General features: G+C 38.8%; 2 protein-coding genes across 3 annotated transcripts in view; both read left to right on the forward strand.

The window, feature by feature from the left end:
* Positions 1 to 6,008: 6,008 nt before the first annotated feature.
* Positions 6,009 to 32,655, forward strand: LOC127656082 (POU domain, class 2, transcription factor 2-like). Of its 2 annotated transcripts, XM_052144249.1 has the most exons (17): positions 6,009 to 6,139; positions 12,279 to 12,344; positions 12,474 to 12,508; positions 12,603 to 12,662; positions 13,575 to 13,685; positions 14,140 to 14,382; positions 18,794 to 18,899; positions 20,056 to 20,147; positions 20,252 to 20,389; positions 20,467 to 20,608; positions 20,912 to 21,060; positions 22,582 to 22,773; positions 23,393 to 23,441; positions 23,554 to 23,692; positions 23,846 to 23,908; positions 24,422 to 24,495; positions 27,386 to 32,655. In XM_052144249.1, exons 1-17 carry the CDS (start codon positions 6,085 to 6,087, stop codon positions 27,679 to 27,681), a joined length of 2,010 nt encoding a protein of 669 aa, XP_052000209.1. In that variant the 5' UTR covers positions 6,009 to 6,084; the 3' UTR covers positions 27,682 to 32,655. The 2 variants fall into 2 exon arrangements, with proteins under 2 accessions (XP_052000209.1, XP_052000210.1); XM_052144250.1 differs by lacking the exons at positions 14,140 to 14,382; positions 24,422 to 24,495 and having other exon boundaries at positions 27,386 to 27,555.
* Positions 32,656 to 66,159: 33,504 nt separating this feature from the next.
* The window catches only part of LOC127655972 (ETS domain-containing transcription factor ERF-like), a 78,777-nt gene continuing 72,847 nt past the window's right edge, over positions 66,160 to 72,089 (forward strand). Inside the window, exon 1 of the mRNA XM_052144079.1 lies at positions 66,160 to 66,715. Within this exon, the coding sequence (XP_052000039.1) occupies positions 66,694 to 66,715 (22 nt within the window). The 5' untranslated portion in view covers positions 66,160 to 66,693. The remainder of the gene's footprint in view (positions 66,716 to 72,089) is intronic.

Here is a 72,089-nt window from a genome sequence, read left to right on the forward strand (position 1 = left end):
AAAGTTCACATTATTCCTGAAACTGTAAATCAAACCCTTTTAATCTAGAATGGACTTCTACTGATTGCCACAACACTGATACTAGCAGAAAAGATCGAAATGGATATCAATTCAATTTCCATTAAATTCAGAGAGCACTTGTAGAGTAACTATTTTACTTCTGTAATGCGACATATTTCCAAGTGAAACAGGATATTCAATAAGAGAAATGTAGGGCTGGACTTAATTGTATTCATTGGGAATTGATTGGATTGTGACAGGTGGCCGTTACAAATAAAAATGGAACCAAATCTGAATACGGGTTTGCGAAATCATTCTAAATCTGCCTGAATGTCTAAATACATATGAGGATTTGTTACAGTTATCCAATAGTCCCCAATTGACATAAAAAAAAAAAAAAAAAAAAAAACATCTTTTCAGAGGAACAAAAAGCTGTTCAATTTTGATTAAAGAATTTTTCTTTGGAATAACATTCCCAAATTAAATATTATAAGCTCAGCAACGTACCTTAAAGGAATATTCTGGGTTCAATACAAGTTAAGCTCAATCGACAGCATCTGTGGTATAATGTTGATTACTCAAAAAATTATTTAGACTCATACCTTGTTTATTTAAAAAAGCAAAAGCAAAAATTAAGGTTACAGGAACACACTTAAAATGGAAGTGAATGGAGCAAATTAATAAATATCAAAATGCACAGTTTCAAAAGTATTGCAACAAGACGTAAACATTATACACGTTAACATGATTTGAGTGTGATAAAATACCTTACTTAACCTCATCTGTGTAACGTTATAGCCAATATTACAACTTGGCGATGTAATGCTGGTAAACCCTTTAGTAAATGCCATAAAATCCCTGTTTGTGTTGCACTGTAATTATGTTAACACATACAGTATAATGTGTGTATTATATGGACTGAACCCATTCACTTTCAAGTCACTTCTTTTTTTTAATAAACGGGGGACGTCTAAATAGGTTTTTGCGAATTTTTGTGAATATTCCTTTAAGAAAGTAAAAAGGGTCCATTTGATTTCACACTGTAAGTGTGAATGTGTGTTTGTGTTTCTCCTCCATCAATGTGCACTTGTTCTTGTACATGTGACAGCTCTAGAGTCACTCTGTCATTATGCTGCTGTCAACCTAATAACATCTATTCCTCATCCTTCTAGAACAACACTTTCTGTGTGTTATCTCCTTTGTTGTACCCTCTTCCCCACATCATCCCCAATTCAACCCCTAATTTCTTCTTTTATTTGAAAAAGATGGGATGAATGCTTCATCTTCTGTCTTGTAATGCTCTTCTTTTATTATACTGCAGTGGCTTGTTCCTGATGACCCCCTCTCCTCCATAACATCTGAAGGTTGTCAGTTTTGTGCAATATTATATATATAAATGCTTCAGTTCAGTTTGGCCAGCCATTAGTAGTGACACAAAGTGCCGGCTTGGAAACACTCTTTAGCTTCCTTCTACTTTCTATTCTTATCTTCCAAATTTTTCATTTATTTCCCCATCTCTCTTCATCTCCTCCTGTCCTTTTCTTTCCTCCTGAGATTTTACTATCAATTCTCCCACTGTGCGCTTCTTTCTCAAGTAACTCTCTGCTGCTATCCGCATTCTCTTTCGTTTTGCCGTATGAATTTTTCTCAGTTCCCCTTATTTCCCTCTTTACCTCTCTGCACAGTAATAATGCTACTGATAGAAAGAGGCGCGAGTGTGTGCGATTATTGTTGTGTCAGGAGTCAGAGGAATCGATCGATGCAGAAATATGAGGGTCTGTGTCAAAAACAATAACCACCAATTCCCCAGACACACACACACACCTCTCTCTCTCTCTCTCTCTCTCTCTCTCTCTCTCTCTCTCTGTATTTCTTTCACACACATGCATTTAAACACACATATCTCTTCACACAATAATATTAGACTTAATATTAAATATGCACAAATTAATTTAAGTGTAAACGACACAAAAATACCAAACATTCTCACATTATGACGTAAAAAGGCACCACTTCAGATAGGAAAACTTATCAGCGGAATAGTATTTCTCTCCATTTAGCATTTAGTCTTTACCAGAGGTAAAACATACACATAAGCTAAGCACAGACAAACACATGCACACACACACACACACACACACACACACACACACACCAGAGACCTTTCACTGCTGTTGCCTGGCAACGTGGGCCAGTGACCAATCACAGTGCAGAACAGTGTCCAGTGATGTCACGGTGTCTGCTGACCAGCAGGGAGAAAAGAAAGAGCAAACAACTAACAACAGTTTAAAGACAGTATTTCAATGACTTTGTTAATGGAAGTGCTGATAGTTTAACAGCTGGCGGAGCAAATTGGAGGTGAAAAGAATGGACATTTGTGATTTGTTCATAGAGGAGTGGAGGTCAGCCGGAATAGTTGGAAGAAAGGAGAGCAAGAAAGTGTCCACAAACAAAACTTTATCAGTATGAAAGACTAAGAAGTAATTGTGTTCAAGTACACGTGATTGTGTCTGCGGGGCAAAGAGTGTTTGCTGTGTGAAATAGTTAGTATCCAATCACTCACATACACACAAACAAGCACATAAAGCTCTGAGCTGTGACAGCTATAAGATTGATGACTCTCTTGAGGCCTGTGGCTCACTCTCTTAAACAGACAGCTGATCAGATAAACATGGAGAGAGAGAGAGAGAGAGTAACATAGATGAAAACATACTAGATCATTCAGACTATGGAGGCATATTTGTAGGTGGATCATGAGATGTTCCTGTTCAATTCACTCATTAGTTGGGCACACACATACTAAAACTAATGTCATAAATGTAGTTAAAAGTATAGTGAAAACTGAAAAACATGAATATTCTGTCATCATTTACTCACCCTCATGTAGTTCCAAGCCTTTTCTTCTGTAGACGATATTAGGGAGAATGTTAGAATGTCACCATTCACTGTTATTGTATGTAAATAAGATGTGATGAACGCGAAATAATGGCAGTTTTTTTTTGGGTGGACAATCCCTTTATTACTCACCTCTCATTTACAGTTATTACAAGGATGCCCTTAGCAGTGCTGTTTCTATGGAAACCATGTTGCATGGTGATGGGGCAGCCAAATGGCCTGGGACCCCTGTGACATACTGTGTCTGTGCTGTCTGACCTGTGCTGTCTGACCTTTGAGGTCATAAACTGTCACCCTGTAAGATGCACAACACACACACACAGGCTGTCAATGACAGTGAACCTGACAAGTTGCCTTCTTTGTAAAATACTACAAGTCGTACTAGTGCTTCAAATCTGCAAAATATAACAACCATCAATATATATATATTGTTGAAGTGAAGATATTTTATAAGATATATAAATAAAATATAGATATAAATTGTAATTCATATTGCTTTATTGGCATGACATTCTTCAGTATATATTACCAAATCAAATAAAGAAAAAGCATATACAGGCTATAGAGAAAAAAGCAGAACTCTCACAGGGGCTTGGTAGTGTGTGCATCTGTCCTGTATATTACATATTACAATCTAAACATGACTTCCAACATGAAGATACATTTTTCACATTATTTTTTTCTGATAAATGACAGTCACTTTAAAATGGAGTGTTCGGAATCTGAATCACTTTTCAATAAGGAGATTAAGTTTTCACAGTGGTAAATGGGGCAATGCTGCCTCCTCGTGTTAGAAATGAAGTATTGCAAGATCTTACTTACAGGTATATTTCTTGGACTTTGACTGTAAACCATTTTAGCAAACTTTCTCTAAAATCCACAGAAGTAATTAGCAATTACATATTTTTCATGGTAATTTTTTTTATTATTATCATTTTTTATCTATTTTTTGTGAATCTTTCCTAAAAAATATGTTCTTCTCTACAATATGAAATACAATCTGTTGACTTTAAATTTTCTGACTTTAAAAACTTTGTCTTACAGTACTTTTAACCTTGATGATTCTTTCAGCATCTGAAAAAACGAATAACTGTTAATGTTCTAATTCAAAAGTATTGAAGAAGGATGCTGGGCATCTAACTGCTTTTATTTCACTATTCAGCCCAAATTATCCATTAACAATTTACAATAAGGTTCCATTATCTAACATTAATTAATGCATTAGGTATCATGAACTAACAATGAACAATATATGTTTTTTACTGTATTTATTAATCATTTAGAATGTATGTTTACAAAAATAAGTTTGTTGTTAGTTCATAGTGCATTAAATAATGGTAACATATACAACTTTGATTTAAACTATTAGTGTGTTTAAATTAATTAACGCTGTAAAACTATTCATTGTTAGTTCATGTTAACTAATGTAGCTAAATAATGCTATCAAATGGAACCTTATGGTAAAGTGTTACTATATATATACACACACACACACAAACACACACTGTATATCTGAAAAGTTTGCTTTTTGATAAAGACAATCATACAATGGCAATTTAGGAAACTAATTTTAAGCATTTAATTATGAGTCTTTAGAATAAAAGATCTTAAAGATCATGAGAAACATACATTCAGTCAAATGTGTCCACTCTTTTGACCATTACTTGTTCACTGTAATGTAGTTTTTGCCAGTATTAGTTCACTAGAAATTTAAATAAGAAAAAGTGGCTATAAACATACTTGCATTACATAAGATTTAGCTAAAAAATAGCTTTGTTTATTAATATGATATAGGCCCTTAAAAAAACCTTCTAATAATAAAATCGTAATATACATGCTCAGAACATGATTATCATGTATTTAGGCTCATAGTTTTAGGGTGATTGACCAAAAATAATGATGATGGACCGATGTAACAGCTAGAGAAAGGAAAAAGAGGCAAATAATCGGATGTAATGATGATTTAAAAAGCATCTCAGGTTCCTTATTCATGATGTTGGTTAAGAGAATACCAAGAGTGTACAAAGCCTTAATAGCTGCAGATGGCTAATTTGAAGAAGCTTATATATAATTTCAGATTTTTTAAACTAAATAATCCACATACATCCATTTGTGTTAAACCATAGTTTTGATGACTTAGTTCAACTTAATAATAAAGAAAGAGTAAGCATGTCAAAACTTTTGTCTGGTACTGTGCATTTAGTTTGGGCATTTCTATTTTCAGACAATGCAGAGTATGAAAAAGCTTTTAAAAAAGCCTCTAACCCATCCCTTCTTACTGTCACAGAGATATTACATTTTAAATCACAACATATATGCAGTCTTTGCAGGTTGTTTTGCTTTCTTGGCTTTGTTTTGGGTTCCTACAGGGTGATTCATGCCCCAGTGTGGACGTGTGAGGTTGGAAAAAAGCTATGTGAGCAAGTGTCCTCATTTTATATTTTCTGATGGAGGCTTGTGTTGTGACAGATGTGTCGATATACAGTAGAGATACGGAGTGAAAATGGTTGAGAGAGACAGCATGTCACCACAAGGGCTCGTGAGTGACTCTTTCCAGCAACCCCAGCACTTTCCAGCGGCACAACTCTACCCCCTCCTTTCACCTCTATCACTTGATCTGTTTATTCTTTCATCTCACACTCCTCATCGCTGTCTTCCCACTCCAAACCTCTCTCAACCTCTCTCTCTTCTTGTGACCCCACTCTTCAGCCCACCATTGTACAGTGCTTCACTTCCTCTTTTACTCGCTCACGGCCCGAACACTTTTCTTCCCTCTGTCTCTGTCTCTTTACCACTGTTTTCTCTTTTTCACAAACACACACATAACGTACCCTGTCTGATATGTGGCTGATGAAATTACCTGTAACACACTTGCAAGTCTAAAATGTTTTCAAAATCGCGTTCTTCTAAAAGTGCCGCGTTTACTCTGACCCACTCCTTGCTTGATCTCAAGGGTCAGGAAGTGGGCATGGAGGGGGTGGAAGTGTGGGTGGGTATAGCGTAGAGAGGAGGTAACGGAGGGAGGAGAGAAGGAGGAGTGGAGAGTCCCCCCCCACTTGTTATCAGTTTGTTCCTCCTCCTCAGCCACACACTGACAGAGTAAAAGAGAGAGAGAAAAAGCGTGTGCATGTATGAGAGGAAGACACGCAGAAAGGACCTCATTGAACAAGTGCACACATATTAATCAACATGACAAAGACCGGTCCTGTAGCATCTATGGACTATTCCCATTTGTGGTTGCCAGGTATGTGTTTAGAGCATGTATGCTGTTGTCAGGTTTGTCTTTTCTTAATTTAATAGATGGATTGATTAGAAATGCAGAGAATTGTTTAAGGTGCATTTTAAGGTCATCGAACCAAGAAGGTCAGCTGAGAGAATACGAAAGAAAGATCTGTGCAAAGTTTTGCTGGAATTTCAAAAAATTAAATAAAGGTAATATACACATTATATAATTAACTTCTAAGTGATTATTTCTCAGTTATCGCTAGAGAGAGAGGAGTTTATGATACAGTGCCAGCTGAAGTAATTGAGTCTTTAATCCTGTCAATTTACTGAATCAAACGTTATATTGAAATGTAGTTCTCTGTGATATTTTTATTTCAAAGCACTGAAATTACTGAAATGAAGTATTTTAATCTACTTCAATAATTTTATTAGTTTATTTTAATTGTTTAATTAAATTTGTTAAAAAATATGCTTTTTGGATAAGCGCTCAATCCACACATTTTGAAATATTCTTACACATTTATTAAGTGTGGCTTAACCCTTGTGTGTCAATTTAAAAAAGTTACCTAGAGGTCCTTAGAGGAAAAAATTACTTTTTAATTTATATATATATATATATATATATATATATATATATATATATAATTTTCAATTAGAATTTTAACCCTTTAAATGCCAGTTTGTTTATATTAATGTCACTGTTGTTTTTTATGGAGAAAAAACCCCACAAAAAATGAATTAATTTCCATATACTAAATGCTAAGGGAACATTTTTTTTTTTGATTATCACAGTCTAGGATATGTCAATGATTAGTAACAACATACTAATATATAATGCCACTGTTTGTTTTTACACACACACAAATTTCTCAATACACACATACAGAAAACACTTTGACATCCACACCCACACAATTTTAGCTGCATAATTTATTTAACTGGCCTGCAGTGCTCTATCATACAGATAACATATACAGAGTGGTGGAGGCGTAGTAGGTTAAAGCACATAACTGGTAATCAGAAGGTTGCTGGTTCAATCCCCTCAGCCACTACCATTGTGTCCTTGAGCCTGGTTACTCAAGGGGGATTGTTCCTGTAATAAGTGCACTGTAAGTCGCTTTGGATAAAAGCGTCTGCAAAATGCATAAATGTAAATGTAGGAAAAAAGCATGTATTTGCGCCATAGGGTAAACATGAGAACAATGGTGCCATCTAGTTGAAAAAATAAAAAGTTACAATTTTGAAGCCAGGGATCCGGAATAAATTTATTATATCATAGAATTCATGATTTTAAACTTTGATGGCACTGGGATCGAATACTGCCATTTTAATGGGTTTCAATGGGACATTTTTGTCCTTAAGGTGCTGAGTGTACTATTTTGTGTACACCGTGTATTATAGAGGTATTACAGGAACTGAGATTGAAATATCAATGTTCACTAAAATATACACTCCTTTGGCAAAATTTATGCCGTTGCCATTAACAGCCAAAATGATCAAAAGAAGCAAAAATGAAAAAAATACAAAAATGTCCCAAAGGTTGCACAAGCGTCCAAAAGTGTGTGCTAACTTGTGATTTTGCTTGTGGCTTTTTAGATTAATGAGCTTAAAATGCAATTTTCAAATAGTGCCACAGATTTGAATTTGCCTTGAAATCTTGGCTTTAACTAGGTCATAATAGGACATTATTTGAGATCATTGTCTATTAAAAGACAAACTTCCTCCCAAGCTGCAATTATTTACGAGGCTGTAACCGATTCTCTTTCAGTGTTTCTCTGCATTTTAAACATTCCCTGCATTTCTTCTTCTAAAATCCAGATTTCCAAATTTCCAAAACAGAGATTTGAGTTTGAGAACTGAATTTAATGCAGGTTTTGTAATTCATAAAATTAGAGAATTAATAATAAAAGTTAATAATATGACTTTTGCAAAGCATTTTATATTATTACTGGTCTTCTAATTTATGATATAAAGTGCTCAAAATGACATTCAATTAATACTGCGTTCAGGTCAATACTACAGTCATCAATGACAACATTTTAATATCAGGAAACAAACACAAAACGTAAATAGTATCTTCCTAAACATAGAGAGCTCAGCTTCTTTGGCTTTTAAGTGCGTTACAACAACTTAAATATGTGGTATTCCATGCATAAAAGCTTCAGGTTATGACACTGTCCTTCTGGTTGTACCATTATGTATATTTAGTTATGAGCTGGTCGCTCGAGCCTAAGGAATTATTATAGATTTGGAAGTGTGAGGGACCCTCTGGGAAACCTGATGTTAAGTACTTCATGGGTTTGCCCCCTTCCCCCTTCCCCCAGCTCCAAACTGTCTGCATTTGCACACTCAAAAGACAGTTCTTAGGACAACTACTCTTTGCTTTGCTTGAGTGATGAACTGTGCTATAATAGTGGGTGCCAATTTACTCTGAGAGTAAAATGGATGTGCTTGCTAAAATTAGTTTGATAAAAAAGGGTTATGGGTATATATTGAGTAAAAAATGAATTATGCCGATTCTTCAACTTGAGCAGCCACAACATTAAAACTACCTGCCTAATATTGTGTAGGTCCCTGTCATGCTGCCAAAACAGCACCAACCCGCATCTCAGAAAAGCATTCTGAGATTATATTCTTCTTACCACAATACTCAGAATGGAGCCAAACACAAAAAACATCCAGTGATTTGTGGATAGAAAGGCCTTGTTGATGAGAGGTCAACAGAGTAGACTGGTTTGAACTGACAAACCCTGTCTCTCAATCAGCTCCCTAGCTCCCTATGTTGTGAATCAGTATCGTGAACACGAATTCGGCCACTGGCAAGGGTGTTCATCCACTGAACATTGGGGCAATTATGACTCAGTCACCTGTGAAACATTGACAAGCTCGCGCATTCAAGTGCAGCTGTTATTAATCAGCACCACTGCTGTATAAATGACACTATCATTAATCTTCATTGAAGATATTCAAACATTCTGTTTTTATAACAGACTAATGGCATAAATACAGAAATAAAAATATATATGAGTGCATTTTAAACCTTCTTTTAACAACTGAAATACTTAAAAGATTGTTTCACTTAGTAATTATGAATTACAGTCCCTGTAATAAGTGCACTGTAAGTCGCTTTGGATAAAAGCGTCTGCCAAATGCATAAATGTAAATGTAAATGTAAACAATATCTCTTTTAAAGAGAAAACAAAGTCTTGGACTTCATAACTTATTTTCAAGCTCATTATCTAATGACTTTAAGGACTTCAGAAGACACGATATTGTTTCCGGTAAGGGAACATAGTGAGCAATGATGCTTCCTGGAATTTACAGTGCATTGTCTGTCTTTATAGGGAGCGAACGTTTTAGTGCGAATGGGACAGCCCTAGAAATGGCTGACTCCCTGATCAGTGCCCTGACTACTGAACTAGAAAGCTGAATGAGACACACCCAAAGTCTACGGTAACTCAGTTAACCGCTCTGTACAATTGTGGTGAGAAGAATATCATCTCAGAATGCTACTCTGAGATGCGGGTTGGCGCTGTTTTGGTGGCACGAGGAGGACCTACACAAAATTTGGCAGGTGGTTTTAATATTGTCACTGATCGGTGTATATACAGTATATTTGTGTGTGTGTGTGTGTCTATTCTGAGATGCAGGTTGGCTCTGTATTGGCAGCACAAGGGGGACCTACACAATATTACGCAGGTGGTTTTATTGTGGCTGATCTGTGTATAAGTGATTATCTGGCCTTTCAAACTTTAAATTGTGAGAGAGATCAGCGGTCAGAACACTGACTAGTCAGGCATCAGAAGACTTAGACACATTTATATAATTAATATGAATCTAAATGAGAACAAGTTTTGCTGAGCCAAATTATGAAAGAATGGAGAGGCCGAGAGGTTCATTCATTCTGTGATTTTTTTTAGATTATTTTGAGGAAATTGGAGATTGCCCTGGTTCTTGTAATAGGAACATGTTAATGTGGCAATCTTATTTTAGCTTTAAGCTCTGAAGAAACAGGTAAAGTGGCTGTAACAATAAGCAATTGACAACTGGCAATGAGCATTTAATGTCCCTCCTCGGGGTAACAGACACAAGGCAAAAGTTTGAGAAAACGTACTTGTGTCTCTGTCCTAACTCAGAATTGAGATATTATCCCCAATTTGCAGTGCATGACAGTAATTTCACTTGGAAATAATTTCCCGTATTTGGAGGCAGTGTGTAAGCATAATTATTTTAAATTTATAATAAGAATAGATGTCTGAGTTTACTGTAATCTTTTAATACAGAAGTTATAAAATGGAGAAGTTAAAAGTATTGTTAAATTTGAGTAAGAAATAGAACTGTGTGTCAGCTACTGTATAAGCATTTTCAACATTCAATCATGTGTGTCTGTTTGTGTGAATATTAATAGCCAGCCCAACAGTAAAGGTTTGGTTTAACACATTGTGTTTGCCCCAGCCTTAGGGGAAACAGAGAGGGAAGTGAGACATTCACACCAAACCATCAGACATCTTTTCATATTAACTTCATATGAATTATGAACTGCAAATTTACTTTAAAATTATGCTCATGCCTTTTTGAAGACCACTGCCCTAATATGTTTTAATGGACACAAATTCACTCACAAAACAGTCAGAACTTGAGTATGACAAAATCTTAAAATTTTTGGGCACCATATTCCCAGCAGACAGTTCTGTGGAAACCCAGAACTCATTATTCAATCTGCAGATATGGCCAGCTCCCTGACGGGACTCAAGAGGGGCTTTCCTGTCCTTTTACTTCCTTCATCAGCCACTGTGGTTGGACCCTGGATTTAATTGTCAGAGGAAGTGGGTAATTCTTCAGCTTTTTGGCGGTTTTTACATTCGTTACCCAATAGATATCTGGTAGAAATCTGGTTTCCTGTCTAACTTTCTGTGGGATTTTAATGATTATTGTGAAAACACATTGATTTTTACACATTGATAAGTCTGAGAACAAAAATGTTCTACTGCCCACTAGAGGAGTCTGAAAGTAATTATCAGTAACTTGTAAAGGCTTTGTTGTTTAATGTAATAGGCAGGAATGAAATATTGATGAAATGAATGGTGAAAGAGTGAGAAATGGATGAAGTGTGAATGTTGAGGGGGAGACAGATATAGATGAGCAGGAGAGATAGCGGCATATGCAGGTGGGTGATATTATTAGTCAGTCGTTGGCCTTGTTTGCATTTTTGCACAAAAGGGAAGTGAGTGTGTTTCTGTGTGTGTGTGTGTGTGTGTGTGTGTGTGTGTGTGTGTGTGTGTTATGCATGTCTATTTGAGTTTCTTTTTGATACAGAGTTTATATCCCTTATATCCTTATCAGAAACATACACATGTGTGTGTACAGATGTGTTTCTGACTTAGTATAGAATTACTATTATTATATTACACTATATTATATTATATTATACTATATTATATTTAAAACACGTTGTGATAATATTATTTGGTTGTAGTTTAATGTAGGCCAGAACACTGCAAAAACACTCATTCTTAATAATTTGATATGGGTTCCTATAATATATAAAATTATCATATTAATTTACGCTCTGTCTCTCTCTCTCTTGGCTGAGCGACCCTACTGGGACAGTCCCATGGGCCCGTTTACAGTTAAACATGAAGTGACACATCTATAATCGCATAGTAACTATTAGCTGTTTGTTTAATCATGCCAGACTCCACTTGTTTGAGAATTAAATCTAGAACCAAAGCTACTCTACACTTTTATCATCTAAAAATCTGTGTATGTGTGCATCATTTTGATTCCAAACATAACATATTTGTTCTGCCTACTTACGGTATCAAAACTAACATTAAAAACTATCTTGCTCTTTAAATTTGAAATAGGGTTAGGTGTTCAAATAGGGGTGCAGGGGATATAGAATCAGATGTGGAAAAAAGAAGACAAATGCTAAAGTGTGATGATTGTAATTTATTTTAACATTCCTGCAGTTTGTGATCAATGTCAGAGACTCTTTCCTCACTAAAATTTCTCCCTGGTTATCATCTTATCTAATCATCTATGCGGTGCTTTATAAAGTGTGTCAAAAGAAATGCATTGGCCTATAGGAATGACTCAATGTCTCTCACACTCTCTCTCTTGCTTTTATTTTGTTTATTTATTTATATATTTTACAGATATCAGAATGTCAAAACCAATAGAGGTTGACAATCCAGCAGCAGACTCTCCGATGGAGAGTAGAGGTAAAGCGTTTTTATAGTTTTGAGTCTGTAATTAAGAGTTTTCTCACATACAGTATGTCTCAATGTGTGTTAAGCAATACTTGTCTTCACATTAACCTCTATCTCTTTGTTTATCTATCTGTCTCTCAGACTCCGAGAGAAATGGCTCAGATTCTAATAACCAGGTAAGTGATATTAGGTGACAGGAAACATTGCCTTTAATCTGGACACAGGATGATTAAAAATAAGTCATTTGGTCAATGTGCCTTTGTTCTACAGTTTCAGCCAATGAAAATCAACCCTTTCTCCCATTCTCCCACACTGAGCAGTAGCACCAAGGTGAGTGAATGTGTGTAAATGGAAGTACATGCAAGTGCATGCATGCATCAGCTTCTATTATGTGCTACTTATTCAGTGTGATTTACATACAGATCTGCAAATTCCACATTTTGTGAGTGATGACCATTAAAATCCCTGGGTTTTGTAAACAATTGGGTCAAGTGAATCTTGAAATTATCTCAGATTGGTGCCAAAAAGACTGATATCCTTTCAAACGGAGTTGAATAGTTTTTACCTTTTTCATAACAAGGCTTGTTAGAAAGTTTGACAAGCTAAATATCAACATCCACTAGCATTTTACTCGCTTTAACATACCCTGCAGAAAAAATAACTTAGACCAGCATAAATTCCAGGCTGGTTTATGATGGTTTGGTGGTCTAGCTGGTGGAACCGCATCATTTAAAAAATGAACCAGCGTTTTTCTTTTGAAACATATGTTAGGAATTCTTGCTGGTTATGCTAGTTAAGAAGCCTGATGGAGATACTAGCACACCAACATCTCATACAGGGAACCAGCATCTAAAGATTAACATACACGCTGGTGACCAGTGATGTTAGTCTTTTCAAAACGGTCACTTTATGACTCTGAATTATTAAAGCTGAAGTTTGTAGTTTCTGCGGCACTAGTGTTACCAAATGGAATTGCAAAAATAATCAGATTCCCGGTAACTCCCACCATCTTCCCTTGTATGTACAAACATATAGTCCCTCCAAACAAACAGAGCAATGTGTATCAATCTAAATATGGCTTACTTTCAGATGGCTCTGCATATTAAGCTGGGATACAAAAAAGAATTTTAGAATAATTACAGACATTTGATACATTTTTAATACCCTCAATCAACATTCCTTGTCCTCCCTTTCTATAGCCCATTAATTCATTATTAACCTGTCTTTGTGTCTGTGTTTCAGATGAAGGTAGAGGATTGTTGTGAAATGTCTCGTGCTCCTTTACAAACTACACATGCTCAGACGCCCCTTTCCCACACACAGCTAATGCTAACGGGTGGCCAGCTGGCAGGGGTGAGACTACCGTGCTAATAAAGATATATTAATTTGCTATACTCTCAGTTACTCTTTAGTGCTTATGTGTGTATACTACAGTCCCAACATGATTGCTTGCTTGCTTTCAATGTGCTTCCTTTCAACTCCTTTGTTTTTAAAGGGATAGTACCCAAAAATGAAAATTCTGTCATCATTTACTCACCCTCATGTTGTTCTTATTACTTTCTTTCTTCCATGGAACACAAAAGGAGATGTTAGGCATAATGATAGCCTCAGTCACCATTTGCTTTTATTGTATAGGAAAAAAAAGTTTAAATGAAAGTGAAAGATAACTGAAGCAGACAACATGAGGCTGTGTAAATGATGACATACTTTTCATTTTTCAGAGAACTAACCCTCTAACTTTTATTTTTATTACATTATTCTCTATCTCTATTGCTCCCTCTCTCTCTCTCTCTCTCTCTCTCTCTAGTTGACTGCACTCTTACCTGCACAGCAACAGCTGCTCTTACAGCAGGCGCAGCTCCTTGCAGCAGCTGTGCAGCAGTCGCATGTGGCTCATGCAGCCAATCAGCAGCAAGCACAGCAGCATGCCAATCAGCAGGCAGCTCAGTCACAGAGCCAATCCCAGAACATACAAGAACAAACTGCCACCCCTGTCCCGCCTCCTCATCACCAGCTCCCTCTTTCTCAGCCAATCCAGCTCACTGCCCAGGTAGAGCCAATCATATCACTAAGCAGCACACCTGTGTAAGGTAGTCATAGGAAGGCTTCATGCAGTTTTGCGCAGACCGATCAAGAAGTGCATGTCGTTTAGAAATTTTGTCTGAGTTTAGACACCGCCGTGCTACCGTGACATCTGCCATCAAAGTACCATGAGAACGATTCGAAACCAGCCGTCTGGCTCAGCCGGTGCAGTTTCTCCAGAGCGGATGCATTAGCACTGATTACGACACAGATTATACATGATTGGCCAAACTCACTTATGACAATGGTGACATGTGTTTCATGGGCTGAGTTTGCAATGGCATACTACTGTACACATACTACTCGTTCTACTTCTGCTATGTCAATCTATAGCAGGAATAGTACCAAGGTGTTTATTCTGACACCATCTGTTCCACAAAACTCTCATAAATCTGTGTTCTTAAAACAGAACATCAAGTTTATATAATGTTATATTATGTTTATCATAGTAATATCATGTTTATTCATAAAAACAATTCAAAATGAATAAAAATAGGCAAGGCAAGGCAAGTTTATTTATATAGCACATTTCATACACAATAGTAATTCAAAGTGCTTTACATAGAAGAGATTAAAATAAGAATGAAAAAAAAATAAGAATAATTGAAACAGCTTAGAATATAAAATAAAATACAGTACAAACTGTCGGACACACAGTGGCACAGTGCTCATTCAGTAAATGCACAGCTAAACAGATGTGTTTTGAGTCTGGATTTGAATGTGACTACTGTAGGAGCACATCTGATCTCTTCTGGAAGCTGGTTCCAGCTGCAGATGGCATAATAGCTAAAAGCAGACTCTCCTTGCTTAGAGTGAACCCTTGGTATTTCTAGCTGATGTGATCCTAATGATCTGAGAGATCTGTTGCGTTTATATTCAGTGAGCATATCTGCAATATATTGAGGTCCTAGCCCATTGAGTGATTTATATACCAGTAATAATACTTTCAAATCAATCCTAAATGTAACTGGGAGCCAGTGTAAAGACCTGAGGACTGGTGTGATATGTTCATATTTTCTGGTTCTGCTCAGAACCCTGGCAGCAGTTTTCTGTATTAGCTGCAACTGTCTTATGGTCTTTTTGGGAAGGCCAGTGAGGTGTCCATTACAATAATCCACCCTGCTGGTGATGAAAGCATGCACAAGTTTCTCTAGGTCTTGACTGGAAACAAAGCATCTAATTCTTGCAATATTTTTCAGATGATAGTATGCTGATTTAGTTATTGCTTTGACATGACTACTGAAACTAAGGTCTGACTCTAGAGACACACCAAGATTCCTGACTTGGTTTTTAGTTTCTTGACCCCTAGCGTCAAGGTATGCATTCACCTTGAGAACTTCATCTTTGTTTCCAAAGACAATGACTTCAGTTTTGTCTTTGTTTAACTGAAGAAAGTTTTGGCACATCCAACTGTTTACTTCATCAATGCATTGGCACAGGGAGTCAATGGGGCTGTAATCGTTAGGTGATAGGGCTAAGTAGAGCTGTGTGTCGTCTGCATAGCTGTGGTAAGCAATTTGGTTCTTTCTCATTATTTGGCTCATTGGAAGCATATACAGGTTGAACAGGAGTGGCACAAGAATTGAGCCTTGAGGGACTCTGCATGTCATGGACGTCCACTCAGACTTATGGTCTCCTATACTCACATAATAACCTCTCCCTTCTAAGTATGACCTGAACCATTTTAGGACCATCCCAGAAAGCCCCACCCAGTTTTCCAGCCTGTCAAGAAGTATGTTGTGATCGACAGTGTCAAATGCAGCACTGAGGTCGAGTAGTACCAGTACTGATAATTTGCCTGTATCAGTATTTAAGCTAATATCGTTTATTATCTATATGAGCGCTGTCTATGTGCTGTGATGCGATCGGAAACCAGATTGAAAATTGTCAAAGTATCCATTCGAGTTCAAGAATTTGTTCAGCTGATTGAAGACAACTTTTTCAATGATCTTGCCTATGAAAGGAAGATTTGAGATCGGTCTATAGTTGCTTAATATGGTCTTATCCAGATTGCTCTTTTTCAAGAGGGGCTTGACAACTGCAGTTTTCAGGGAGTTTGGAACACTCCCAGAGAGAAGTGAGGAGTTTATTACTTCTAGGAGATCTGCTTCTAAACAGTTGAACACACTTTTGAAAAAAGATGTGGGAAGTGCATCAAGGGCGCAGGTTGATGTTTTAAGGTGCTGTATGGTTTCTTCCAAAATTTTGCCATCAATTTCTTTGAAATCAGACATAGTAACTACTTTCTCAGGTTGTGGTTTGATTTGTCTGACCCCAGCACAACTCAAGGGTGTGCTGATCTCCTTTCTGATATTATTGATTTTTTCAGAGAAGAAAGAAGCAAACTCACTGCACTTGCTGTCTGAGAGCATTTCACTGGGAATCTGGCTTGGGGGGTTTGTCAGTCTCTCTACAGTCGCAAAAAGAGTGTGTGTGTTGTTTAAGTTGCTGTTTATAATATTCGAGAAGAAAGTCTGTCTAGCTTTGCCTAGTTCCATATTAAAAGCATGGACGCTGTCTTTGTAGATGTTATAATGGACTACAAGTTTTGTCTTCCGCCACATGCGCTCTGCTTTTCTGCATTGTCTTTTCATATCTTGCACTGCTGTTGAGTTTCTCCAAGGTGTTTTTTGTCTGCCATTCTTCTTCCTGACTTTCACAGGAGCAATATCATCAATTACACTTTTAACTTTTGAGTTAAAAGAATCAAGGAGAAAATCAACAGAGTCAGCAGATATACTTGGTGTTAAAGATATAGCCTTTAGTACATTAGTGTTCTCATTTAAGCATCTCTTCTTGACAGACACAGATCTAGCTTCAATGGCAGGAGAGATCAATATATCAAAGAAAATACAGAAATGATCAGACAGTGCTACATCCTTAATAACAATCGATGAAATGTTTAGACCCTTACTGATAAGTAAATCTAGAGTGTGTCCATGATTGTGTGTGGGTCCATGTACATGCTGAGTCAGAACAAAAGTTTTTAAAACAGTTTTGATTTCTTTTGCCATATTGGTTTCTGCATTATCTATGTGAATGTTAAAATCTCCAGCAATGGTAAAACAGTCAAACTCTGAGATAATTGTTGATAACAGTTCTGTAAAGTCCTCAGCAAAGGCTGGAGAGTATTTTGGAGGCCTGTAAACAATGATAAGTAAAATGCGTGGAGCACCTTTTAACACACTACCCAGATATTCGAAAGACGGGTAATTCCCAAATGATATTTGCTTACATTGATAGACATCTTTAAAGAGAGCAGCTAAACCCCCACCTCTCCTACCTTCTCTGCAGACACTCAAAAAAGTAAAGTTAGGAGGGGATGTTTCATTAAGGACTGTTGCACTACAACTGTCTTCTAGTCAAGTTTCATTTAGAAACATAAAATCCAGGTTGTATGTGCTTAACAGCAATCTTAGTTTGGCGTGTAATAGGCACCAGATTAGATGGGTTTGCTGTACGGCTTTTGAAGGCCTTAGACTTTCTATCATGTAATCAAACAGCAAAGGAGAAAGATACAGGCACACTGGGTGCTGAATTTTTGATTGGTATTAAAATTATAGGCTATTTTTTTTACTTTCTTCTTGAACACAGAGCAGGCAATGTATTAAGCTGCAAATAAATTGTGTTTCTGGTTATTATATGTAAAATTAAAACCTCTGTCTATCTGAATTCCACTTTATTTGCAATAAAGAAAGCGAACATCGCACAATCCAATGCAATTCCGTGACTGAAGTCTAAAGTGCTTGACGGCTCTCTTTGACTCCTCCCCTGACTACAACCAGCAAATCTCACCGATCGATAAAGCAAGATGCTGTTCAAGTCGAGCACGTAAAGGGACTCTTGTCACATTTCCGGGTTTGGAACACTGAAGTAAACTTTAGTGGGGTAAACCTCTATAGCATTGAATGGGAGACCACATCATTATTTTATTTGCAAATATTATTTTTGCATTCCCATTTGCTCCACCAGCAAAAGAAACAATCCACTATTACCTGTCCACAACTTTACAAAAGAAAGATGCCACATTGACTGCCTCTGCAGCTATATTTAAAATCCCCCCCAAAAATGCTATAATAATATAATAATGCTAGGGTAATATAACACAAAAAGTAATGTTAAAAATGTAAACTAAATTACACTAAAATTAAAAAAATTAAAATATAAAAGTTTGATAGATCTACTGTAAATTAGGTAGAACATGTCTTAAGAGTCTGTGAAAAGAGTCCATGAAACTGATATGACACATCCACAAGTCACAGATTTCAATAAATATTGCTTTTACTTATAGTGAAACCATCATGTCCTTTAAGCCTCTCTCACTCTCTCTCTCTCTCTCTCTCTCTCTCTCTCTCTCTCTCTCTCTTTCTCTCTTTCAGGACATTCAGCAGTTGTTGCAGCTGCAGCAGTTAGTCCTTGTTCCAGGACACACTCTGCCTTCACCTGCACAGTTTCTTTTACCACAAACACAGCAAGGGCAGCAAGGTGACTTTCTATTGACACATGAAAAACTTTATGAATCTCTTTAGTATTTTTAGCATTTACTCTTCTTGTTCTTACATTAGCCACGTTTCCACTATCAGGCAAAATTACAGCGTGCTAGTGCATGCCAAGGGCAGTTGTCTTCCCACTTTCACTTCCGGGGCTTCATCTGCCCCCTCTGGGTTTCCTCAGGGCTAACGGCCAATAGCCTTTGGCCCGCCGATAACCCTTGGGCAAATAAGGGCAACTGGGATTGAGGCAGGGTCAATATCAAAGGCGGAGTTTCACTGAGTCAGGTCAGAGGTTTCAGTACCAGGATACAAATCTCCCAATCTTTCATATTTAACTACAAACTTACCTCAACAGATCAATGGAGAATCTTCAGTACTGGTCACTAGACGAAATCAGGGCTATTATGAATATTTGGGCTAATGAAAATGTGCAACATCAGATTGACGAGGTGTCTGCCGAACAAAAACGAGATTAATTATATTGTCGCCAATGTTGCCATGTTGTGTTTCCAGTGAACATCTGATTTTTTTATAGAAAATTGCGAGCACGGTACAAATCTGTGTATATTTCGATGGCTAGCTATTCTCCAGAGTCTGATATCACAGCTTGAGTTTCCCTCTTGCTTGTGAAATGGACAGGGTGTGTGATGTTGGCACCAGGGCGGTGTATAAAGGGTGGGTTTTAGGGGAATGCTTTGGCCGATGGTGGGTATGCAGATAGATTTTGGTCTCATGGCTTGATATTCAAGTCTATATTGGCCCTGGCGGAACAGTTGATAGCCCTGGCTCGCACTGGCCCGATAGTGGAAAAGCGGCAATTGTGTCCTAACTAGGTGTTTCCAAGTTTAATTCGTTTTATTTTGTCTCTTTGCACAGAAAGCAATAAAATCACAGCCAATCAGAACATACATATTGATGTTTATACAATAATTAGTTCCTGTTTTCTAATCTGACTGGCCAAGCTATGTACAGAGAGTGCTTATATTTATAACTGTTTGTGCACAGTTTGTATCACACCACTAGTTTGTGTTCATTTGTACCACAAACATACCACTTGTTGCTTTATCTTTCCAAGAAATTGTGATTAGATACAAATTGATTTAAAATCAGACTGATTTAAGTTGATTTTATGGTAATGTACGTTTCAGGGTTGCTATCAACGTCAAATTTAATTCCACTACCTCAGCAAAACCAAGGAAGCCTGCTGACCGCTCCACCCAGACTTGGTCTTCAAGCACAGGTAAAGTCAAAGATATTTGGGAGTCTGTCTTCTAGCACTCTCAAAACATGTTGTAAAGTGGGCACTTGTTTGAGTCTTGTATTTGTCTGTCTGATATTTGGCAGCGAGAGAAGGTTGCGGAAAACAGTTTGAACACAGTGACTCCGGTGGCCTCTCACCCAGAGGAGCCCAGTGACCTGGAGGAACTGGAGCAGTTTGCTCGCACATTCAAACAGAGAAGAATCAAGCTGGGCTTCACACAGGTACACAAACATACACACAAACACACTCAAAAGAGGTATATGTCCCTGTAAATTAATATGAATTACTTTCTGCACAGGGTGATGTGGGATTGGCCATGGGCAAGCTCTATGGGAATGACTTCAGTCAGACCACCATCTCTCGATTTGAGGCCCTCAATCTCAGCTTCAAAAACATGTGCAAACTCAAACCTTTGTTGGAGAAGTGGCTCAATGATGCAGGTAGAATAAGTTTTACAGCCTTCAATCATACATGTAGTTTTCCTCTCACATTCATGATTTGTGCATATGAATGTAATCATAAACAGGAATTGTGAACTTTATGATTAACATAGGTGAAATACCTTTACAATAAACAACTGTGAACATTATGAAACAGGGCGAAATGTAATTTAATTCAAGTAATTGGCTTTAGAATAAGTTTCAGTGCGCAGGAATTTCACTTTGTCAAAATGTCCTGAACTGGATAGAAACAGATGCTCATTTTAAGGTGGTAACTAAGGCTTTTGTTATTGGTTTGCACAGAGACAATGTCGATGGACAGCACATTGCCAAGTCCCAGTGCTCTCTCCTCTCCTTCAATGGGGTTTGATGGCTTGCCTGGTCGCCGCAGGAAGAAACGCACCAGCATCGAGACTAACGTCCGTGTTGCTCTGGAACGCAGCTTCATCACGGTCAGAAAGCATGACTAAATTTTTACATTTCCACTGCAAAACATATTTTCATATGTGCTTGCTTCTACCTCAAAGGGATAGTTCACCCATAAATGAAAATTCTCTCATTTACTTACCCTCATCCCATCACAGATGTGTATGACTTTCTTTCTTTTGTTGAACACAAACAAAGATTTCTGAAGAATATTTCAGGTCTGTAGGTCCATACAAGGCAAGTAAATGTGTAATACAATTTTGAAGCTACAAAAATCACATAAAGGTATTTTAAAATCCATAATCCATAAGACTCCAGTGATTAAATTTGTCTTCAGAAGCGATATGATAGGTGTCGGTGAGAAAATTAAAGCTTGAAATTAAAACCTTTTTTACTATCAATCTCCACTTTCAAATTCTTCTTATTTTGGTTTTGGCTATTCACATTATTTGTGCATATCGCCACATACAGGGCAGGTAGGAGAATAGTAAAAAAGGACTTAAATATTGATCTGTTTCTAACCCACACCTATTATATCACTTCTAAAGATATCGATTTAATCACTGGAATCTTATGGATTACTTTTATGCTGCTTGTATGTGATTTTTGGAGCTTAAAAAGTTTGGTACCCATTCCCTTGCATTGTAAGGCTACAGAGCTGAGATATTCTTCTAAAAATCTTTATTTGAGTTCATAAGAAGAAAGAAAGTAATAGACTTCTGGGATGACATGAGGGTGATTAAATTATAAGAGAATTAAAATGTTTGGGTGATTTATCCCTTGATGCTGAAGTTTAATTTTTTATGTTAAAATTCTTTCTTGTTTCCCAACTTAAATTGCAGAGCCATCTATCTAGCACTAAAACATAGCTGTTTGTCTGAGCATTCCGACCAGCCTGTCATGCCATTTTGATGTGGGACTATCTGTTTGTCCTACCAATACCAGATTGTTCAGGAATTCTGTTTGAATACTATAATTTATTTTTCTTTTTGCAGTTTTGTTTGATGACGCTAGTGTCTTAGTTTATATAATAATAATAATTCCTTACATTTATATTGTGATTTTCTAGGCAATCAAAAGGCTTTACATAGTATAGAATCTCCTCAACCACCACCAGTGTGCAGTATCCACCTGGATGATGCAACGGCAGACAGAGTGCACCAGAACGCCCACCACACACTAGCTATTGGTGGAGAGGAGAGTAGAGTGATGTAGCTAATTCAGGGATGGAGATTATTAGGAGGCCATGATAGATAAGAGCCAATGGGAGGAATTTGGCTAGGACACCAGGGTTATACCCCTACTTTTTAAGAGATGTTCCCTGGGTTTTTTAATGACTACAGAGTCAGTGCCTCGATTTAACGTCTCATCCGAAAGACGGTGCTATTTTACAGTATAGTGTCCCTGTCACTATACTGGGGCATTAGTACCACAGGGTTAGCACCCCCTGCTGGCCTCCCTAATACCACTTCCACTTTTACACACTTCAGCTTTAAGCAATCCTATCCTAAACATGTGATGAAGTTTGTTGTGTTTTCTCCATTCAGAACCAGAAGCCTACCTCAGAGGAGATTCTGCTCATTGCCGAGAAGCTCAGCATGGAGAAGGAGGTGATCCGCGTCTGGTTCTGCAACCGCCGACAGAAAGAGAAACGTATTAACCCCTCCAGTGCCACCCCTCCTTTGCCAAGCCAACCCCAGCCCACCTCACACAAACCCCCCTGCTACAGCCCGCACATGGTATGACCCGGCTTGCTCCCTTGGCCCATATCCCCATCTCAAACAACCCTGTGCCATAACACTACTGGTTTACCCTGCATGAGCAGATGTTAATAGTCATTCCCATAATGATGCATTTCCCATACACTCCTAAATGTGGTTCCACCCATCTTGCATTGCTTTGCATATTATTGTGGAATATACTTAATGGGATAGTTTTCACATACATTTTAATTCTGTCATTGCTTACCCTCATGTTGTTTGGAACATCATGAAGATGATTAAATTATGTCAGAATTTTCATTTTTGGGGGAACTCACCCTTTTAATCTTAGCTATGAAGCCAATTCATAGAACTAGGTCATAATACTATTGGGGGGTTCAACCTCTGTTACTTGTTTCTTGGATGCATGTACTGTATTCACTAACTTGTGAGGTCAGTATTTTTCTCTGTAATCAAAGTTTTTCATAATTGAGCAACTTTGAATAGTTTGACATGGACAATAGAGCCTGTCCCTTGCAGTGTTTGACTCCTGCTTACTCCTTGTCCTCTTTTCCCCCTCACCCTCCATTATTCTCTATCCATCATTCTTCTACTTTGACCTGTCATATTCCTATCTTATCCTGCATCCTCCTTACAGATCCCCAGTCAAGGGCTGTCCCAGACAATGACGAGTCTCAGTACAGCAGGTAGAATGCACACATGGACACTTACTCATCACAGAAAGTATCATCACAGAGTTTGTAGAGAGTCGCACATTATGATTGATGAATGCTGTTCCTTCCTCCTTCTTTCTCTCAGTGACAACCATGTCATCAGTTGGCCCTTTGACCTCAAGTGGGCCCTCCTTAAGCTCCACCCCTTCTCCTGCGACCCCGCCTCCCCGTAATGATACCAGCCCTGCACCGCCGAGTCACAGTACACTAAGATTGAACACAGGGTGAGTTTTTCAACATTCACAAATACACTCAGTACTTAGTCAATACTGGAAAAACTCTCCTTTTACTCTTTCCGGCTCAGCAACAATTTCTAATTGCAGCGTATGTGTGTGTGTGCAAATGTATTTTTGTGTGTGTGGTTTTGTCATCTGCAGTTCATGGCATAAAAAGAATGGTGACGTTTCTAACTACATCACAGATTTTGCTGCAAGTTTGAGGTGAATTACAACTGGCGGAGTCTATGTGCTTACACACAAATATACACTTAAACACAAAGACAAAAATATCTGTCATTGTCTAGTTTTGAGAGTTGAATTCGGGTAAATCTGGTCACTTTTTTAGAGTACTGTCAAAAAGTGTCCAATTTAACCAAATTGACCCTGTAAGAAGATATGGATATTCCAATCCGACTCAAAATACACAAAGGTCACGTATTTATTCATATTAATGTCCAAGGTCCAAGTAGTTTTATAACATTGAGACAATAATAGAGAGACTGATGTGTTTATCTGCAGGTATGCAGACTTTATTGTTTTTAAAAGCAAATTCTAAAAGCTTTTTTGCTTATGTTTATTCTGAAAGAATTTATTCTTTTAGCACTGCTTATGTAGCCCTTAACTAAATCTAAATGCTAAACGCTTTTTCTTTTTCCCTTTCTATTCCCTATCTTCCTTTCTCCTTTCCCTTGATGTCTGTGTGTTTTGGGGGGTGGTTATTTGTTGGTGTCTCAGGAATACGATGAGGAGAGTTAACACAGGAATGAACCAAGCTCTTCTTGGCAACAACCCACTTGCTACTATCCAAGGTTTGTAAGAAAGGGAGGGAAGGAGAGATGGATAGTTTTAAAGATTAGCAAAGCCACTCCTTGCTGAAAAGACCAGCATTGCTGGTCATCAGCTTATGTTGTGTTTTAAGTGCTGGTCCCCCAGCATGGGATGCTGGTGTGCTGGTGTCTCCACCAGGCTTTTAAACTTGAATTGAATTGAATTAAACTTGAATTTGAATTGAACTTTATTGTCCATTTTCATGGAAATTTGTATTTGGCCCCAAACCGGCAAGAATAACATATAAAGACAAGTACACAAGAAAAGTTAAACATACAGACATACATACTATGTACCTTTCATGAACTATTACAATAAAATCAAATACATCAGTACTAATAAGTTGGTGACCATTGCTCATCATCAAAAAGGGAATAAGTATTACAATACCCAATTCATTTATTTAATAAAATAATTGATAATGGAATAAAAGATCTCTTAAAAATATTATTTGTTGTTCTTGGCACTTTATAATGTCTAGCTTAACCAGCTTCATCAGAAAGACAATGCTGGTCAACCAGCTTCACCAGCTAGGTTTTGCAGGTGAAAACCATGACTCTGTTGGTCCACCAGCAACAAACCAACACTAACCAGCATAACCAGGTTTTTAGCAGGGCTTCTCCTTAAAAAATATATATTTTCCACTTCACATCAGTCATGTGTTACTATGTGAGTTGTGCTGGAGTGCTTATTAATGTTGTCCTCTCTTTGGCTACCACACCTGTTCTCTTTTTTCTTGCATCTGTTCATTATTTCACACAATACTACTACATCCTTGTCAGGGGTGCATTAATGCACAGGCTTACATGGGCTGAAGCCCAGGGGCCGCCAAATCTCGGGGGGGGGGGGCATTTGCACCATCCGCCACCTCATTTGCCCCTGGCGACATCCGTGGGAGGAGCGCATCTAAACTCATTTGTGAAGACAGTGATATAAACACAGAGATGGTGAAAGCTGTCTGTGAAGCGCATGTTGGATGACCATCATGGGGGCTCTACAGAACAGTTGGCCCCTGGGTACCTTAATGCCCCGGGGCACCTTAACCCTATCATGATACATGTTAAGCCCAGTGCATACTGTACAATTGTGGCCACAATTTTGCTGTCTGAAACAAATTTCGTGAGTTACTGTGGCATGCTCAGTAACAGACAAATTATTTAATTTACTATGAATCATGAGGTGCATCCCAAATGACGCACTCTTCACTGACGAACATGTACTTACAATATACTACACAGAAGCATTCATCGTTAACATCTGAGGGAAGTGACATTTCAAACGCACAAAATGTGTTGCTGCTAGATTTAGTGCATTAGTCAACCTCAGTTCAACATTTGTATTTTAAACAGCGTAAATATTCATACAGCATGGGGTGATGATAAAACAGTCAACTTACATTTGTAAAGTGCTCTCCTTGCAGAAGTTTCAATAGTCCATTATTTAAAATTTTGTCAGACCAGCAACGTAGCCCAGTAACTCCTTCCCTTTAGCTACGTACGGCAAGCCGCAAGTGCTGAGTGCATGAAGTGTCCAACATTCCACACTCTGTTTTAACAGATAAAGAAGTGCATCATCTGGGTACTCATAGTATGCTAATTTATACTTACTGGGCAAACAGGCTTCATTTAGCTTGCTTAAAAATTATGACAAAATGCTATGATGTTGGTGTTCAATTGGTGATATTTCTCCTGTTCACGCACATCCCTGAAATTCTTAACCTAGCAGAACTTGGCTAGTTGGAGAGTATTGATGATTTTGGCTTCTTCCGTTGCATAAATTATGGTTTATGAAGATGTATTAAGAGCAAAGCAATGGATGACGTATATGATATGCAACATAAATATTCATACTATGAAAATAATTTGAGTTCGCTCCAAAGAATGAGCAATTCTCTTTTGCTCTCAGCTCCGGCGTCACTCTCCGTTTTAATTTTTATCTTTTCCAGGCAAAACATTGGCAACATTAGAGTAAAGACTCAAATAAGCTTCATACAAAATCGAAGAACTAATGGGTGTGACGTCATTTAGAACAAAATCTGGCCAACAAGACGGTGCTTTTGCATTCATTTCGGTGATTCGGAACAGCTCTCCTGGGAGAACTTTTAAGAAAACTTCTAACCGACTGCTAAACACCTTCTTACTTTCTATTTATGTTATTTAGTCAGTCAAAATCAGTCAACAAAATCACACTGGCATGTAGAATTGTTAGCAGGCTGATACAAATTTACCTACATCTGTATGATCGTTCATGTAGAGTAATTTTCCAAGACCACGTCATGCAATTTCTATTTTATTTATTTTTATTTGTCTACAAAAGGAATCAAATCTACAAAATTCTCCCAAGTACCCATTCCCTCATGTGCCATCTGCAGTGAAAGCCATTTACATATCTGCCCAAAGTAAGATATGCCTTATAAACACCTACCACAGCAGTGTGGCAGGTGTTTGAATGTTCGAAAACAGCATACCATTGCTCGGCTGTTTAGAACTTCTTTTTACCTCTGAACGAAGAACGAATAAGAACTTTTCCAGAAGTATATTGAGGCCTTAAGGGTTAGAGTGGATTTACGCAAAACCATTTAAATTTTGAATGTGAACGTGACATGATCGATGGCTCTGTCAACGAAAAGTACAGTCAGACATAAAAGACTGTTGATGTCCCACAGTCTGCCATGGCTTTCACGTATGATGTCACCAGGGTCATATCATGCAATCTAACAAACTACAATCATAAAGCCCTGTGAAAAATTGCAGTGTGCAACCGGCTTTAGTTTAATTGGTATCAATAATTTAATTCATTGATATCAATATTTGAGAATATTACTGTGAATGTTGTAATAGTATACTCTTTTTCCTTATCTGTCTTCCACAGCACTGGCAGCCAGTGGTGGCCAGCTGCCCAGTTCCAGTCTTGAGGGCAGAGGCAAGGTGTTAATCGGTGGTTCTGGGGGCCAAGGAGCAGGTCTCCCCACTTCCCTCTTCCTTAACCACTCCTCTTTGTTGACCAGCATGGGATTAGGCAGTTCGGCTGTTGCCCATTCTGCCAAAACATCATTTCCTGTCACAGGCGGCATGAGTCCCTCTCCTTGCTCAAGCCCTGCCTTGTCCTGCTCTTCCAGTGAATTGGTACACAGCCCCCACTCAATGGGAGGGGCTAAAATTGAGTGACATTGCCCATAGGCCAATCACAGAAATAGGAGGAGGAGAAGGAGGTGAAACCACACCTGTCAACCAAAGCATCCCTAGATCCCCTCCCTCCCTTTAATTTCCTCTCTTTCACACTCACTCTCTTCCTTTCTCTCGCTCACTGATGCCAAAAATATACAAAGTAGAAGAGGAGAGAGATGGAGAGACAGAGTTGGAGGAGGAAGGAAGAGGAGAGAAGGGAATGCAAAAAATAAAACACAAAAAAAAAAAAAACACCACGCATGCATTAGCAGGATGCAGCCAAATTCATTAATAAAAAGAAAACAAATAACGTTTTGAACAAAAAGTACATATGGACAAAAGGAGATTCTTAGATTCTGTGTGCACCAAAAACAACAGAAGAAAGAACTTTACTGTGTGTTGTTGAACAATAGCAACGGGTCTTAGATTTCAACTCTTTGATGCAAAGGTGAATTACTGAATACCAAAAAGTATAATGGAACTTTAAGAGACTCATTATGATAAAAGATACAAGCATACTGAAATCTCAAATACCAAAAACAAACACCAAAAATACGGATGGAAAAGCTTTATCCAAAGGACCTGTAAATAGCCGACCGTCTAGGACCAGATCCAGTGAAACAATCCAGCCATCATCACATCTGCCATGCAATCATACTGTTTATCCATCATTCCTGTTTTCCATTATGTTTTTATGATTGAATGATTTTTTTCATTGTAAATTGTGCATTAACGATTACATTTGAGTTAGCCAGGCTCAAATGCTCTAGTCTTAACTTTCTGTGGTTCTTCCTCGTTTTTACTTAATTGTTTTACAGAAAGTTGCAGGTTTTCCATCAACAATCATTCAAGTCTTTCTTGAATGTTTCAGTACATTTGGTCATCATCATCTTCATTTCATGCCTTATTGAGTATATAGAGAGTGTTGGATCTTTGTTGTTCATCATATTAGCACTGCAAGTGTTTGCATTGATTGATGCAGCATCTACTTGTATATCCCAAGACATGAACGTTGTATAGTGCTGCAAAAGTGAGACCAAACCCTCTAATCATGCCTCTAGTTTAAGTAAGAGTAAATATTCTAATTTCTATCCAATTAATATCATTTCCATTTCTTCATTCATTTATCATATGCCTCCCTCACTCCCTTTTGAAAACCAAAGCGATTAATTCATACACATTATCAGGTCATTAGTCATGTGATGCAGAAAGAGATCAGGGCCCCGAACCTTGACAACCCCACTCAAAAACACACATGGGAAATGTCTGGGATCTGTCATGTTGAAGGCGCTCCCATCCTCTTTGCTTTTTCTACAAGCCAAAATAATTAAACAAAACTTCACAGCCAGCCAAACTTCCACTAACTCTAAAAACAAAACCCAAAAACAAACCAAGCCAAATATGGACGGAGAGGGATAGAGGAGAAAACGAGTTGTTGTACAGACAAACATTATTTCCTTCAGGCATATCTGAATCAAGGTCCCACAACCTTGTAGCAAGGGATTGATAGATGGAATGATGATTCCACCTGCCTCTGCCTTTTGTCATTCAAACTCTTCCTGGTCCTGGGAGGTGGGATCTTTGATGACCTCACTAAACTCATCTGAAAAAGATGTTACGGGGTTGGGAGGGTTGTTATTTGAGTTTTTTATGTTCTGTCTGTCTGTTTTGTGGGGGTTTTCTCTGCTGTGTGTGTAGATACTGTACTTCTTCATTTGTGTACTATCATTTGGGAATAGAAATCTAATTTTGTAACCTTCCTTACTCGTTCCTATCTAGTTGTGTTAGAGACTCCTAATCAGGTGGTTGAAACAATACTGTGAAAATTCAGTACAACAGATGAAAAAGACCAGGACAAACACATACACACCACACACACTCACTCAAGTACATCCAAAGAACCAAAGTCAATACAAGCTTTAAAACTTTTAAAAGAACCAAATATCATATGATCTACTCTCATCCAACCAAAGGTCACCACTTTACAGTTGTATTTATAGCGTGCTGCAATCTGTAGTTGAGCACTGCAGGTTCAATTAAGGATGGAATACATGAACTCAAATCTCTATGTTACCGTATAGTCAGAATGGGTCAGTTAGTGCTTCTATAGATTTTGTAGTAAATGATCTATGTTATAATGCTTACTTATTGCTAATGTATGGAAGAAACCCGTTGTGAAAAGATTTTAAAAAATGTTGATATTTAGACCAAAAATTCACACCATCTCTCTTTTGGGTTTTTGTGTCTTCTTCCTCCCCCAACTGAAACAAATGTATTTCTTTATTTATTCTTCTCTTGCTTTTTTTGAGAATTTTCTTATTTTTTTTTTATTTATTGAATATATGCTGTTTTGTAGTGGGTGTGTTTGAGGCACCAGATTGTATTAAAATGTAAACTTCCTTTGCCAAAGCAACCTTTCAATCCAAATCCATCGACAAATGCAACCACTGGTCCTAATTGACCAAGCGTGACAGCGTAGAGGTGGACACTTGTCTTCTCAACCTCTGAGCTGTTTCTTACAAGACAAAGCCTGCGAAGGGGTAACCTATCAGGGGAAAAAGCAGCACTGTGTTTCATCTGCTAAAATGTTTTAGTAGCGTTAAATCACAACATTGAAGTAACCTTCCAGAGTAAAAGTATGCACTGCCATGTTTTGATAGAAAAGTGAGGAAGGGATGAGATTACAATCTTGACAAGATCAATTGTACATCCTGTACTGTCTTTTGACTGTTCACCTACATTGTATCTCTATGTACCTGTCTCACCACAGATGGTATTAGCGATTGTGTTGTTCTGGTTCCTGTTGTGATGGCTACCATACATGTGTGACAATGTTGAGCACAGTGCTGCCATTAGCCTTGAACTGAAAGCTTTAAACAGCTACAAAACCAAAAACTTTTGGAGAGGAAAGATGGAGGGATTTGGGTGGAAGATGCATATGGGGTTCCATAAGTGAGGGAGGAGAGGAGAAAACACAGCAAAATGGATGTAATTGTATGATAGTGGGAATGTATCAGTGCTATCTCCATCTTCCTCTCTGTTGCTCTGTGCCTCACTCCTCCTCTTTGTCCTATTTCTATTCCTGTTTTCTTTATTATTATGATTTTTTTTAGCTTGCTTGTTGTTTTGTCTCCTGGGTAGGGGTTGTAAAAGAGAGATAGTTTCTCAAATACCTCACTCTCTTTAACAACAAACCAAATAGATGAATGCTTTAAACAGAGAAGTGGGCTGCATCTGCCGGTAGGGGACAGAGAGAAGCATTCTGATTGGCCAGAGCTGAGTGATCATGAAGGTAAATGTTAAAACTGGAAGGTTTAGATGAAAGATCAAGGAAGATGACAGAACTCAAACTGTTTTGATGCCAATTTGATAAAGAAAAAAGAAACCTGTTTTGTGTTTAGCCTGTAAGAATCAGACTTATTTTATATAAGCTCTGGCCTGTTCACTTTCTCTGTCCTGCACCAGCTTTTCCAGTCACCAAACACACAGGGCAGGACATGACACGAGGGCCATTGCTAGTGGTGTGAAAAGTCCAGGGGGCCCCACAATAAATTCTAAACTGTATTTTTTAATAGGAAAGTGGCCCAGAGCAATGAAAAAGTCAGGGGGCCCAGATTACCTTGCTACGGGCCTGCATGACAGACACCTTTATATATATTTATATATATATAATGTGTGTGTGCATGTCAGAAAGGTGAGTGAGAGAGGGTGGTGACTGTTGTTGCTAGGTGACAAATTTTATGTAAAAAAATGAAGGGAGCAGAGGAATATAAGTGAATCCCTCTTAATCTTGCTTTATCTTTCCTCTTGACTAGTCAGGCACAGTATTGGGCATCTTTAAAACTTCTCTCCATTGATATGCAAGTAGTAAGCACAGTGTAAGGGACTGTGTTCACAGTGTAGGGTCTCTTTAGTGGTGTGAATCTCCAGAGCATGATACCAAAGCAACACACCACTGTGAGATCAAACACAACACACACTCCCTGAAAACCTGTTCAGATTTTCCTCTTTGATTTTGGTTTTGGGTAAAAGACTAAATGGATACCTTGTGTTTGCTTTGCTCAAACCTCACAAAATTTTCTAATTACATCTTCTTTTTTAGTTTAATGACAGTAATCAGATTTGAAGTAATATTAAAGTAAATAAACAATCTCAAAAAAGAAAAAAAAAAAGAAGAATCGGACACTGCCTGACCAAGAGAACTCTATACCTTTCTCGTTTCACTGTCTCTCTCTCTCTTTCTCTCACTGTGTGTGTGTGTGTTTGTGTGTGTGTGTGTTATAAATGTAAAAAAAAGACCAGCTTCAGTCCAAAGGTGTTTAAAATTATTAAAATAGCAAAGAATACAAACACTTCTAGTTAAACCAAAGAACTATACCAACATTTTTAACTGTTTTTTTTTTTTTTAATTTTATTTTTTTTTTTACTATTTTTCTGTCTCCTTCCCTGGTCACCTAGCAACCCAGTTTCTTACAGTATAACCTCAGCTATCCAAAGTGACATACAATGATAACATTTATATTTTTAATTATTTGGGGGTAAATCTTCATGATGATGATGATGATCTTAAAGACAAGACTTGGTATTTCTGTGATTATTTTTTGCCCCATGTTTATCTTTTTTCTGGTTTGTGATCTGTCCCCTAAATCTTTTCCCTGATTTCATGTTCACTGCTCACTCATAAGTGCGTAAATGAGTGTGTGTGGGTGCGTCGTTGTCTGTGCGTACATATGTTTATGTGCGCGTGAATGCATGTTGCACGCTCTAAAATTGGACTTGTATTTGACACATGCAGTTATTTTAGGAGTGTGGATAGGGGTGAATGTGTGTGTTCCTGTTGATGGTTGTTCTCATGTTTTAACCCTTTTCATTGTTTAACCTAACACTAACCGTAATCTGTTTTTTGTTCTCCCTGAGTTGAGCAGTCCTTTATTCCTTCTCTCTGTCCTCTGTGTCTTTTTTCCCCTCCCTATGATGACAGGTTAACCTTTTGGTGTAATTATCTCTGAAACCAAAAAATCGTTGACAAATAACTTGCTTGATCATTGTACAGTGTTGTTCATTTAAAGTCATTTTTGTAACTGAAAGTGTTTAACTCATCTGAATAAAAAGAGTAGAGAGAAAAAGCACAGTGCATTAAAATGTTGTCTTTTCAACGTTAGGTAATTGATTAAACATGTCTGAAAATGATTCAGAACTGCAGTGGTTTTCAACTGGTTTTGCATCAGAACCCAAACATTACATGGGTAAATTAAGTGGCACAAGAAGTAAAACAAAAATTACCTTAAAAGTTCATCATGAACAATTAACGTTACATTGGCTGAACAGGAATATTGATTCATCTCTTTCTTTTGTTCATGCTAAATAGCTAGTCTAGCTAATTCACTGCACAAAACCGTATAATGTAGACTGGTCGTGTATTTTTCTAACTTCCAATACATATTCATGGTATTCAAGAATGAGGGCAAGTGACCAAAACTGTCAATATTGGTATATACCTAATTTGACTAACTTCTATCAGGAGATAAATTCGCGCCAAAATATTGTAGCGATTGGATACTTGGCCTTTGAACCGACATCTGTTTAGTTTTAAAAGTTGATTAACTTCTCTGTTTCGCTGTCCTAACTATGCAAGACTGTATGTTTATTTATATTTTATTATTCGCATTTAGCATTGTTTTTTCCCCTTTCCGTGACTGTATCAGTACAGACCCATTTTGCAGTAATGTGTGATGGAGTTGTTTTCTCTTTTAACCACTGGGGGACAGCATCAGCTAAATTCTCATTCTCATTCACACAGATTCATTTTCCATAAATTCATAGGCGGGGCGTGTGGGCGAGGCCTTCCCCTGGCCAGTAAACTGTCTCAGTTTCCCCGCCTCAATTAGCCTACAAACTTGAATTACTATTTCAATTTAATGTACTTTATTGGCATGATTGTGTTTACATACAATATTGCCAAAGCATTATTACACAAAACAGATAATGACAAGACAAATAATAATAATAAAATAGTAACAAATAACTATAAAATATAATTAAAATAAGGTGCCAGGTAATGAATATAATAAAACAAAACTATAACAATATACACTACAATTTAAATTAAAATAAGCATTTAACAGGACATTATGAACATAAGAAAATAAAAGTACTGTGAATGAAGTACATTAAGGCAGTAATTGGTTTCTGAGGGTGTGCATCTCAAAAATGAATTTAGCTGCAACTGATGCATGATGGTCCTCCCCCAGTAACACCAGCATCTGATCTGTTTCTGCCAAACTGGAAAACTGTGGTATGAGGTTTGAGAGTTTGTGGAGGTATCTCTCTCTCACCTCTGTACTTTTCTCACAGTGAAGGAGAAAGTGTGTTTCTGTCTCGACCTCACCCATGTCACAGTGAGCACAGACTTGTTCTTCCTTTGGAAGCCATGTTTGTCTGTGTCGGCCTTTTTCTATGTTCAGTCTGTGATCACTGAGTCTGTATTTTGGGGGGGGGTCTCTGTTTTGGATCTCTTACAGTGTGCAGATATTCTGATAGATTATATGTTCTGTTTAGGGCCAGATAACATTCCAATTTGCTTTGGTTTTTACTTTCATTTCCCAAAAATATGAATTTTTGCTTTCTTTTATGATTTGGTTTATTCTGATCTGGTTTAGTTCAGCAGTGCTGGTCTGAAACTGGTGTTTGTTAGTTGTTAGAGGGTTTGTGAGTTTCAGAGACAGCTGACAAAGGGGACTGGTTTTAGGCTTCAGCTCTTGGGTTTTAAGGGCTTCATGTTGCAGTGTGTTAGGGGAACTTAAATTTAGGTGTGTCCAAAATTTGAGGGATCATTTTTCAATATGTATAATAAGGGGGTATCTGCCTAGTTCGGCCCGGCATGCATTAGTAGGTGATCTTCTCTGAACTCTTACAATGTTTCTACAGAATTCTGCATACAGGGATTCTATGGGGTGTTTGTCCCGTCTAGTGTAATCTGCCAGACAGTGTGGACCCCAAACCTCACATCCATACAGAGCAATAGGCATAATAATACTATCAAAGATTTTACACCAGATTGTTACAGGAATGTCAACTTGGGTAAATTTGCCCTTAATAGCATAGAATGCTCTTCTAGCTTTCTCTTTTAGTGCATTCACTGCCAAACCAAAACCCCCTGAAGCACAAATTTTTAGACCGAGGTAGTCGTAGTGTCGGGTGTGTTCTATTGCAGTGTTTCCCAGAGTGAATGTGTATCTGGTGTCCTGTAATCTGGCTCTTTTCTGGAAGGTCATCATTTTAGTTTTTTTTCTTCTTCAAATTGACTGTCAGGGCCCAGTTCTGACAGTAGTTCTCCACTAGCGAGAAGGGAAAGCTGACTCTAGATCAGTGGCAATGGCCAAATTAATCTTAAAACGTAAATCGCTTGAGTCACTGAGTGAGTTGTCTTTATTTCTGAAATAATTTAACATTTCAAAACAAATAATAAATAATGTAGTGCAATTCTTACATTAATACATATTTATCAGATTACGGAAAATTAATTAATCATCTTTCATTGAGTTTGTGAAGAAGACTCTCTCCACTAGATTTTATTTTAATTTCCAAAAATGTAATTCAACTGCATGATACATTTGTAACGTCATATGCAGGTCCAAATTGTTCCATTTTTATTTATTTTTTTGCTGTGTTGGCAAAGAGGGCTTACTACATAAAATTGTATTTGCTGTTATGCCGATAAAATAATTTGTTCATATTTGCTTGCTGTTACCAAATATTGAGTCCCTAAAATAATTATTATAATGAGTAGCCTACTGGCATCTGTGTTATCAAATGGATATAATATCCATTCAATTAAAAATATGGGTGTTTAAATAGCTATATATTCATAGGCCTGAATGGTATTTCATTTATCTCTCAGATTAATAATTTTGACTGGGATTCTGTTATATAATTTGTCTGTCATTATTTAACTTAATTGTGAAATAAAGTTAATTGATTTAGTATTTTACATTAAATTATATATATATATATATATATATATATATATATATATATATATATATATATATATATATATGATGTAAGCTGTATTTTAAGCATTTTATAAAGATCAGATGATAGCTGGGAAACATTTATTTTCTTGGCTGAGGTAATGCATCATTGTGGCAGGGCGGAGGGCGGGGCTGGGTTGTGATTATACACACCCGGTCCCTTATCAGGCTAATTAAGCCTCCAAGAGGGATAAAGGCCGATTGAGGACGGTGGTGCGACGAGAGAGATAGTTTACGCGTGTGTGTGTGTGTGTGTGTGTGTGTGTGTGTGTGTGTGTGTGTGTATGTGTGTGCGTGTATTTATCACTTCGTGGGGACCAAATGTCCCCATAAGGATAGTAAAACCCAAAATTTTTGACCTTGTGGGGACATTTTGTCGGTCCCCATGAGGAAAACAGCTTATAAATCATACTAAATTATGTTTTTTGAAAATGTAAAAATGCAGAAAGTTTTCTGTGAGGGTTAGGTTTAGGGGTAGGGTTAGGTTTAGGGGATAGAATATAAAGTTTGTACAGTATAAAAACCATTATGTCTATGGAAAGTCCCCATAAAACATGGAAACACAACATGTGTGTGTGTGTGTGTGTGTGTGTGTGTGTGTGTGTGTGTTGTTTAAGTTATACATTAAAATATTATTTATATTATCAAGCCGGTTCTCGCCTCCTCCTTTCCATTGAACTGATTACAATCATCTTGCCTTTGAACATGCGAAACTATCCACTTATTTTACAATTTAAAAGTAAATGCACATCCTTAAGGGTATACAACTTTGAAATAAACTGAAAAAAATTGCTACTGCCAATTGATCTCAGAAATGGGTGAGCAGGTGATTACATACAATAGGCTATTTTGCAATTTCAATGAATTAGAGATTGGACCACAGAACAATAGAGAATGGCTCCAGGTGGCAATAACTATTTAAATGTATTATTAATAATTATAATTTTAGATTTAATTTTGTTCAGCAGTTTGTTCACTCTCTGCCTATGCATAAGTTGTTCTGCCTCCACATGGTGCATCAGGTTAGTCACCTTCTCTCCCCTTCCTTCACTCTTTTACTCTTTCTATCTCTCTCTTTCTCTTTTTTCACCCTCTTTTCCACTTTTCACTGCTCTCATTTGCTTATCTGACTCATGGGACATCTGGTCTTTGCCAGACAGCATGTCCTTTACTCATATTCTACTCCTCTTCACTCTGGACTAATAATATTTAGATGTCTTCCTTTAGCTACTGATAAATTGTGTAGATCAGGGGTCTTCAACAGGGTTCTTTGAAAACACAACACAAAGTTATCTTCATCAGAAAAGATAACTTTTCTGATGAGCTAAAGTTCATACAAGTTCCGGGTTGTATGAAGCATTTGTTACATAACGTTGATTACCACATAAAATAATTTTGACTTGCCAATCCTTTTAAAAAAAATAAATAAATAAAAGCGGGGTCACAGTGAGGCGCTTACAGTGGAAGTGAATGGGACCAATTTTGGAGGGTTTAAATGGCAGAAATGTGAAGCTTATAATTTTATTAAAGCACTTACATTAATGATTATGATAAAACTTGTGTATTTTTAAAGCTGTAAAGTTGTTTATATTGTCATTTTTACAGTCATTTATGGCTTGTTTACATTACATCATCATGGCAATGAAGATGTAAAATTGGCAATAACTTTACACAGAAAAGGTTAGTAATGGATTATATCACACTAAAATCATGTTAATATGCATATATTTTATTTATTGTGGCAATACTTTTGAAATAGTGAGTATTTTAATGTGTACGGATTGGCCCCATTGACTTCCATTCTAAATGCCTCACTGTAACCTTGACTTTTGCTTTTTTTTAATATTATTATTAAAGGAGGGGTAAATTAAATCAATCACTGAGACAACAGTGCCACCTTCAAGAAATAACATATACTGTATAATGTGTGTGTACAGGCATGTGGGATACTGATTATTCACCATTGTTGATAGCTGATAGCATTGTACAGAAAATCAATGTGATATAGTATTTATTTGTATGAATATAGTACCAATGTATCATGTAATAAACAAAGAAATAGATATCCTGTGATAGTATATTTAAATAGATATGAAATAATCGTAAAAAATATAATTTATGGAAGTGCAAAAAAAAAAAAAACAAACAAAAAAACCCCTGACACTCTAACATACCTCAGGTCTCTAAAGACCCTATACACCTTTGGCACTTAAACTATTATACCAAAAAAAATTGCAATAGTGACTTTTTCATTTGTTTTTTGTTACACTATTTGAGAGAGAGATTGAGGAATACTAAAGAGGTTTGGGCACAACTCCAAAAAAATGGATGAGATACAGGGGCTGGTCCTGGGTCTCTAAAGTCCCGAGGTATGCATTTAAGGGTTAAAATGTATTTTATTTCTGTAAAATTAAAATACACATAACAACATATAAAATCCCTGCTCCATGTCTCTATCCACAAAGGGGTTATTGAAGACTTCTGGTATAGACTTTTACATCAACTGTTTTGACTTGCCTACTCTACTTTTGTCCACTATTGGCAGGAGCCAGGTTGGCAGAACCTGTGTATCACTGAATACTAGGTAGCATTGAACAAGTAAATGTCACAGAATCTTTTAAGTAACTTTGTTCTGAGCTGAATGGGTTGGATGCCATGCTGCTACAAAGTTGAGGGTAGACCATAAGTTAAACATGCAGGCACCATAGACACAGGAGCTGACAAAGATGTTTTCATTAGTTTAATTCAAAACACCACTCTTCCTGTACTGCTTATGTTCAGTTAGCAAATAAAATAGATGTGATCAATGATTTTAGTTCCACAAGTAGTTGGATGTTTACAGATTGGTCACAGGATGCATCAGTCATTTCTTCTCCCACTTACAATCTGTCTCAGACTTCACCCGCCCACTCGCAAAGACAGGTGGTCAATCTGTCAATTCAGTGGCACAGGTGTGTGTTTGTGTGACCAAGATGGAACAGATGATGATGGTATTTCAGATGTGTAACAGGAGCACAGTCAATTCAACAAACATGGAGCTAGAGCATATGATCTTTTGTTTATGTTAGATTATCAAACATGACGTTGTATCTTTGTCATGAAATTCTTCTAAAATTAATTGAATTAATTAATTGAAAAGAAATAAAGATGTCAGTGAAAACGTTTCCATTCCTTTTGACCAAATCATTTCCTTTACTTCTGCGATTACTAGAATTTTAAAAGATTGTTTAATGCAGATTGCACTCACAAATAGCAATTTCTAGATAACTCAATATTTTTGACCTGAGCATAACTAGTCAAATTTATATTCACTAGATAAATGTCCATGACTTTGTAAGATTTCAAAAACTTTTCCATGCCTGGAAATCACAATTTGAAAATGCCCTGACATTTCCAGGTTTTCCTGACTGTGGGAACCCTGTGCTAGTTTTGGTGGATATTCTCACACAAACAGTTAGATTCCCTTCTCTACCTGTCTGTTTTCACACCCTGCCCTGAGCTGCTGCATCTTCACTGAGAAAACATAGGCTAAAAAAGTATTCAACACATGACAAAACTCTTAAGCAGCTATTGTCATCCAGTCTAAACACAAATGACAGAGATCAACATAATTAATCATACCAGTGACCTGTGCATGGAATGTGTGCTCAATAATGATGTAGACATTTTGCATAGCAGAGCTTTCAACACTTCCCAAATTAATTGGATATTTTATTTAGCAGACACTTTGATCTATGTCCGAATCCTAAAGTAGTCAGTGTTTTCACAGGCAGCGTATTGTATTTGAAGATATCTCATAAGGAAACTACTTTCAGACCGGCATTCAAAAGGCAGCGTAATGCCATGTCTGATGATCTAGAACACATTAAAGTGAGCTTTAAAGATAACCAAGCAAATATATAGTGATTACAATGCATATTTCTCTGTAGAAAGCATAAAGAAAGAAAAAATATATACATACTTCTTTCGATTGCTCCATTAGACAGTATTTTATTCCTTCAACCAAACGTCAAAACACACACACAAAATTGTGGGTTACACAAACATTGAATTGAGACGTGCCTGTTACCTTTTTACCTCCACAAATTGCTTCTGAACCCAGCCATAAAATACAGTCACTAAGCACTTTATTAGAAACACTGTGATCCTAATAAAGTGCCCGACGTGGTCTTCTGCTGTTGTAGCCCATCCACCTCAAATTTCGACATGTCAAATCAAAATAAAATAAAATCACTTTATTGTCACACGACCATATGCACAAGTGCAACAGTGGATGAAAGACTTGTGTGCAGTTCCGAGCAACATAGCAGTCATGACAGTGACGAGACATATACCACTTTACAATAAACAACATATTTACACAACACAATTTACATATCAAATGTACACATAATTACACAACACAATAATAATAATATACAATGTACAGTAAACAATACACACAATGTAGAATACACATACAATAAAAAATAAAAAAATGTATATAAAGTGTATAAAAAATGTTTTTGTGTATTTTGAGATGCTACTCTGCTCACTACAATTGTGCAGAGCGGTTATCTGAGTTACCGTAGTCTTTCTGTCAGCTCAAACCAGTCTGGCAATTCTCTGTTGTCCTCTCTCATCAACAAGACATTTCCATCCACAGAACTGCTGCTCAGTGGATGTTTTTGGTTTTGGCACCATTCTGAGTAAACTCTAGAGACTGTTGTGTGTGAAAATCCCAGGAGCTCAATAGTTACAGAAACACTTAAACCAGCCCATCTGGCATCAACAATCATGCCACGGTCGAAATCACTGAGATCACGTTTTGTCCCCATTCTGATGGTTGATGTGAACATTAACAAGTAGGTGTACAGGAGTTCCTAATAAAGTGCTCAATGGGTGTACTTACTGCTTAAAACATTTCTTAGCATTTGAGACACTCCCCCTGTAGAGATCTAAGGATTAAGATGATAACCCTACAGTTATTGGACTATCCCTTCCATAGTTTGAACCCAGAATCTTTGGGTTACCAGCCTAGATCTTTATGCACCACAATGCTCAGTTAATGCTAATGCATATCCAAGCATGAAACACTCTTACTCGTACATTAAACTGAGAAAATATGGGGGTGTCCCACTTTACACGTGGACTTGGTGAGTCATTAGGAGCATCTAGTGCCCACAGTATGAATTTATTACCTACACAGATTTCCCATCTCTGCGATTAGCCCACACACTTACAATCACTTCTGTCATAGCATGTTACCGCAGAAATGTTTTAAGGTCTCTTTGGGCTACATCACTTAAGCTTTATAGACCATCAGTGGACTTTGCTTTGTTAAAAACAACCTGGAATCATGTTTAATAACAGTCAGGAAACCAAACACAGGAGTTTCGAGATTAAAGTTATTTTTAACTTTACTCGGTGATCCCACAATGGCGTTTTCATTGACACAAAAAAAGATTTCGATAATAAAGTTGGAATATTTTGCTAATAAATTAAAACTTATGAGAATAAAGTTAGCATTAAGAGATTAAAGTCATAATAGTTTGAGAATAAAGTTGTAGCACCGAACCTCACCGAAATTACTGGCCAGGTTGAACTGCGTTTCACATCCCTGATCTCTGTCTGCGTCACCTCGGTCTATTGATGGACTACGATCTTGAAATGTTATGCATAGACTAACAATTGCCAACAAAAGCCTTCATCAGCCAATTAACAAGGACAATTGCATCTATGTGAACATCTGCAGTTAATCCAGGATGGACTTCAAAGACATCGGTCATTAATCTTACAGGTAAAAATAAATCGATGTTTAAACACTGACCCTTAACACTTACTTAGTTTAATAACTTTAAACCATGACTTTAACTATACATAAGTAATATTTACATTATATTCATGATGTTAGCCAGAGGGGAACTGGCTCCCACAGTGAGTCTGGTTTCTCCCAAGGTTATTTTTCTCCATTAATCAACATCTTATGGAGTTTGTTGTTCCTTGCCACAGTCGCTTTCAGCTTGCTCACTGGGGTTATTAATACAATTATTATTAAATTCGCTATTGCTATCAGCTGGCTCCTGTTAAACGTCATGGTTACTGTTGTAACCTCCGTTCCCTGATGGAGGGAACGAGATATTGTGTCGAATGTAGTGACACAAGGGTCTTTCTTGAGAGCCTCACGTACCTCTGAACTTGAGAAAAGGCCAATGAGAAATTGGCAGACAGAATTTGCATGTCCCGCCCCCAAACATACGGGTATATAGGGAAGTGGGCATGTAACAACAGTAACCATGACGTTCCCCTTCTGTCACTCACTCGCCGTTGTGTCGAATGTAGTGACACAAAGGGTCCCATTTCAAAGCACCATGCACTAGACCGTGTTACGTGAACTGCTGACACAGGGGCAAGCAGGCTGCTGCATGCTAGAAGCAACGTTTCTCGCATAGAGCATAAAGTGGCTGGGGCTATCTTAACGCTATGAAATGCGTCGGGGAAGGCGATCTTTCCCGAACCTATTCTTTCAGGGGGAAAAGACCCTGCAGAGACCACATCCTGCCCAGACTACGGGAAGGTAGTAATGGGCGATATAAACGATATGCAATATAAACGATATAAAATTGGCCTACGATAGAGATTTTAATTCTATTGCACTATCGCGATAATGCGTGATGACGCAATCTACCCGCGAAATTTAGAGCCGCGAGCTGCAACCGGCTGGAACGCATCACTGTAACATTACTCGTCATCTTGAATAAACATGGCTGAAAGCGAAATGGAGGAGCTGGTGAAAAAGACCGGTGCAACATCAATTATTTGGAATTGGTTTGGATTTAAGCCGTCCGACGAAGCAGCAGCAAACTATACTATGTAGAGTGTGTGGGGCAACAGTTCCGCGAAGAGAGGTAACACGAGTAATCTGTTCTACCACCTCAAAACGAAACATGTCACTGAATACCAGCATTGCCAGGCATTGCAGCCAACCCCAAGATTCAGTCCGAAGAACGCAGGACAGAAAAAACAGGAACTGATTCAGACCTCCATCCAACAGTCATTTTCAAAAGGTACTCCTTACAGTAGGAAGAGCCCGCAATGGATTGAAATTACCAGGGCCATAATTGTTTACTTGTGTAAGGACATGGTCCCTTTTCAAACGGTAGAGAGACGTGGCTTTAAAGCCATGATCAGAGCTATTGATCCACGATACGAGGTGCCAAGCCGCAAATACTTTACAGAAACAGAGATGCCAACACTGTATGCCGAGCTCCGCGAAAAGGTTGAAAAAGAGCTGTTTGACTTGAAATACTTTGCCACTACAACGGACCTGTGGTTGAGTCGTACCATGGAGCCTTTCATCAGCCTTACCATTCACTATATAACGGACGATTGGAATCTTGGCAGCCGGTGTTTGCAGACGCCGTACTTCCCGCTGAACATACGGCCGAGGAGATAGCACAAGGACTCAAGGACGCGCTTGAGTCATGGAGTTTTAAAGAAGAACGGCAAGTGTGCATCACTACTGATAATGGAACGAACGTGGTCAAGGCAGCGTCTCTGAACGATTGGACCAGGCTGCAATGCTTCGGACACAGGCTGCACCTCGCCATCGGTAGGTTAAAACATTTTGTGCATAATATTAATATTTTAATAAATATGTTAATATATTAAACATCATATTAATATAATAGTGCATAATTATAATGATAATATTTTAACATTACACTAATATTTGCCTATATTACTGCATAGTAATTTTTCATTTGTGTTTAGAGATGTAGAATTTGCCTCTGTTTAGTTGCCAATGCTATTTTAATGTTGCATTTGGGTTAGGTGATGTTCATTCAATCCTAATCAAGCATTTCAGTGTGTGTGTGTGTGTGTGTGTGTGTGTGTATGTGTGCGTGCATGCGTTTGTGCTTGTAGTAGAGAGAGAGAGAGAGAGAGAGAGATGATGATGATTATAGATGAAATTAACTAATAATATCTTACAAATTCATCAACAGAAAAAAGTGTGAAAGACCCCCGAATTGACCGTGCTGTTGCCTTATGCAAGAAGATTGTGAGTGCCTTTTCACACTCTTGGAAAAGAAGAAAAGAGTTGAAGAAAGCCCAGGCAGAGCACCATCTTCCCTTTCATCGGCTCATCACAGAAACACCAACAAGGTGGGGGTCACGCCAGATGATGATCCAGCTGGTGCTTGAACAAGAGAAGGCCCTATCACAGGTACTGAAAGCAAACAGGAAAACCAGACACCTGGTACCCACTTGGCAAGATACAGATGTCTTGGAATCTATAAGCAAGACCCTCAGCCCACTGCTGGAATTCACAGACGCGCTGTCTGGAGAACAGTATGTCAGTGTGTCGTACATCAAACCTGTTCTCCATCTTTTTAACAACACTGTTCTTGCTGCAGCTGATGATGACACAGAGCTGACCAAGGACATGAAAAGAGTAATCCTAGAGTACTTAAACGAGAAGTACTCAGACCCAGGAACGGTCAACCTGCTGGATATGGCCTCCTTGGTCGACCCACGGTTTAAAGATACATATATACCTGATGACCACCAGGAGTTCATCAAGACCAGAGCGGTAGCAGAAATTCTGTCACTATTGGAGGTGCAAGCTGCAACGGTCTCAGAGCCACACACAAGCACAGAAGCAGCAGCTGATGGTGCTGAAGCTGCTGAAGTAGCTGTTGAGAGGCAATCCAAGAGGGTGAAACGGAGCCTGGGAAGCTTTTTCAAAAAGGCCTCCGATGGCACAGCCGCTCTCGCTGACAGAGAGGCCATCGAAGTGGAGCTAAAAAGTTACCTGCAGACAATGCAGGTTGATGGAGAGACTGACCCACTGGACTGGTGGCGGCTGTACCAAGCAAATTTTCCAAGGGTGGCAAGACTGGCCCAGAAATATCTCTGTATCCCGGCCACAAGTGCCCCTTCAGAAAGGGCATTTAGCATTGGTGGCAACATTGTTACATGCCACCGCTCTCTGTTGAAGCCAGAGACTGTGGACAAGCTTGTGTTCCTGGCGAATAATCTTTAGGGCCTGACAAATGGTGTAAACACAAAATCTCAGTGTGAGTGCCCGATTTTAAGGTTCGTTGTTGGGTTGCTTTTTTAACTGAGAAGACACCAGTTTTTCTGGTCTTTGCATCTTTTGCTTCCTTTAAGAAAATAACAAACTACATTTGGTGCCTTCTGTGCTGTTTAGCACTTTTTACTCTCTTTGGCATGGCACTACTTTAAAGGAAACTTTTGTACTTGAAACATTTTCTTTAGTTGACGTATATTTGCCTTATACTGGAAGTCTTTTTTTTTATTATTTAAAAAAAAAGATTGTGCTTTCATTTTGCACTTTATTATATTTTCTTTATTTATTAAGTATTTGTGCACTACACATGGAATAATTTTCTTTATTTAAAATAGCCATGCCAAATACTGGAAGTATTTCCCTAATTCACAGTATCCGTTCCTTTATTAACAAGACACCAGTTTTCATTTCATTAAGAGAACAAAATGTTTAAAACCAAATGCGTTACATTAGGCTGCAGGTAAGAAACTTTGTTTGAAATATGTTTTTATTTAAAGTATCTGTGCATTACATAAAATAATTTTCTTTGCCTAATACTGAAAGTATTTTCAGTACAGTGTCTGTTCCTTAACTAAAAAGACACCAGTTTGACACTTGTGTGGCATTTATAAGTGTAGTGCCTTTTAAGAAACCCAATACTTTAAGCTTTTTCTTTGTTAAAGTCTGCAGCTAGTGTCCTTGAATTGTATTTATCTGCAACATTGTTGTATGATTACAGTTTTGCACAATAAATATTCTCAAAACTACATACAATTCTTTCTTTCTTAAAAAAAAAGAAAAAAAGAGCAGTTTGGCTTTCCTTAGGGTCTATGTAACCTGTTCTGAAATGGTCCTATTATAATTTATATATCGCAATATATATCGTTATCGCAAGAGGCTGCAATGTATATCGCAATATGGATTTTAGGCCATATCGCCCATCCCTACGGGAAGGTGATATGTGGCCAATAAATCACATGGGTTGTCAAGACACATGTGGGAGTGGCGCGGTGGCAGGTCCTACCTGATGAGGGAGGAACCCTACAAACACAGCGACCGGGGGCAGAGAGACTGCCCAAGGAAGACGCAGGTCCACTGATCGTACTGCGGAAAATAGGGAGGAAGAGCATCCAGGAAGGAAGAGCTTAGTGGCTAACCTGGGAGAGAAAGCGCACTGGATCAACTTGATGAAGGGCGCTAGGTGCAAGCGGAACAGCCAGTCGGCTGTTCCGTATTACCGAGTTCTACTGGCTCAGACCTGACAAAACACGGGACGAGGCCGACTCAAGGTGTTGGGTGTTACCCAGCCCGCTGCTCTGCAGATGTCTACTAGGGAGGTGCCGTTGGCCAGTGCCCACGAGGATGCCACACTTCTCATAGAGTGTGCTCAAACCCGCAAGGGGGCGGGCACAGCCTGGGTCTGGTAGGCCAGAGAGATAGCTTTAACAACCCAGTGAGCTAACCTCTGTTTGGAGACAGCGTTACCTTTCCGCTGTCCGCCGAAGCAGACAAAGCGCTGCTGGTGGTAGGTAGAATCAGTGTCGAGGCAAGATGGAGACGTGGATGTACGCACCTTTCAGGTCTACTGCAGCGAACCAATATTGATGACAAACGCAGGTCAGAATCGGTTTCTGCATGAGCGTTTTGAACGGGAGTTTGTGTAAAGCTCAGTTGAGAAGTCGCAAGTCCAAGATTGGCCGTGGCTGGGAGCGGCACCCTGACACGAGGTACCAATCGTCAAGCCGTGAAGGCTGTGGGGAGGATGGAGAGTTCCAGTCCAAGCCCACACTCACGGCAGCCCGGGCAAGCATGTCGGCCATCTGCGCGTCGGCCTCAGACTGGACGGGTTGACCCGAAGTTGGCAGTCGAGTCCTCTGTGTCAGATGCCTGAACGCTCTCCGATACAGCTGCGACATCATCATCCAATAAAAGCCTGCTTATGTATTGCTCTTTGTGTAAACTCTTTTAGAGAAAACAAAACTCTTTTAGAGGAAAACTCTCTTTTAGAGGGAAGCGCTGTCGAAGCACCCAGGGGCGTGGACTGCACAGCGTGCAGAGAAGGAGAAAGTCGCTGGAGATGCGCCGTAGATCCAACAGCAGTGCTTTGCAAACAGAATTCAATGGAACAGTAGTGAGATTCAGCTTGCTACTGCACAACTGCTTGGCTCCAAAGAAAAAATCTGACTGACAGACGCATGCCCGCTTCCCTTTATACCAGTATGTCCAGGGGCGGGACATGCCAATTCTGTAAATTTCTCATTGGCCTTTTCGCAAGTTCAGACGTACGCGAGGCTCTCAAGAAAGACCCCTTGTGTCACTACATTCTACACAAAGTCGAGTGAGTGACAGAAGGGGAACCTATATCTCATGCCTCCCTTGACAGGCGCTCAAACACTGAATACTCCTGTACTAATGCACACCTCATTCATGAACCTAGATCTTGCAAAAACTTCCCACAAATCCAGCTTGGTTGCATAGCCAAGTTATCTCCCTGTTTAGTGAAGTTGTATGTAAAGACCCAGATGCTACACTTTGATGTTGTCCACTTTGATGTTACATTCCTTTTTGATTTAGTCTCAAATATAATAGCTTTAACTGCTAATTTAAATTGTTAAATTACTTAGATTTTGTTGTTTGTGTTAGTTTCTCCACAGTGAACCGACAAGTAGTAATTCTCACTTGATCCGCAATTTAAATAAAAATTAGTTTGATCCATTTATTGTGCGCCTGGCATTTGCTTATATAAAGTTCTAAACCAGTGTCTGTGTTGCGCTTAATATAATTATTATTTGTCAGGTAGGGTGGTAATTTTTTAGTCATGGAAGGAAGGATTCTTCTTATTTTTATATTATAATATGGCCTGTGGGCTAAGCCCCGGATGACACTGAAGTCTAGTGACGCCCCTAGAATCGGTTATTGGACCTCGAGCTTGATCCTTGTGTTGTGTTTGTTGGGGCTAACAACATTTGTGTTGTTGGTCAAAAATCTCTAGTATTGCATATATCGTTTTGTCAACTTATTTTTTAGTAATTTTGAGAGTAATTGGAATTATTTTTTGAAAATACTGTATTTAAAAATTATATCGTTTTTATTGATATAAAGATTCATTGGATGGAGATTATACCGGGCTAGTGGGGGAAATCCCACAAAATTATTTAAAATAATAATAATGTTAGGAATGCAGACGAGGGTAGACGAGGAGTGAGGATCTAGAAGCGGGTTCTTTATTTAACCAAAGTGAACACAAAACAAACAGGAACAAATGAAACATCCACAGGGGTAAAAAGTGAAACGCGAAAACATCGGATGTACACGGAACTGGATGAACTCGACAGGATAACAACGGCAAGACAGGCAACAGCGCAAACACCAGAACATAAACACATCTGAAACATACAAAGCAGTGAAACATACAACGATCGACAAAGGAATAGAGAAACAAACAGGGTTTAAATACACAGACACAGGATGATCACAAACGACAATCAGGTGCGAACAATGACAGAGTGCTGGCAGTGATGAGGGCCGGGAATTGTGGGAAGTGTAGTTTTTGACAAAGACTAGTGAAACACAGGGCAGACAACAAGGGAATCGTGACAAATACTTGCTTGATATAAACAAACAGTGGGGATTTCTTTAAGACTGCAAGGGAAGCTCAGCTTCCCCTATAATGTCAAAAAAATAATGGTCAAATATGTACTATTGTGTAAACAATTTATTGACTAAAAATGCATTAGAACACGTTCATCTCGAAGACGAGTTCGTTCAGAATCAGCTACATTACATATAGCAGGTCGGCTGACTCGATTTACTTCTCATACATTCCCGTAGCGTCAGTGCATTTCCCTGTTGAAGCCGAGCGTCCATTGACTTCAATGGGGCTGCTCTGAACAGTTTTTTTCAGTGCTCCGAAAATAGACGGTCATTGGATAAATGCTGCGATTATGTCCTGCCCACGGACACTCAGCGTCTCTGGGGGTGAATGAGGAGTGGGCTGGCCCGGACTCCGGGCTTCCGCGTGATGATTGGAGGATCTGTGGAAAGACTGCATCTCCTTTTGATTGACAGCGAATCTGTACTATAAGAAGTCACTGAAGCTATTTCAGCTCAGTCCCATCGCGGATTTCTCAAGTGTAGTCGAAAGACAAACTGCTGCAACCTATTTCTTTATATTTGTTTGGCGAAATTGCTAGTCAATTTGCATAATACATTTCACACAATTATACACCACATTCCTTGTTTCAGTTTTACCAAGTTTAATATATTTTGTTTTAGAGCGTTCGTTCGTTCGTTCATTCGTTCATTCATTCATTCATACAGTAGGCTAGGCTAGCGTCGTACGGGTGAAACTGCGCACGATGGCAGACGGTGCTAATATTGTCGACCTGATTTTGGCGAAGCCATTTGAAAGTCTTCCTTACGAGGAAAAAATTTGAATTAAACAGCAGGGCAGATCAACACCTAAGATTGATTTAGTGCAAAAAATAGGGTAAATAAGTTTATAATGTAGGCCGAAAATGAGCTTCCACTCTTTGAAAGACCAGCAGCCACCACTGTAAACAAAACAGGTGTCATTTTAAAACTTTGAATCTTGACTTTACAATGCATATAGCTGATCATATCAATTCTTAAATAATGCTTTTTAATATAATAAATATATTAAAAATATATTAAAAAAATCATGTTTTTATGTATTTCTTCCTGAAACATGTAACATAGACAAGTACATCATAACTTACATCAGACTATACCATTTCAAAGGAGCCCAAACACAACATAGTATGATAAGTAGATCTTGAAGTATTCCTCAAAGAGTGTATGTGCGCATAAGTACGGGGACTTTGTGTGTACAAACACACATCCTCATATGTGCTTATCTAAAGGATTGGGATGCTCCTGAAAACGTCATATTTCTGTATTTTGTAGTCTAATCCATTAATTTCCAATGGCCGGTCACTTTAGACAAGGAACACCAGGGTAACAAAGTGAAATAAAACCAATAGAATTTTGTGAAAATTATCTACAAATATTTTATGTGTTCAGATGCCTTCTGAACAATGTTATGGAGTTTTATTCCAACTGGGTGAAATAAACGAATTTTCAGAATACAATGGTAAAGAGAACCTTGTCCTAGGTAAGTATTCTGTCCTGCTTGAGGGGGACTATCCCTGCAATTGTAAAGTGGGTCACTCTGGATAAAAAATAATAATAGTTTAATGGATGTTAAACAGCCATAAATAAAATAGTGTGTTTCATGATCAGCTCTTTTTCCATTTTTTCCTGACAATTCCACTTCAAAGAACAGGGGTCAATCAAGCTCATTGACCCGAACCATCTTCATTTAGATTTCTATAGTTATTTTCCCAAAATATCTTCTACTGCCACTTTCATAAAAACAATTTTCTATAAGAATCTGAGATATCCAAAATACAAGTTCAGAGGTCAATTTTTGTTCATCAGTGTATGGAATGTCAAATCACTACATGAAGTTCAGCAGCTGGCATATGATCATCAACAGTGAGTAGAAGCCCTTCTGTGACCCCCAGTTCAAGCCTGTCATACTGCTAAATCGGACCTGTGATTAGTTACCCACCTCTGAAATGACAGCTGTACCGGATCCAGATCTGTTTGCGACCAGTGCACTGAAATGAAGGTGTGAAAGCATGTTCAGAGAGAGGGATTGAGACAGCAGTAATAGTAGAAATAGTGCACTGTGCCAATAGGAAGAGTTTGTTCCTAAACAAGATACTGGAGACACTATAAACACACACTGTGTGCTTAATATAGCAACTGACACAGAGCAAGACATACTCTAGTGCCCCGCTTTCTCCTGCCTCTCCCTCATCAAATATCACAGACCTGTTACTCTGAGAGGTTGGCTGCAGGGTGGGTGTACACTTACATCTAATTGACTCTCACAAAAATTAACTACTGTTTTACAATGGTTCCCAGAGTTGAACTATGTTTTTGCAGTAAAACCAGAGTAACAATGAACGTCTCGGTTACTGTCATAACCTCCATTCCCTGATGGAGGGAACAAGACGTTGCAATACAACGTGTTACACAAGGGGTCCCTATATGAAATGCCACAAAGGCTGAACAGTCACGTGAACTGCCGATACAGGTGTAGGCAAGCTACTACAAGTGTAAGAACAGATGCATTCGGGCTGCACGGAGCCTCCCCAGATGCCACAAAACGTCGGGTGCTTCCTCATAGCCCTGAGGTGGGGGAAGGAGACATGTCCAATATGGGAGCTTTTCTCTCTAAGTCTTTCCCTCCACTTAGAAATTAGAATTGGCTGGGGCCCTAAATGCTCATAAAATGTGGCGGTAAAGGCGTTCTTTTCCGTTCCTATTCTTTCGGGGGGAAAGACCCTGCGGAGGCCACACCCTGCCTTTCTTGGGGGGAGGGTATGAAAGTGGCAGATATGTCATATCCGGGCCCATGAGAGATGTGCGGTGGTCCGATCCTTTGTGGGGGAGGTGTTTTCTACAAGCATAGCAGCCGGGCAGAGGAGACTCTGCCAAGGAAGATGCGGGTCTACCGAAACAGAGAAGGGAGACTGTATCGCAGAAAATACACACAGGAGGCCACTAGGGTAGCCAAGACCTGTGGAGCACTTATCCCAGTACAGGGCCTGTTAGCACACGTACTGGGTCTGACTACAGATTCCTCCACTGAATTTGTGAGTCAGAGGGCTAGGAGGAAGAGCATTTAGGTTTCACAAGAAGGTAGCACACATGGGAGAAAGAGCACACAGCTTCACCTACCTTGGAGGGGAAAGACGCTATACACAAGCGATACACCCGGCCAGCTGTCCGTGTAACGAAACTTACCTGCTCGTACCTGAAAGAACAAAGGATGAGACCGGCTCAACCCAGAGATTGTAGAATATCACGAATGTATTGGGTGTTGCCCAGCCCCGCTGCCTTATATGTCTGCTAGAGAGGTGCTATTGGCCATTGCCCACAAGGATGCTACACTTCTCGTGGAGTGTGTTCGAACCCGCAAGGGGCGGACAAGGACTGGACCTGGTATGCTAGCGCTATGGCACTAAGCTGCTAGCGCTAAGGCTGAGTCGGATGGTTCTGGTCAACCAGCGCGACGGTTTGAAGAGCGATAACCACGCGTCCAAGCTCCGGGAAAGGGGCACTAGGGGGAGGATCGCATCCAACATTCCTGGGGGTGGGGCCTCGCAGCGGGGGTGAGTGGAGAGTGCTGCATCGGGGAGAGGATCTCTGACCTGAGGCGGTTGTGCTGAGGGGACCCTTGAAGCACAACCGCTCCGCGGGTCCGGTGACTGAGGAGGGCCGGTGACTGAGGAGGAGGGCTTCTGGGGCCGTTCTCGGGGAAGGAGGAAACTGCTCTTTTTCTGACAACGTGGGTGCCGCAGCCCAAACGGTATGCAGCGAACAAAGAATAAGGAAACAAAGGATTTACCTCCCGGCCCTCCACCGGGGGAAGGAGTGGTGTGTTCACCAGCTCCGGCGTTTCCGCAGGCGTCTCTATCCTCAGTCGCCCATCTCAGAGGTGCTTAGGAGCCCTCTTGGGAGTCTTCGCAGCTGGCTGAGAAGTGGGGGGCGCCCCTCTCCTGCGGGGGGCTCTATGTCGGGGTCGAGAGCTGGGCTCGGGCTGGGGTGAACAGACGGGTGACCCCCCACGATCGCGTCAGCTTGTCCACCGAGGCACCCGCCGATGTAGCAATCGACGTCTTATCCGGCTTGCGAGTGCCGGAAGAGCAAGGCTGGCGGTGAGGCAAGCCTGCATCATCCCAGTGCTGGATGGAAGCAAATGAGCATATCGGGGAGTGTGGGGTTTACCCAGTGGAGCCGTACTAACTGAAGCCCCCAAATTGCCTCCGGTGTCAACCAAGGTGGACTCGTACCTGCAGGTAGGAGTAGCCGTGAGGGGGACAGCCGAAGCGGCTTTCCCTTGGAAAAAGGAAAGCCGCGACCACAACATTGCCATGGTCATGTTCTCGCAGTGAGAACATGAGCCATCCACAAATGCTTCCTCAACGTGCTTACTGCCCAGGCACTTGAGGCAGTGATCATGACTGTCAGAGGCATAGAGGTAACGACTGCATCCAGGAACAGCACAGAGACGGAAAGGCATCTTTAAAAAGGTGTGTCATAAAAAAGACATTCAATGTCACTGTGTCTTGCTCTAATAGAGTAAACACACTCTTTTAGAGAAAAAGCCCTTTTAGAAGCGCTGTCGAAGCGCCCAGGGGTGTAATCTGCAGCGGATTGCAGAGTGGAGAGAGAACCACTGGAATGTGCCATATATCCAACAGCAGAAGCTCTTGAAGAGTCTAGGTGAATGGGAACGTAAGTGGTTTTCAGCCTGCTGTAATATGACCGCTCGGCTCCGAAGAAAATGTCTGACTGAATCCGCATTCCGATCTCCCTTTTATACCCATATGTCAGGGGGAGTGGCATGCAAATTCAACTCAACAATTTCTCATTGGCATTTTCTCAAAGATCTGTAGGTGGATTGGGCTCCCATGAGTGACCCCTAGTGTCACTATTCGACACAACGTTGTTGTGAGTGACAGAAGGGGAACGATGGATTTACTACAGTATCCGTTACTCAACTATGGTATTTGTAGTAAAACCTTAGTAAACAAAAAATGTACCATGGTTTTACTACAGTACCCATATCTCAGCTATGGTACTTGAAGTATAACCATGGCAACCCCAAAATTTACAATGGTTTTACAACAGTAACCATAGTTAAACTATGGTATTGGTGTAAAACCGTAGTAACAACAAAATTAACCAGGCTATAGAAACCACAGTTAAACTTTGGTATTTATATTACCTCGGTAACCAAAGTTCGACTCATTTCTGTAGTGAAAACCATAATAACAATAAAATTGACTATGAGATTTATAACAGTAACCATAGTTTAACCATGATTGTACTAAAAACATAGAAAATATATACCTATATAAAAAAACATAATTTAATGTATGATTAGATAAACATTCAGAAAAAAAATGGTTAGTACAGTTTTACTGAAGTAATGCTATTGTTATTTTTTTGTATATGTAAACAACAACAAACATGGTTAAAACAGTCATGATTACTAAAAATTTTACTATAGTCCAACCACAGTTAATTTTTGTTAGGGAGCTGTTTAAAATCTGCCGTTACTCTCTCATCACATCTCGCAAACTTATTCTCTCCATTCCCTACTCGCAAAACAACCCCCCTGATTTCCCTCTCCTCTCTTCTTCCCCCTCCTAACCTGTCCTCCTGTCTCCCCCTTCAGTCTCTGTCCTTGGCAGAGCAGTGTGTGGTAATCCTATTACTCTTGTACGAAAACCAGCTGAGACGGAGGGAGAGCGGGAGCGGAGTAGGCAGAGAAAAATTGTCAGTTCTGTGTCATACTGGTGAGCAGACAAAAGCAGTTTAAACTATGGAACATGACCCTAAAGACTAGGGAAAGAATACAGAGAAGAGAGAAGAGGGGGTTCAAGGGAGATGATGAGATTCCTGACAGTTGGAGCTCCAAACTTGAAAATAAACATATTCTTTGATGACAAAGAGCCCATTGAAACGGTCTTTCACCCTTTCACTCTCACGTGGACACACACAGATAGACAAACACAAGGAAGCAGATAGACCCATCTCAAACTGGTATTGGTCGATCTAAATTTACGATCATTAGTTTACACTACAATTTAGTCTCTTTACATTTTTCCAGCACATCCAACTTCTCCTGCCATTACATTACCTTGCACTGTATATAACAGATTTGTATTTGCACTATATATATATATATATATATATATATATATATATATATATATATATGTATATATATATATATACAGGTATATATTGATATATATATTGGCATGAGATATCGGCAAATGATTGGGCACCCCTGGTCAAAATTCTGTTGCTGTGAATAGTTAAGTAGAAGATGAACTGATCTCCAAAAGGCATAAAGCTAAAGATGAAACATTCTTTTCAAAATTTTAAGCAATATTAGTGTATTATTTTTATTTTGTAAATTTTTCAAGTTGAAAAAAATGAAAGGAGCACCATGCAAAAATGTGGGCACCCCAAGAGATTTGAGCTCTCAGATCACTTTTAACAAGGTCACATACCTTAATTAGTTTGTTAGGGCTATGGCTTGTTCACAATAATAATTTAAAAAGGCCAGGTGCAAATTTCAAAGCTTATACATCCTCTGACTCCTCAAATCTTGTCCCAACAATCAGCAGCCATGAGCTCCTATAAGCAGCTGACTAGCACTCTGAATATTAAAATAATTGATGCCTACAAAGCAGGAGAAGGCTATAAGAAGATAGCAAAACATTTTCAGGTAGCCGTTTCCTCATTTCGTAATGTAATTAAGAAATGGCAGTTAACAGGAATGGTGGAGGTCAAGTTGAGGTCTGGGAGACCAAGAAAACTTTCAGAGAGAACTCCTCGTAGGATTGCTAGACCTTAAGGAAGATTTAGCAGCCTCTGGAGTAGTGGTGCACTGTTCTACTGTGCAGTGACACCTGCACAAATATGACCTTCATGGAAGAGTCATGAGAAGAAAACCTTTCTATCAGGAAGACTTGCAGACTTGAGTGAAATTGAAGATGACATTTATTTGTTGAATATAAAACAGAAAAGTAATGTTTCTCTTTGGCGTAGGCCCCGTCTGGCAGTCCGAAGTTGTAGTACTCGGAACCGTCATATCCTGCCGGAGATAGAAGGCAGGGGCAAGGAGCCTACCCCCAAAAGAGAGAATGTAGAATACTACCCCCAAAAGAGATGGTCCGATCGGGTACAAGCAAGGTCTTGTGTTCATTCTTTGCAATAGACAAAGCTGTACAATAGTGAAAGCCGCGTTTTTTTTTTTCTTCCCCCTGTCTGGCTGGGATAATGAAGTTGCAGGAAATGCTCTGCCATGTCAGACGTCTCATAAGGGACATGATGGTTCGAGGAGGACCAGCTTTTATTGATTATAGTGACAACTGCGGAATTGTCGCATAACTACGATGCGTTTGCGTGTCTGGCCGTGACGATGGGTGTGGAATAATAAAGGCCTCTTTTAAACTTCTCTTGTTGATGTAGCTTGCTGTGTCATCACAAAACACAGCTGCAGCTGTTCTTCCTATTTCTGTACTCACACATATATGTTACCCCATATAGGGTAAAGAACTATTTCATTGGAGGGTATAGTGGAATGTTGTTTTGCTGGACCATATAATGAAGTGCTGTACGATTAAACGTGGAAGGATTTGATAGCTTGGGTCTCCGAGTCATTTCTTTCTTCCCTCAGCTGGGCCGCATCGAGACAGGGAATTCAGATAGAGAAAAATGTATTAAATACATTAAATGACGAAATTATCTAACAATGGGATTAATTTCGAAGCGAGTGGATGGAGCGTAGGAAGCTATATTGAAAAAAGTATAATTCTGGCCATTTCCCTGGAACCATGATCCTAGAAAGTAACCTATGAATCCTATGGAGGGAGCCGCATCCGTGAATAGGGACATGTCATCCGGAGATTCGCGGCAGCCATCATCAATTGATAGGTAGGAGAGGTTGTCTATGGAATGAGCTAGTGTGAGGAGGTGGGAAACGAAGGAGTGGCCTTGAGGTATGATAAGCATGGCAAAATTGAGGTGGCCTGATAGGGACTGGAGAATGTGTTTTGAGACCCAAACTGACCAGAGAACGACGTGCAAATAGACCTGATCCTGTCGTGTTTCTTTAGGCAGGGAAGCTTGCGTATTTAGAGAATAGAGCGTGATGCCTTGAAATTTGAGAGGCGTGGCCTGTTTTTTTTTTTTCTTCTTCCCCTTCTTCCTCGAGCTGGTGCAAATACGGTGAGAAGAATAATGTCTCAGCTCCATAAGTGTTCTGTTGTTAGCTGTAAAAGTGAACATAAGAGTCTTCATGTACTCCCGGCATCAGAGCCGCTGAAGACGCAGTGGACAGTTTTGTTTTTGAAGGAAATGTGCCCCAAAACATACAAAAATGTGTGTATGTTTGTGCAAATCATATTACACTGGACTGCTTTGTGAATGTGTGTCAATATTGTGGCAGGGCGGAGGGCGGGGCCGGGTCGTGATCCTACACACCCGGTCCCGTATTAGGCTAATTATGCCTCTGTGAGGGTTAAAGGCTGACTGCAGGGGATCGTGCGGGAGAGAGAGATCTTTAGCGGACATGTCCGTCATGTGTGTGTTTGTGTCTTCTTTTAAGTTTCTCATTAAACTATTATTTATATTGAAAAGCTGGTTCTCGCCTCCTCCTTTTCCATTGAATACCTTTACACTGGTGCAGAAACCCGGGATCAAAAAAATTCCAAGCATGGAGAAAGGTCGCCCCATGGAGTCCTCCCAGCTGGCGGAGGTCCTCCAGTCCCTCACGACGCTACACCAAAGCCACCAGCAATCCCTGCTTGAGCTCTGGCAGGACCAAGATCGCCATTTTTTTTAAATCATGCGGGCTCAGGCAGAGGACCGGCACGCCATCCGGAGCCTCCTCAGCCAGGAGACCGCGTCCGCCACAACCGCGACCCCGGACACCCGCGCTACGCTGCCCCCGCCCACGTTACAGAAGATGGGGGCAGCAGATGATCCTGAGGCCTTCCTCGATTTGTTCGAGCGCACAGCAGAAATGGGCAGCCCTGCCACAAATATAAATCGGGATCTTCAAAAATGTTATTCTCAAGCATGGATCAGTACCAACTGTTCGTGTCCCAGCTTTACATCCTGAAGATGCAAATATCGCACTTTATATTTTGTGAATATCTGCAAATCTCCTTTCCGAATATGCTTGATAGCTGATTCCACAGCTAATGCACTAAAGTTACCATTGTCTCTGACTGCATTCACGGAGACCGGATATACATATATATTCATACATATATGGCTGAACTATGTCAATCATATTGGTTCTGATTTGTTGTTGTTGTAGTGTCTGAAGCGGGAGCTGAAAAGGCACAGCCCTCTTCCGGAAAGGGGGTGGGGAGCGGAAATCAATCAGCGTGTTTTTGATTCCACCCTAAAGAGGTGGAATTTTATACCATTTATAACATGGTATATTAAATGATCAGTGGGGTATTTTGAGCTGAAACTTCACAGACGCATTCTGGAGACACCTGGGACTTATTACATCTTGTAAAAATGGGCATAATAGGTCTCCTTTAACAGTAACAAGATTATATTAATTAGCTTACTTGGCACAGGTTTTATCCAGTAATTGACAGACCTGCTTACATGCTACTAAAATGTAATGTCCCTGACCATGCGCATTAAAAGGGAACGGCTCATATCGAAATGATTTGATACTTTAAAGTAATGTAGTTGGGCTGATATAGATAAATAACATGGATAAAGCCCCAAGTGCTTGAAGATCCCCATAGATTGAAACGTGGTCTGAACAACGATGAGTGAATGATTTATGAAGACATGACATACAACTTTCTGCACTTTAATGATGCCTGAATGATAATAAAATGTAAATATGCCATGAGATAGGAATAACTCGCTGTATGACCTGATCATTATGTGATATGCCTTACGCTGACAATTAAATAATATGATGAATACGGGGATGAGGTGCGGAGCCTACCGCTAGGTGTCAGAGGCGCGCCACAACATTCGTGCTTGCGATGAGAACATGGAAGTACATATAGAGAAAGAAACGCTGGGGGCCCTTGGAGGCGCTCGGGGAACATCACTCGAAATGTTGTACCAAACAAAACAAGTTATTTATTTCACCAAGGACCCTTTCACAAGACTTTGGTGAAGGCTATATTAACCTGTCGATACGCATTTCTTCGCACTCGGGAATGACGTCACTCTGCTTACATTTACTATATAATTTACCATCTATATATGTAATTAATGTTAACAAATTGTACATCTTTTCAAAGGTCTAAGGGTTCAACATTGATATCCGAACTCTGTTTCATGATAGCAATCCTCCAGAAACAGCAATTTGTTTATTTGTGCCAGGAGTACGAATGAAAACGTGCAAGATCAAAACGGGACTTCATACCTTCATTATGATATCGCGATCGCCAGATGAATACAATTCTCCACGCTTGGGTCAATTGTCCATGACAAGGGTTCATTCTATAACGTCCAATAGCACTTCTGTCCATAAGAATTATAAATCTGAGAAAAATTGATATGTTCTCCATCGTTTACATGAGATCTGGCCTGGAAGAATTACCCTTCGTCGTCGTTCTTCGACAAACTATGCAATCTGAGCAGAATTCATGTTGTAAAATTGTATATTATCTTATATATTTGAGTCTCATAAACAACATGAGCCTGTCTCCAAAGTCTATTTTTAAAAATGTGGCATAGTTTTATTCATAATAGCCAAGCAGTGCAGTCAGATTTTGTGTCGTCTTGAAAGGCGGAGCCTTAATTTTACGTTTATTTATTTTTTTTATATATAAAATCATGTTCAGCACAAAATATTTCCATTACTATAAATTTCATAGTTCTCTAACTTAAAAAAATAACAACATATATTAATAATATAAACTTGGGAAATAAAGCCCAGGGCTTGTGTTGATGCCAGTGGTACAGGGGAACATTTCTCTGGTAGAGGAAAGAATTGATTAAATTAAATACCAGCAAATTCTGGAAGCAAACATCACACCATCTGTAAAAAAAGCTGAAGATGAAGAGGATTACTTCTACAACAGGATAATGATCCTAAACACACTTCAAAATCCACAATGGACTACATCAAGAGGCGCAAGCTGAAGGTTTTTCCATGGCCCTGACCTAAACATCATTTAAAATCTGTGGATAGACCTGAAAAGAGCAGATATTTATATGATTCTGATATTACATCAGACAAAAGATTTTTATGAAGTGACTCAACTTCAAAATTTCTCAGAATTCTAAAAGCTTTGGTCAATATTACTCTATAACCTTCAATCTAATCTCACAATTCAGCTATGTGTAATATGATACATGCAACTGGAAAATTCCACTACTTAGAACAGTAGTTACTCCAAGGTACCAATCAATAAATTCAACTCCTGGTTCCCTTCAGATTTCTTAGTTATTTTCCCTACTGCAATTTTAAATGTGCTGCTAGCATTTCCAGCCATCTTGAGTTACAATTTCTCAAAAAACTAAACAAAACACAGTGTTACAATTCCTACAAATATAATTTTAAAATTAATCTGTAGAATAATGCATCAGAAAAAGAATTGGCCTCTCCTTCCATCCCTTGTTTCAAAAGAATCCCTCTCTCTTTTGCTCCATCTAACAGATCCAGATACTTTTGTGTGCTTCACTCCACCAGGAGGCCAACAGATAAAGAGGTACAAAGAGACCCTCTTAAACACTGGTTCTCTCTCTATTGCACAATAATGTGAAAGAGCATAGCACTTCTGATTGACTGAATATTTGTAAAATTCCATTGTTTAAGTTGCATCTATCACTTTTAGACATCAGTCAGTCACACAATAAGCAATAAATGATGTGTTTTTTTTAAAACACATCTGTACTCTAATTTCTGAGAAGCGCCAGTGTCACTCGGGACATCACTGAGTATTGTGAGAGTGCACCATAATTAACAGCATAATAAAGGGAGGAGGGAGGAAGAGATGCTAAACAATGCAAGGGTGTTAAAGCACTGTATCACCCCGGCATCTGTCTGTCACTCTGATTTTAAATGCAGATCATCTCATAAAGAGGAACAGGGAAAGTTTGGGGGGAGAAAATAGAACAGGGGGCTTATCCCATTGAGCTGCAACAAAACTGAGCCACAACAAAACTTTTGATGCTTACACTTTCAAACGTAATTACCAACAATAAATCACAGTGAGAGAAAATCACAGAATCACATAAAACAATAAAAACACACTGGCATGGTCATTTTCTCAGAACATGGGTGAAATAAGATTGTGAGATGAGGAAATGCAATACTTGTCCAACGTTTAGACCAACCCGGTCTCCTGAGCAACTCGCTATAATATGAGATGGCAATATCAAATGAGTTAGCTTGCACAAAAACTTCTGACTTTTACTGCCATAGAGAAAAATAAAAGAACCACACGTTTTTCCTAAATTTAATCCCAATCCTAAACCTAAAAATAATTTGAATAGGAAAACAACTTTTGTGTACAGTGTTGGTAGGAGGTGTAGTAGAGGCAAGCTAAAATTTGATGCCTGTTGTATATGAATTTGAAACTATTTGTTGATTGGTTGGTTTCTATTGGAATAAACGTTGTTCCTTTTTGTACAAGTCAAGTCGTACAAATGCATCAAAATGTCTTGAAGTTCATGAGAAACATGTGTTTCTCATGATCTAAAGGCTTAGGGGCTAAGGGCAAAGCTTGTAATAGGTTTTGTAGACAAAAATAAGTTTATGTATTTCTTTAAAAAAAAAAAATGTATTAACTTTTTTATTTCAAATGGATGAGTTGAGTAGATAGTGAAGGAAAAGTAACCAGCAAGACCTAAACATAATGTCCACTAAGGTATCTGATGAGATTGAGCAACCTCATGAAATTTGTTAATAGATTGCTTGTAGTGTGCAAAGCTATTATCAAGGCAAAGGGTGGCTATTTGAAGAATCTCAATTGTAAAGGGATAGTTCACCCATAAATGACAATTATCTCATCAGTTGCTCACCCTCATGCCATCCCAGATGTGTGTGACTTTCTTTCTTCTGCTGAACACAAATTAAGTATTTTAGAAGAAAATTTCAGCTCTGTAGCTCTGTCCATACAATACAAGTGAATTGTGTCCAGACCTTTCAAGCTCCAAAAAAATAAAGGCAGCATTTAAGTAATCCATACAACTCCAGTGGTTAAATCCATGTCTTCTGAAGCAATGTGATAGGTGTGGGTGAGAAACAGATCAATATTTAAATACTTTTTTACTATAAATCTCCACTTTCACATTCCAAAAATCTTCCTTTGTGTTCAGCAGAAGAAAGAAAGTCATATACATCTGGGATGGCATGAAAGTGAGTACATGATGAGAGAATTTATATTTTTGGGTGAACTATCCTTTTAAGATAGTTTGGATTAGTTTAACATATGTCACTACATACATGTAATACCTCTCATTCCATTCTGAATGAGTAATGATTGTGAGGGTAAGAATGGTTTTGGTAAAGCCTGAACATAAACCGAACTGCAGAGTTGAAAGAGTTGTGTGACAACAACACATACACATTTAGCTTTAGATGTGAACAATATGGAACTTTTCAGAGAAACCGATAACCTTGAGTTTATTGTGTTGACAGACTTTGCAAAAGCAAGTCTCAGAGTTGTAGAGTATCAGGAGTGCAAAAGAGAGGGCGTGGAGGAAGACAAGGTTGCTAGCATGATATAATGGTGTGGATGTATAACACAGAAGTGAAGGAAACAGTACAAGGCAGAGTATGAATACAGCTTTTCGGTCAGCAGAATGTATTGTGTTATAAAAGAGAGTGATAGTGTGTGTGTAGAATGGAAATACCACAGAGCAGCCTCATACAGTATATAGAGAAAGAACATGAAATTAGATTTAAAAAAAAAAGACAGAATGAGAAAATCTTGTGCATTTCCATTTCAGATTTTTTTGATTTTCTTTCTATTCTTTACCTCAATATTTTATCAGCTTTGTGAGCATCTCTCTCTGTGGTGATGTTCTTCTACTATCTTTCTGTTTGTCAGCCACACTTCCTTTGTTATAGACACTTCAGCACACAGGTAAACAGAGACAGAGGTAGATAAAGAGTGAAGGAAGAAGTAAAATAAGGTGTGTGAGAGAAAGGAAATGGAAAAAGAGAATTTGTGTAAATAGAATAGTAGATTGCATTTATTGTCCATGTGGTCAAAGGAAATTGCCCATCACAATAACAGCTCTGTTTTCTTTCCTGGGGGTGAGGGGTTCTCGGACAGAGGGGAAAGCACTAGATATTTCCAAAACACACATACACACATGTTCACACTGACTGCAATGGCAACATTATGGAGCCGAGATGCTTATCTGAGCTACGTCTGTTTCCTGTGACCAGAAATGACTGCGGACACATTATAACCATAACTAGCACAAATAACAACAAAAGCGCAATTATGAGAATCAAAAATAACAGCTCAAACCACAATAACAACGGTTTCCACTCTCACAGGTTCATGCTGACGGCAGACTTCAGGTTTATGGCTGTCATTATAACTGGCTGTCAGGAGAGCATGAGTACCTCATTGTATTGTTTGTCAGACAGGATTTTAACTTTGTGTTAGTCCCGTTCTCTGGCACTAGGATGCACTGATCTACAGCAGGAGGTATGCTACACTGCTCATGAGTGAAACCACATTTACTCAAAACTGTTTGTCAGTAAAGGAGGGGAGGTGGTCTTTTTATGGTTCAGGTGCTCAGCTTTAAAACAGGATGCGTATGGTTGAGCAGATGGATCACATTCAAATCATACAGTAAACAAACAAACAACATATCTACACATATACACTTCCTAACAGTGGTAATGCCAGCATGCTTGTCCTCTCGTGCACACACACGTCAATAGAACTAAATGGACTATGGTCCCACACATTTAAATTTTTTGTGTAATCTTTGTGTAATCAATGAAAAGAAAAGAGAGGATGTGAGATACATACATTTTGGCTAATTCAACTGCCGTATCTAGTTTATAACAAACTCTGTTTTTGGAGGAAAACAAATTAATCTTCAATACTTCTCATCTGTTCAGTAATGCCAGATATGCAAGTTTAGTTCATTCGACAGTATTTATGGCATAATGTTGATTACCACAAAAAGTCATTTCGAATCGTCCCTCCTTTTCATTAAAAGAAAAAGTAAAAATCGAGGTTACACTTAGGCACTTGAGAATGGGGCCAATATTTTGGAGAATTAAAAAGGCAGAAATATGAAGCTTAGAATGTTATTGTATTAAAAATATTCTATTAATTATTCTGTGAAAACTTGAGTGTTAATTGAGTTGTAAAGTTGTTTTAATCATTGTTTTTGCAGAATTATAGGGTTTACGGTCTTATGTAGTCATGGCAATGAAGTTGTAGAATTGAATATAACTTTACACAGAAAAGGTTAGTAAACGATTTAATCACACCAAAATCTTGTTTAGGATACAACAGGGCTAAAAGCAAATTGTATCAAGATTGAAAAAATATATTTCTTTTTATTGAATATTGAAGGAGCAGCATAATTTGTATGAAAAAAATAAATAATGGAAGGTTGCTTTGATTATAATTCAGTAAAAAGGTGGCAATAGAGCCTTTTATATTAATTATTATTATATAATATATAATTATTAAATAAATCAAATTACCTCAAAATCAAACTTTAGATATTGCAAGCAGTAATTTCATGGATCAGGAATATTTTTCAGTGTATAGTGACAAACAGGTGTTGGGAAATTACTGTGGTATTTTTTGTTGCTGTTTAGTGTTTTGGGAAAAAATAAAATCAAAAGTGCATTTTACCCCAGGGGGCCTTTAGCCCTGTTGTACCATACACCTTCTTTTAAAATGTCTATACATATACAATATTTACTTAAAGGATTAGTGTGATGACCAGTAGGGTGGGGCTAAAAATCAGCCGAGGAGGCCAAAATCAGGCTAATCAGCCGAGGAGGGGGATAAGGCCAAGCCTTATCTTTTTGTTTAAATTCTTTTTAAATATAACTTGGACTGTTCAGCTGGTTATGCATGTTAGTAAACGCAATGTCAAATGGACTGAAGTCGTGAGGGAATGTTTCGGTTACATATGTAACCTCGGTTCCATGTGACGAAGGGAACGAGACATTGCGAATGCTAGCCGCAGCAAAAGACTCAGAGTTCAGAGGCACGAGCAATGCGCTCCTTGTTCTCAGTCAAAAATTATGAGGAAATGGTGTCTGTGCACATTACTAGTGGTCAGTTCACGCCGAAACGAGCGGTCAGTTTCGCGCCAAAACAGGCTGGGCTCAAACACCATAGCCAATATTAGAATATTGGCGTTATTGTAGAGAGGTTTCAAATAGGTTGTGTATGAAGGCACTCCCATATACATCAGTAAACGCAATGTCTCGTTCCCTTCATCTCAGGGAACCGAGGTTACGTACGTAACCGAATATTGCTGGTGGTCCTGTTGAAGCAAAACAAAATGCGCCCATCTTGCGCATGATGCGTAACTACTGATGCTCTTGTGCAAAGAGCTGCTGATTCATGAACATGCACAGGAGAATAACGGTCAGTAAACATTTTTACTAAATAATACATTCGATTTTGGTTTGTTTCACACCAAACCTTATCTTATACTTGAGTCTCATGGAATAATTTATTAGACTTATTAGAATTATACTTGTGTGTTCTTTTGAAGCTTGTAGAGGTGGTCACCATAAACTCCCATTGTATGTCATCACTGAGCAAATCTTTTCACAACAGACATTTTTCTGGGTTGTGGAACGCAGAAGTAAACGATTGCTGGGTAAACTTCGACAGCAGTGAATGGAAGTGAATGGGAGATCACAGCAAATATTATTTTCACTTACCCATTTGTTCCAAGACAAAAAGAAAAAATCCTCTATTACATCTGAATGACTTTCCAGAAGAGGAAAATATAGAGAGCGGTGGATTAAGACAATGGGAGCAGTAAAATGGGAGCAGATGCCAAATTTACTGTCACTCTCTCAGCAGCTGTAATAGAAACCCCCTCACAGATGTGGTAATTATTTATTCAACTAATTTCAGGGTAATATAATAAAAAGCATAATGTTATAAATTTACACTCAATATTTTACTAAATTATCATCTAAAATGTTTTGCTAGATTTATGCTGCTAAATAACACATCACAGTTGTGAAAATATTTCTCCCTTTGTGTTAAGAAAAAGAAAGACATATAGGGCTAACAACACGGGGTGAGTAAACAATGGCTGAATTTTCAATTTTTTTCAATTTTCCCTGTAAGATAAAAACAGTTACTATTTGATATTGAATATTTGAATCTTAACGTGGCATAAAGAACCATTTCCCTTTATCAGCCAGTTAAATCTGTTTTGTTCTTGCGGGATAATTGTAATTAATTGAAATATTAGCCTACCTCTTGATGGGGGTAGATAATTATCGTAAAATGAAAGAGACAACGGGACAGTTAGATCGAAAAACACTAGTTGCTGACGTTAACGGACGCGATGACGCTGTATCTCTCAGGTTCGGCCTCGTCTGCAGCTCGTAGGACGCGGAAATGATGTCATCACGGACAGTGGCTATGTCGGTCTCCATAACGACGCCTCGTGCTCCAGTGACGCCAGCCTCGGCTCGTGGTGAGGGGGCGTGACTCAGCCAATGCCCGAGCCCCTCTTCCCCTCCTTCACCCGTGCGTGTGGGCGGCCCCGTGCGGCAGCAGCGAGCGAAACACGACACCCGAGAGAGAGAGAAATGGGGGGAGGAGACAGTGAGTTGTTTCAGACTAGGGAGAGTGGAGGAAGGAAAAAAAAAAAGTCGGTGTGAAAGAGAAAATGGGAAACTAACTGATATACAGCGAATGGCGAGCCTCGGGAGACCAGATGACATACTAACAGAAGGATAAAACGTTGCCAAAATCATCAACTCGGCAGAAGAGAGTGCGTATGTAACAGGGAGACGCAGAGTGCTGCTTTTCTGCCGTGTTTGGGATTGTATCATTCGCTCCCGGGACAGACAGGAAAGCGCTGTTTCGGAACTCCGCTGCACCCGTCCCGTTTCGCTAGTGGAAGAAGTGGGCAACTTTCCAAACTCAGCGCTGTCGGAGCATTTGGAGTGATCGTGGAAAGAGAGAACTCAATCCAGCCGGTGATCGGACAGTAGGGAGCAACAACAGCGCTGAACATTTGACCAAAAATTACCTTTTGGAGAGGAGGGTGAGGGAGAGGCCGAGTCTCGCCACTTTTGAACTGACAACTTTAACCAGCTCGCTCTGTTAGGAGCAGATAACTTTCACCATGAAAACCCAAGGGGACTCGGGTAAGTTACCCAAGCATTCATTATCAAGTGCTACCACAACTTCTTCAGCTTGTTGAGTCTGTGAAACGGGATTTGACAATAAATTCTTGATTGTAGTCCGCAACCAATGTCAAAATTTCCTGACAATTGACTTTTACTTATGAACAAAAGAGTTGACAGTGGATCGAGGTATTTCACAGGATTTATTACTCTGACATACCAACTCATTTTCAACTCAGAGATCCATTTTTACACGATCAAGTTTACTTTGATAACCTGCCGCATTCTAAAGAGATTCAAGGATTTTTACTGACTTTAATCGTGTTTTACAACCTTACAACGAATTAATGTGTTGTATTGCCCATTCAGATTCCTTTAAATGACCTGAAGTGTTGCGGTCTAGTCAGTGAAGTTTTTAAATCTCAGTCCACTGCAGTTTGTCCGGGTAGCTCTGGGGCTAACAGGTTAAATTTGCCGTTTTGCTATAACAGTTACATTCAAACTTAATGTCTGCTTCCCAGTTTCTTCCAGTCCTGCCAGCGCAAAACACACTAAACCTGTTGAATGGCTACAACTTTCAAAGCGCTCGTGACTTTGTTATTTATGGGTATAGGCTCAGTTTTGATTCTGGACTAAATGTAAAAAACCTTTCTCTCCCAAAATGATTCTCGCGCTATGCGCGTGCCAGTTGTGCGTAGTTCAAGCGCGAGCTTATTACGAGTAGCACGGCACATTCAAAATGGAAGGCCCGCTGTCTAAGCACTGAATTTGATACATGTTTTCGTTACCCGGTGTTTAAATAAACTTTACTATAGGCAATTAAGCTAATAAAATCAAGTCAACACTAATAATACAGAGCGGCGCACCGATTTAAATTCAAAGAGAGGGTAAAAAGATCGCTTACTTTTGTTATAAATGGTTCCTTGTTGCCTGGACGTTTTAATTCACGATTACTGTTATTATACTTGCCCCGAGGATTCATTTCGTAACATGTATCTACTTGTTAGATTGTTTATGTCCCGCCAAATATAGGGAGTTTCAGCAGCCGTTTTAAGGAGTGGAATCCATAATGGGATGATTTTCTCTTCCTCATTTCTCTTACTTTCCTTTTCTACTAACTGCCACGATTTTCTTAGCAGTTCCACTCACGTTATTCGAAGTTTAACGAGCTTTAATTCCACATTCCATCCACTCTTCTTTGTGCAAACGCGCTCTGCGTTTTAGTTTTGCCACTGGGCTTTATGCAGTGTCCTGCTCTAAATGAACCGTGAGCACGTCATGGCCACTTTCACTTTTATAAACCCTGTCCTCCCCTCCCTCACAAGTACATTTTTTTTTTTTTTAGCGAAACACCACATTTTAGGAGTCTAGACTAGAGAGTAGGGTCTTTAAATGTTTCTATATGTATATGTATATATGCATATATATATATATATATATATATATATATATATATATATATATATATATATATATATATATATATTTTTTTTTTTTTTTTTTAAGGATCCCAGTAATATCATGTTTGTGTCAAAAATATGGCAAATTACCAAATATTATATCTGAACACATTTGAAAATCAGATTTCTCACAGAAGGTTCACAGGAAAGCCTTTTAGATGATGATATCAAAACTATTCTGCTGAACACAAATTTTTATTTTTAGAAGAATATCTCAGCTCTGTATGGCCATACAATGCAAGTGAACGATGGCCAGAACTTTGAAGGTCCAAAAAGCATATAAAGGCAGCATAAAAGTAACCCATACGACTCCAGTGGTTTAATTCAGAAGTAATATGATAGGTGTGGGTGAGAAACAGATAAATATTTAAGTCATGTTTACTCTAAATTCTCCTCTGTGCTCAGTATGTGGTGATATGCACAAATAATTCAAATTGTCATAAACAAAAGTAGAATGTGAAAGTGAAGATTTATAGTAAAAAAAAAAAAAAGACTTAAATATTGATATTAAATATTGTTTCTCACCCACTCTCATCGTTTCGCCTCTAAAGACATGGATTAAACCACTGGAGTCGTATGAATTACTTTTATGATGCCTTTATATGCATTTTGGACCTTCAAAATTGTGGCCACTATTCACTTGCATTGAATGGACTAACAGAGCTGAGATATTATTCAAAAAATCTTTATTTGTGTCCAGCATAAATGATGAGAGGGTTATCATATTTGTGTGATCTTTCCCTTTAACAAAGTTACACAAAAAGTTTAATAGCTGACTTCTTGACCTGCTCTAGAAGCTTTAATTTATTCTCCAAATGTCCTGCATTTGTAAACTACAAATAGTAGTAAACTACTACTATATGTGCCTTGCGGTTTTATCAGTCTACGGCTGTGCGGGCCACATTTTGACCTCGATAGTTAGGAGGTGAGCTCAGCTGCTGAGTATGCAAGCAAGCGAGCATGTGAGTGAGATAAAGATACAGTACTGAGTATAGGATGTGGTTTCTGAGTGCTTCATTTTTTATCAGATTTCAGTATCTCTCTAGTCTGTGTTCTTACCTGCAAACACCCAAAGCGGTATAAATATATAGGGCATTATGGTGAGAGAGCATTTTCTCTGAAAGCCTTGGTTTGTTATGTGCATGGGAAGCGACAGAAGTGTCGTATGGTGTGCATCCTGATCAAGTCCTTTGAAATGTCAGTCCTCGTAACACTGACACTACCGCCTTCATCGAAAAGCTTTCATCTCATGAATCACATTAGATAAGAGACAATGTTCTTATCAGTTCCTCACTGTCTCTGACTGCCACTTTCCATGAATTCAGAGAATGATTTGTAACTCTCCAGACTCTCCTCTTTTCCATATGGAGTGTTTATTCACAAATAGACTCATCTGCCCTGTATGAACTTGTTTAATCTGTAATATCTGAAAGTGTCTATGGTCTACCCAGCAGGCCTCAGTGTGTATTTAGCAGGGCAGTATCCTGAATGGCTAACCCTGTCATTTGTGCAATGTCTCATTAGATGGTAGTGAAGAGTCAGTTGTTAAGGTTGCAGATTTAATTTGCAATTTTGGCTGTTTATTTCTGACATAATGCCCAACAAAACCCAAAACACAGTAACTACACATTTTGTCAAAATTTAGTTATGATCTGTCCTGTGACAAATGGGTTTCACAACTATACTCTGATTCAGAGAAAGTTGTGTGAAAATTTAGTAATGGATTAACTAAAAACGTTAAAAACATTTTTCTTAGTTTCACTAATGGTGTAGTTACGGTGTTTTTACAGTTTTCATGTAAAATGTGTTTTGGTTTATCCTATTTAATGTGTAAGCCAGTGTGTTTGTGTATGCTGTTGACACCCACACTGTAAGCAAAGTTGTTTGTTCATTTGGAATAATTAGCAGCCTTTTATCGCTTGTTCACATTGTCACACAGGACACAAATGGAACTCAAGAATGCTCCTGGAAATGTAACACATGGTGGCAGGGTTTTTAGTTGACATTAAAGTGTGAAACTGTATTAAAAGAATAGTTCATCCAATAATTCTGTCATCATTTACTCATCCTCATGTTATTCCAAACATGTTTGACTTTCTTTTTTTGTGGAACACAAATAGAGACATTTTGAAGTATAAAGGCTTCTGTTTGTGTTTTTCCATGCAATTACAAAGAATGGTAGCAGGAGCTTTCAAGCTTAAATAATTTGATAAAAGCACCTATAAAGTATTATTAAAGTGTCATAATAGTAATCCATACAAACCGTGTGTTAAGGCCTTTGGGCACCAAAAGCAAAATTTCACCACAATTTATTTTTGTGATCCATGGAAAAAATCATACAGTTTTGTATGTAACTGTAAATTATATCAGAATTTTTGGGTGAACTGTCCCTTTAAAAACTGCAGTGATACTGCATGTGTTGTGGATGCTAAGAGGTGTAAACTTTTTTTTATACTTCTCACCTAGGGAGAAATTGTCCCTTAAATTGGGAGCATTGGGAATAATTGGTTCACTGGAAGTGTACGGATGGTGTATTTCTAGGGATGAATGAGGTCTTCTGGGGTTGAATAGTATTTTGTTTGTTTTTACCCCATGAGAACAATAATGGTGTGTGTCCACTCTGACAGGGGAGCACAGTGGTTTGTGTGTGTTTGCCATGTCAGTGGGTTATGGGGGCAGTGTAGAATACGAACGAGAGTGGCCATGTTTTGGAGTCATTTATGGACTGTCAGCAGCACAGAGACCACTGTGTATGAAGGGGGGAGGGAGGGTGAACATGTGTGTGTGTATGACCCTGACCTCATGACCTTCCATAGCTGCACCCCTAACCCTGCATTCCAGCACAAGCCCCTGCCCCCACTGGTCACATGCCACGAAGGCAATGGCCTGATGCCACCCCGCAAGCACATATTGATACTCTTGAGAGTGTATGAACTACATCAGCCTTGTTTAATTTCCTTATCTAATTTCCTAAATTCTTCTGTGCAATTCCCCATTACTTCAAATCAGAACTATAGATTTACAATATTTGATAAGGTTCCTGTTTGTTCAAGTTATAAAGGTCCAATGTCATTCCTTTTCCCTTTCTCTTACCCTTTCTCTTTCTTTCTTTCCTCTTTTTCTCCATTATCTTCTCATCTGCTAGAATGAAAAACATACAACATCGTGAACAACATATGTGCAAATTATAAACTAGTGCTGTCAGTCAATATATTTTTTTAATCACGATTAATCATATAATTTTTCTTAGTTAATTGCAATTAATCACAGCTTTCTTTCTCAAGAAAGAAAACAAAACGATATGTAACAATATAACATAGGGATGCACCGAAATTTCGGCGCCGAAAATTTTCGGCCGAAAATGGCACTTTCAGCACTTTCGGTTTTCGGCCGAAAGAGAAAAAAGGCCGAAAATATGAGCCGAAAATATATACCTCCTCGCCTCGCCCCTCAGTGCTCAGATTTCAATCTAGCCCTTATCACAGCGCTACCAAACAAAGGCCGATCATGTCAGCGGTGTGGACATTCTTCAAAGTTTCTGATAAGGACATCAAATTTGCGATCTGCAGTGTTTATTCAGCAGAACTTTCAAGATATATATATATATATACAGAATACAGCAAGAGATTCTACAGGAAAATGTCACAACTAGCGCAGCTACAACACAACTTGAGACGTATTTATCTGAACTACGCCAGAAGCGACAATCTCCTTGACTACGGGCGCATAAACAAACACCGCTTTCCTTTGCTTGCGCGGATTGCGCACAGGTATTTATCTGCCCAAGCACCAGCACAGAGAGTGAGAGACTGTTCAGTGCAGCATCTCATGTTCTTGATGAGCTTTCTGACAGGAGAGACTGTCAGAAAGTTTAGCAACTTTTGTTCTTGAAGAGAAACCTGTCACTTGTACTTAAATAGAAAGCGGTCCAATAT

Source organism: Xyrauchen texanus, chromosome 15, assembly GCF_025860055.1.
Source record: "Xyrauchen texanus isolate HMW12.3.18 chromosome 15, RBS_HiC_50CHRs, whole genome shotgun sequence".
Lineage (NCBI taxonomy): Eukaryota > Metazoa > Chordata > Actinopteri > Cypriniformes > Catostomidae > Xyrauchen > Xyrauchen texanus.

Bases quoted from the DNA above. Each gene is read 5' to 3' on its own strand.
- LOC127656082 (XM_052144249.1), top strand. From the start codon at position 6,085: ATGACAAAGACCGGTCCTGTAGCATCTATGGACTATTCCCATTTGTGG. The intron at 20,609-20,911 runs GTAGAATAAGTT...TGGTTTGCACAG, and splicing joins GAAGTGGCTCAATGATGCAG to AGACAATGTCGATGGACAGC. The intron at 21,061-22,581 runs GTCAGAAAGCAT...TTCTCCATTCAG, and splicing joins TGGAACGCAGCTTCATCACG to AACCAGAAGCCTACCTCAGA.